The following is a 63,724-nucleotide window of genomic DNA, read 5'->3' on the forward strand; positions in this document are numbered from 1 at the left end:
AAATTTGAGATTCCGTATAACAGACGCGTGAACCGTAACTGATGAGATGATGAGTTGAACAGCTAATCACGGTCACCCAAATAAAATTATTTGAGTTGCATAGTTACACTGGGGGCGGCACGGTGGTGTAGTGGTTAGCGCTGTTGCCTCACAGCAAGAAGGTCCTGGGTTCGAGCCCCGGGGCCAGCGAGGGCCTTTCTGTGTGGAGTTTGCATGTTCTCCCCGTCTCCGCGTGGATTTCCTCCGGGTGCTCCGGTTTCCCCCACAGTCCAAAGACTTGCAGGTTAGGTTGACTGGTGACTCTAAATTGACCGTAGGTGTGAATGGTTGTCTGTGTCTATGTGTCAGCCCTGTGATGACCTGGCGACTTGTCCAGGGTGTACCCCGCCTTTCGCCCGTAGTCAGCTGGGATAGGCTCCAGCTTGCCTGCGACCCTGTAGAAGGATAAAGCGGCTAGAGATAATGAGATGAGAATGAGTTACACTGGTTAAATTTCTGTTGTGAGTTCAAATCCCAGGTCTATAGAGCTGCTGTAAGTCCGTTAAGGAAAAGCCCTCAACCCTCACCTGCTCCACTACATGCTTGGATTAGGTTCTTCCTCACTTTTAAATAATTTTGGATGCAAATGAGATATAAGATTGGACTGAGCATTCATTCACAGTAGGCTTATTTTTGGCTCAGAGCTGCTTTGGACATCTTAAACCCCAGCTTATTTTTAAACCAGTCATTAAAAAAAAAGATTCGGTATGACCTTCTTGGAATATTCTATACTCCTGTTCATCAGTGATCTTTTACTCTCTTTTTTGTAGCTTATGTCTTTCTTTCTATGGATCTAAAGCCTGGCAATTCATCCTAATTTTTGCAGTACTATTTATCAGTCGCAGAATAATACACAGCTTTAAAACCTTATCATGTGTATATATAATAAAGTGCTTCTATAAAATAACCATGATGCCAACTATATAATCCTAAATACTGTACACGCCTTACTTTTGGGATGTTCAGTGTGGGCTGGATAAGAAAATATATGCACAATCATCCTACAGTCTTTCAAGAACAATACAAAGTAACCCATGATTAATAAATCAGTACGGGATGATGATGATGATGATGATGATGATGGGTCAGAGCCTTTGATTTGTTTTAGATACACTCACTGGCCACTTTATTAGGTACATCCATGCACTTGCTGTTTGATGCAGGTCTCTAATCAGCCGATCCCTTGACAGCAGCACAATGCATAAAATCATGCAGATACAAATCAGGAGCCTCAGTTAATGTTCACTTCAAACATCAGAACGGGAAAAACTGTGATCTCAAATAGTGAGACTTTCACTGTGGCATGGGTGTTGGTGCCAGATGGACAGGTTTGAATAGTTCAGAAACTGCTGATCTCCTGGGGTTTTCATACACAACAGTCTCTAGAGTTTACACAGAATGGTGCGAAAAACAAAAAACATTGAGCGAGCGACAGTCCTGTGGGTGGAAACAAACGCCTTGTTGATAAGAGAGGTCAAAGGAAAATGGCCAGATTGGTTCAAGCTGCCAGGAAGGATATAGTAACTCATATAATCACTCTTTACAACCATGGTGAGCGGGAAAGCACCTCAGCATGCAACAGCAGAAGACCACATTGGGTTTCACTCCTGCCAGCCATGAACAGGAATCTTAGAATCAAGAACAAGGTCCTATTAAAGTGGCTGGTGAGTGTATTTACTATAATTGATTCTTCATAATTCTTTTTTTAATCCCCTTACTCACTTAATTACACATATTTGAGCTCACTGATCATTAACTATTTTTATATGATTTTATAGTTTTCTAAAAGTATCTGAAATGGTTTGATGCTCACTGATACTTCATTATCTCATCTCATCTCATTATCTCTAACCGCTTTATCCTGTTCTACAGGGTCGCAGGCAAGCTGGAGTCTATCCCAGCTGACTACGGGCGAAAGGCGGGGTACACCCTGGACAAGTCGCCAGGTCATCACAGGGCTGACACATAGACACAGACAACCATTCACACTCACACCTACGGTCAATTTAGAGTCACCAGTTAACCTAACCTGCATGTCTTTGGACTGTGGGGGAAACCGGAGCACCCGGAGGAAACCCACGTGGACACGGGGAGAACATGCAAACTCCACACAGAAAGGCCCTCGCCGGCCACGGGGCTCGAACCCGGACCTTCTTGCTGTGAGGCGACAGTGCTAACCACTACACCACCGTGCCGCCTACTTCATTATTATTATTATTATTATTAATAAACAAAGTTAAAAGCTTTTGTTTAGTAGTTTTAGTATATTTAGTGAAGCTGAAGACTTGAACATGGACTATTTTTGCCTCGGTACATTAATTTTTGTAGTGTTTTCTGTTATACGTTGCTTATTATGCAGAAACTGCTGTATATGTCAGTAATCAAAGTCCCTCCCGTAGCAGGACCTGATCTTCACAGGCAGTCTCCCGTCCCAGTACTAACCAGGCCCCTTAAGGTGCATTGGGTGGCACTGATCTCCATTTCCATTGCTGGTCCTCTATATACCAGTAATAGGGTTTATATAATTAAGTTGTGTTATTTTTACAGTCGGGTGGCACGGTGGTGTAGTGGTTAGCACTGTTGCCTCACAGCAAGAAGGCCCTGGGTTCGAGCCAATGAGGGCCTTTCTGTGTGGAGTTTGCATGTTCTCGCTGTGTCTGTGTGGGTTTCCTCCGGGTGCTCCGGTTTCCCCCACAGTCCAAAGACATGCAGGTTAGGCTAATTGGTGGCTCCAAATTGACCGTAGGTGTGAATGGTTGTTTGTCTCTATGTGTTAACCCTGCGATAACCTGGTGACTTGTCCAGGATGTACCCCGCCTCTCACCCATAGTCATCTGGGATAGGCTCCAGCTTGCCTGTGACCCTGCACAGGATAAGCAGCTACAGATAATGGATGGATGTCATAAATCAATATCCAGGATATCAACAGAAAATACAGTCATTTGCATTTTTGTATGGAAATTAATCATGAAGCAAGATGTTAGAACTGTGACAGGCCTTCTCCTTCATAGCTAATAAACAAAAGTAAACAAAAATGTCCTGAATTTGACAGCACGGATTAGTTGCAGTGGTTCAGAGTGTTATTAAGTCCTGAACTGACTCCTGATTGAGAGACACTAATAATTTCAGCTCTTGTGTGCATTGCTGGATTAAAGTATGATTGTCCAAGCCCTGTGGGTTGTTATCTACAACACAGAGAAAGTCTAACATCTCTGATGAGCTGGTGTGTTTGACTGAGGACTCTTTTAATTGTCTCCTTAATAGGTCCTTTGTTAGATTTAAAGCACTTTGTACAAGCACAGATGGCTGGTACTTGTTGAAAGCGTAGTCTGCCATACTCAGCTCACACACTTTGCAAGCTAAACATTTATACCTCTTCACAGTGAAGAGCTGCTCTTCAGTGGCTTTCCAGCTCCTGTGGTTGTTTCCTTCGTCTGGGATTTTTTCCTCCGTTCCAGTTGCATATCTGGAAAACTCCTGACTGATGAAGTAATCAAGAAAGAAAGCGAGGGTTGGTGCAGCCAGGCGAAAGTTGAGTCTGAGGAGAATGAGGCACTCGAGATTGCAGAGCTGCTCTCTGGAGAAAGCATCACAGCACAGTGAGAGCAGCTGCTTAATGCGCGGGGAGCAAACTTCAACCTGAGGGTGATAATACAACAACACACACATATCAACACTGCAGGGTTTTACATGATCATGCTTAATGCCACTTTTTACATTTAAAGTCAGTTTTTGTCTGATAGAAGAGAAGTCCTCCTGTGAATTCATTAACCACAAACTGATGACAGTATCAAAATAAAACAAAATAAAGCACTTATTTTGACTATCCATGTGTGCTGTTGTATTTATTTCAAATCAATCCTCTCTGATGTGACATGTGGGAATTGCAATTCATTATATTGTAATAGTTTCTGCTAATGTTATACATTCATCAGCCATAACACATTATGAACACTGACAGGTGAAGTGAATAACATTGATTATCTCATTACAGAAGCACCTGCCAAGGGGTGGGATATATTAGGCAGTAAGGGAGCAGTTAGTTCTTGAAGTTGATGTGTTGGAAGCAGGAAAAATGCGCAAGCGTAAGGATCTGAGTGACTTTGACAAGGGCCAAATTGTGATGGCTAGATGACTGAATCTGAGCATCTCCAAAATGGCACATCTTTTGGGGTGTTCCCGGTATGCAGTGGTTAGTACCTACCAAAAGTGGTCCAAGGAAGGACAACCAGTGAAACGGCAAAAGGGTCATGGATGTCAAAGGCTCATGGATATGCGTGGGGCATGAAGGCTAGCCTATATGGTCCAGTCCCACAGAAGAGTGACTGTAGCACAAACCACTGAAAAAGTTAATGTTGGTTAAAACAGGTGTCAGCATTAACTTTTTCAGCGGTTTGTGCTACAGTAGCTCTTCTGTGAGATTGGACCATATGGGTTAGCCTTCATTCCCCATGCTAATCAATGAGCCTTAGGCAGCAGAGTGGTGCAGCAGAAGCGTGCTGGGTCCATAACCCAGAGGTTGATGGATCAAAATCATTCTTTGCTAAGTGCCTTTTAAAGGGTGGCGTAGTGGTTAGCGCTGTCGCCTTACAGCAAGAAGGTTCTGGATTCAAGCCCAGTAATTGACAGGGGCCTTTCTGGGTGGGGTTTGCATGTTCTTCCCATGTCTGTGTGGGTTTCCTCCAGGTGCTCCTGTTTCCCCCACAGTCCAAAAACATATGGTTAGGTTAACATGGGGTGGCCTTAGGCTGAGGTGCCCTTGAGCAAAGCACCTAACCCCCAACTGCTCCTTGGGTACTGTTAGCATGGCTGCTCACTGCTCTGAGTATATGTGTGTGCTCGTTGCTCGCATGTGTGTGTTCACTGCTTCAGATAGGTTAAATGCAGAGAGGAAGTTCACAAGTGTACATGTGATGAATAAAGTTGTTCTTCTTCTTCTGCTGCCGGTTCATCGGTTGTCCTTCCTTGGACCACTTTTGGTAGGTACTAACTATTGCATACTGGGAACACCCCACAAGATGTGCCATTTTAGAGATGCTCAGACCCAGGCTCTAGTCAAAGTCACTCAGATCCTTATGCTTGCCCATTTTTCCTGTTTCCAACACATCACCTTCGGGAACTGTCTGTTCTCTTGCTGCCTAATATATCCCACCCCTTGACAGGTGCCGTTGTAACGAGATAATCAAAGTAATTCACTTTACCTGTCAGTGTTTTTGATTTTATGGTGGATCAGTGTATGTTTTGCTTCGTTACGTAGTGCTGTTCGCAGTCTGAGTCACACTAATGCACCAGACATTCAGTGTTTCAGCTTTCTGATAGAAGAGAGACAGCACAGCCTAGTGGCAGCTGGCACAAATCTCAGTCTAAGTCCAGGGAGAAGGTTTTTATTTATTTATTTGTTTATTTATTTATTTCTGTTCAAAATGAGAAATGTTTCAGAATCCCTAAGTGACCTAGAAAATAATCAGGCAAATATCTGACGCCTCATTCCATCTGGGTCCTTCAGGGTCCACAGACCTAATAATTATGATGGTGCATGCTGTTATGGGAAAATAATCAGCATCAGGCCTTTATCATCCTGAAGTAGATTATTTTCCGATATTATTTATTTATTAAAGAATTTTAATAAAATTAAGTGGCGCTGACAGTTAAATGTTATAACACTGTATTTTTAATGTACAGCAGTAACCTTTGATTTTGTCATGTTAAAAGAAGCTGTGAGATGTCAATACAGTACACAGGCAACAGATCCAACAACCATCCTTCATTAAACATACATGTTTGGTTGCGATCAGTAAAGACGTCACGCCGAGTAACTGGAAGCAATCTGCTGCCACTGACGTTGTGACCAAAAATCGGTCCATGATGTTGACGGCCAAGCAGCAGGACTCAAACGACAGCTTGAAGTGTTTATAAACGGCTAGGAGCCAGCTCACCAGTTTACAGCGTGCCTCGGCGGTTATCTGGGAAAACATGAGCATTACATTCACCTTGTCTTAATAAAACAATTCAAATGTCTAAGATGATTAAAAAATATTCAATATAGTGTGTCACCTACTGCCATATTTTTGCAGGTGAGGTGACCAGAGAAAGCCCACATAGACACGAGGAAAACCTGCACAGAAACTCCAAACAGACTACTGCATCACCCAGAGTTCAGGGTCAAACCTGTGACCCTGGAGCTGTTAGGTGGTATAGCTACGTGCTGCACCAGCGTGGCATGGCAGCATGCGGTTACAGGAAAATAATCAAAGACAGAGTGGTGTGGCGAGTGAAGCTGTGATTTAATGAAGTAGATTTCACCCCTGATCATTTTCCAGTAACACCCAACAAGTCTTTTATTCCAGTTATGTCGATCCTGAGACACCAGTAATGCTGACCTCTCCTGCTCTTTGGACCTGCCTGATCTGTCCTGATGCCCTACTTCTGGCTGGAGTCTCATCACATCGCTCCTGTGGAGGATGGCCCCATGTGGACAGTCGAAAAAACACTTAGAAGATGGCTCTGGACACTTACAGTTTTGCTATGATGGCTGAGGACTACAATTGCCTTGATAACTTTAGGACTGCAGTTATCATGAAGAATTTTTGCACTCACATCTCCATCAATGAACAATTGAGCAACAAAATAGACTTCATGCTAAAACTAGAATGAATTTCCTGGTTTCACAATTGTACTTTGTGACTATACAGGACACAGTTATATAAGCAAGTTATTTATAATCATGCTATCTGTTATCACCCAGATGAGGACGGGTTCCCTTTTGAGTCTGGTTCCTTTCAAGGTTTCTTCCTCATGTTGTCTGAGGGAGATTTTCCTTACCACCATCGACACAGGCTTGCTCCATCTATCTATCCATCCATCCATCCATCCATCCATTATCTGTAACCGCTTATCCTGTTCCACAGGGTCACAGGCAAGCTGGAGCCTATCCCAGCTGACTATGGGCGAGAGGCGGGGTACACCTTGGACAAGTCACCAGATTATCGCAGGGCTGGCACAGAGACAAACAACCATTCACACTCACATTCACACCTTTAGAGCCTCCAATTAGCCTAACCTGCATGTCTTTGGACTAACCAGAGCACCCGGAGAACATGCAAAGTCCACACAGAAAGGCCCTCGCCGGCCGCTGGGCTCAAACCCAGGACCTTCTTGCTATGAGGCGACAGTGCTAACCACTACACCACCGTGTCGCCCCACAGGCTTGCTCACTAAGGATAAATACATTTCCATCCATCCATTATCTGTAGCCGCTTATCCTGTTCTACAGGGTCGCAGGCAAGCTGGAGCCTATCCCAGCTGACTATGGGCAAGAGGCGGGGTACACCCTGGACAAGTCGCCAGGTCACTGCAGGGCTGACGCATAGACACAGACAACTATTCACACCCACATTCACACCTACGGTCAATTTAGAGCCACCAATTAACCTAACCTGCATGCCTTTGGACTATGGGGGAAACCAAAGCACCTGGAGGAAACCCACGGAGACATGAGGAGAACATGCAAACTCCACACAGAAAAGCCCTCGCCGGCTGCTGGGCTCAAACCCAGGACCTTCTTGCTGTGAGGCAACAGTGCCACCCCACAGGCTTGCTCACTAGGGATAAATAAATTTATTAGGAATAAAATTAGTTCATTCCTAATAAATGTATTTATCCCTAATGAGCAAGCCTGTGGGGTGGCACGGTGGTGTAATGGCTAGCACTGTCGCCTCACAGCAAGAAGGTCCGGGTTCGAGCCCCGTGGCCGGCGAGGGCCTTTCTGCGCGGAGTTTGCATGTTCTCCCCGTGTCCGTGTGGGTTTCCTCCGGGTGCTCCGGTTTCCCCCACAGTCCAAAGACATGCAGGTTAGGTTAACTGGTGACTCTAAATTGACCGTAGGTGTGAATGTGAGTGTGAATGGTTGTCTGTGTCTATGTGTCAGCCCTGTGATGACCTGGCGACTTGTCCAGGGTGTACCCCGCCTTTTGCCCGTAGTCAGCTGGGATAGGCTCCAGCTTGCCTGCGACCCTGTAGGACAGGATAAAGCAGCTAGAGATAATGAGATGAGAATGAATAATGATGCATCATATTTTGTATAGTTTGCATCTGATTAATCTGAGATGCGTGTCTACAGACCAGCTTCGGAAGCTGTATTAGGAAGATTTGGGTTTCATTCATCAACATCATTCATCCAAGCACTCCGGCTATTCCAGGCAATTGAACCAGCAACCTTTTGGTCTCACAGCTGCTTCTCGAACCATTAGGCCACAACATCTCCCATGGACAACAAACTTCTGAATGAAACTGCTTTGAAAAGAAAGCTTGAAATGGTAACCTGTGGCTGGCGAGCCAAACAGTCCAGAGGCAGAAAGTCCTCCTGCTTGTTGGTCTGAATGATGAAGCAGCTCTCATCGTGCTGGCTGTGCAGGTCCTCAGCTGCCAGTCCGTGTCCTGACCATGGAGCTGCGACGTGCTGCTGGGATGGAGAAGGGCTCTGGAGGTCCTCTTCAAAACCAGAATCACTTAAAGTGGACATGTTCATTCTCTTTCCCCTCCTACACTGTCGCAGACTCTGATTTTCCCCTCAAACACAAACCATAACTTTGTTGGACAGCGTGACGTGAGATGTGACATTTTCCCGGGTACCTTAGCGCGCATTGCCTCCTCGCGCCCGCGTTGCCGTGGCAACTCACCTTAGGGAGCGGCGTAGCGTCCCATATGGTCGCTACAGGAGAAGCAGTGCAGTCCCAAACACAGCACATAGTGCACTCTGTACTCTACAACCGCTGTGATTTTACACATAATGTAGTGCGCTTCTATAGGGAACAAGCAGCGAATTGTGACACAACCTAACGACATTGGACTATACAGTGGTGCTTGAAAGTTTGTGAACCCTATATTCTATATTTCTGCATAAATATGACCTAAAACATGATCAGATTTTCACACAAGTCCTAAAAGTAGATAAAGAGAACCCATTTAAACAAATGAGACAAAAATATTATACTTGGTCATTTATTTATTGAGGAAAATGATCCAATAAGTGGCAAAAGTACACTACCGTTCAAAAGTTCGGGGTCACCCAGACAATTTTGTGTTTTCCATGAAAAGTCACACTTTTATTTACCACCATAAGTTGTAAAATGAATAGAAAATATAGTCGAGACATTTTTCTGCCATTTTGAGCATTTAATCGACCCCACAAATGTGATGCTCCAGAAACTCAATCTGCTCAAAGGAAGGTCAGTTTTATAGCTTCTCTAAAGAGCTAAACTGTTTTCAGCTGTGCTAACATGATTGTACAAGGGTTTTCTAATCATCCATTAGCCTTCTGAGGCAATGAGCAAACACATTGTACCATTAGAACACTGGAGTGATAGTTGCTGGAAATGGGCCTCTATACACCTATGGAGATATTGCACCAGACATTTGCAGCTAGAATAGTCATTTACCACATTAGCAATGTATAGAGTGTATTTCTGATTAGTTTAAAGTGATCTTCATTGAAAAGAACAGTGCTTTTCTTTCAAAAATAAGGAAATTTCAAAGTGACCCCAAACTTTTGAACAGTAGTGTATGTGAACCTTTGCTTTCAGTATCTGGTGTGACCTCCTTGTGCAGCAATAACTGCAACTAAATATTTCCAGTAACTGTTGATCAGTCCTGCACACCGGCTTGGAGGAATTTTAGCCCGTTCCTCCGTACAGAACAGCTTCAACTCTGGGATGTTGGTGGGTTTCCTCACATGAACTGCTCACTTCAGGTCCTTCCACAACATTTCGATAGGAATAAGGTCAAGACTTTGACTTGGCCATTCCAAAACATTAACTTTATTCTTCTTTAACCATTCTTTGGTAGAACGACTTGTGTGCTTAGGGTCGTTGTCTTGCTGCATGACCCACCTTCTCTTGAGATTCAGTTCATGGACAGACGTCCTGACATTTTCCTTTAGAATTTGCTGGTATAATTCAGAATTCATTGTTCCATCAACGATGGCAAGCTGTCCTGGCCCAGATGCAGCAAAACAGGCCCAAACCATGATACTACCACCACCATGTTTCGCAGATGGGATAAGGTTCTTATGCTGGAATGCAGTGTTTTCCTTTCTCCAAACATAATGCTTCTCATTTAAACCATAAAGTTATTTTTTGGTCTCATCCGTCCACAAAACATTTTTCCAATAGTCTTCTGACTTGTCCACACTCAAAAAAATGTTCTATTGGATTTAATTAAAAAAGTTATGTCAAGTGGTTCCACAAAACTGTGTTGCATAGCTTCTAAGATACTCATCTCATCTCATTATCTCTAGCCGCTTTATCCTTCTACAGGGTCGCAGGCAAGCTGGAGCCTATCCCAGGTGACTATGGGCGAAAGGCGGGGTACACCCTGGACAAGTCGCCAGGTCATCACAGGGCTGACACATAGACACAGACAACCATTCACACTCACATTCACACCTACGGTCAATTTAGAGTCACCAGTTAACCTAACCTGCATGTCTTTGGACTGTGGGGGAAACCGGAGCACCCGGAGGAAACCCACGCGGACACGGGGAGAACATGCAAACTCCGCACAGAAAGGCCCTCGCCAGCCCCGGGGCTCGAACCCAGGACCTTCTTGCTGTGAGGCGACAGCGCTAACCACTACACCACCGTGCCGCCCCCTTCTAAGATACTGTATTCTTTAATTTGAGCTCAATGAAATGCAGTAAATCATACACAAGTGAGTTGAGTATATTCAAAGTAACTTGGTTAGTTCATCTGTATTAAATACTCTTATGCTGAATCAAATTAACGCTGTTCAATTCAATCAATTAACCTTTCACAGATAAGTAAAACACAGTCAAGCTAATTTACTTTAAAGTAACACAGTTGCGAGGAACCACACTTGACATAACATTGTTATGTAAATTCACACAAAACACAGTATTCTTGTGTAAATCCAAGTAAATAAGCTGTAGAAGGAAACACCATTTCAAAATAAACCTGCATTTATTCAGCCGTGTATATTGATTTCAACAATTTCAGTTAAACTGAATATTTAGTTTCTTTACACACAACAGTTCAGAAATACACAATTTTCAGTTCCATGAACCTACAGTTGACCATCGTAACCGTAAATTATCTGCTAAGGACATATAGGAACTGTCCTAAGGCAAAATGACGGAACATCACTGAGCAGCAAATTTCTCTGAAGGAACTCAAGGAGGTACGGCATCAACAGAAGGACAAACGTTGTTAACGCTGAATGTAATAGGCGTTTTATTTAGAAAGGTTGTATTGATTTAATGACATGTTGTTGAGTTAATATAAAGAAGTCAATCATAATTGAAATAAAGCAACTGACTTAATTACACCTTAAAAAGCGACTTTGTTTGGTTAATCCAACAAAAGAGGATTCTATAACACCAGCAACAGAGTGAGTTCATTTTTTTCAGTCCACGTGATCTTTAGCAAACTGCAGATGAGCAGCAATGTTCTTTTTGGAGAGCAGTGGCTTTCTCCTTGCAACCCTGCCATGCACACCATTGTTGTTCAGTGTTCTCCTGATGGTGGACTCATGAACATTAACATTAGCCAATGTGAGAGAGGCCTTAACTTGCTTAGAAGTTACCCTGGGGTCCTTTGTGACCTCACTGACTATTACACGCCTTGCTCTTGGAGTGATCTTTGTTGGTCGGCCACTCCTGGGGAGGGTAACAATGGTCTTGAATTTCCTCCATTTGTACACAATCTGTCTGACTGTGGATTGGTGGAGTCCGAACTCTTTAGAGATGGTTTTGTAACCTTTTCCAGCCTGATGAGCATCAACAACGCTTTTTCTGAGGTCCTCAGAAATCTCCTTTGTTTGTGCCATGATACACTTACACAAACATGTGTTGTGAAGATCAGACTTTGACAGATCCCTGTTCTTTAAATAAAACAGGGTGCCCACTCACACCTGATTGTCATCCCACTGATTGAAAACACCTGACTCTAATTTCACCTTCAAATTAACTGCTAATCCTAGAGGTTCACATACTTTTGCCACTCACAGATATGTAATATTGGATCATTTTCCTCAATAAATAAATGACCAAGTATAATATTTTTGTCTCATTTGTTTAACTGTGTTCTCTTTATCTACTTTTAGGACTTGTGTGAAAATCTTTTGAGGATTTAGGTCATATTTATGCAGAAATATAGAAAATTCTAATGGGTTCACAATCTTTCAAGCACCACTGTACATTGAAATGCTCATTAATTGGGTAGCCTAGCCTAGTCTAACACACACACACACACACACACACACACACACACACACACACTTCTTTCAGCTCTTTTTTCTATTGTCTGCTTTTAACTTTTACCACTAAGGACAAAGGAACTACTGTATGTTTTTAGCATAATAATTAGTATATCCTGTCAGTATTAATATCTTGGCAGATATCAGTTTACTGTTTTCCCCCTTGTGGTATTTATATCCAGGTTTAATGAGTCAGTTCATTTGATATGTTCATGGCTTCTTGTGTAAGAGTAACACAAACCCTCAATAACTACAGCAATAATTAAAAAAAATGTAAAGTTCAGATTTCTCTCATTTCTTGTTAAGTATTTATGACTCTCATGTAATGACAGAGACTAATTCAGTAAAGTAGTGCTTTTCCACCTTTTTCCTTTACTTCCAACTTCCATCCATTATCTGTAGCCGCTTATCCTGCTCTACAGGATTGCAGGCAAGCTGGAGCCTATCCCAGCTGACTATGGGCGAGAGGCAGCGTACACCCTGGACAAGTCATCAGGTTATCACAGGGCTGACACTGAGACAAACAACTATTCACACTCACGGTCAATTTAGAGCCACCGATTAACCTAACCTGCATGTCTTTGGGGGAAACCGGAGCAAACCCATGCAGACATGGGAAGAACATGCAAACTCCACACAGAAGGGCCTTCACCAGCCGCTGGGCTCGAACCCATGACCTTCTTGCTGTGAGGCGACAGTGCTAACCACTACACCACCATGCCGCTCTTACTTTCACCTTTTTTTTTTTAATAAACAGGAAGCACTTTGTTCATTGTTAGTTCATTAGTACTGACCTTCTCATCAGTCAGCACTGTAGTTGTGTTCAGTACTGTGGATAAAAGAGTAGACCTGAGCGTTGAACTGAAGGATGAGTGTCTCTGTCACTACCTCATGTTTCAACATGTTACAGTAGAACATGTAGGTGTTTCCTTTTCCTCCCAAGAACGCATGTCGAAATCCGCTTTGCTAATTTGCCAATATTAACTGGCTATATTTAACCAAGTTAGCATGTTTTCTTTGCTAATTCCAATAACATACGCTATATGGCCAAATGTTTATGAACACCTCACCATTATATCCATATGTGGTTCATCTCCAAACTAAATTTCCTTTCACTGGAACTAAGAGGCCCAAACCTGTTCCAGCATCGCAATGTCCCTGGACGCAAAGTGAGCTCCAGGAAGACATGGTCTGCCAAAATTGGAGTGGAAGAACTGAAATAGAATAGAATAGAATGCCTATATTTGTCACTATACACATATACAATGAGATTAAAGCATCTCCAATAACAGTGCAAACAGCGTGTAGAGAGAGAGAGAGAGAGAGACGAAGGGGGGAGAAGAAAAAAAGGGGGGTTTAAGGGGGGTAAGGTGCACAGTCTGAGGTGTATGTGTTGTGTTACACATTATGGAGTGAGGTACTGCACATATAAAGTATTGCACAGAGACAGTCACATTATAAATTATTGCACGAGAGAGTCACATTATAAGATAAAATATTACACATTATGAAGTATTGCAAGGTAAGGTAAGGTACACAGACTTGAGGTGTATGTGTTGTGTGTAAGGTGTACAGTCCTGAGGTGTATGTGCTGTGTGTAAGGTGCACAGTCCTGAGGTGAATGTGTTGCGTTTCACATTATGGAGTGTGGTATTGCACATTATAAAAGTATTGCATAGAGAGTCATCTTATAAAGTACTGCACATTATAAATTAGTAAATTAGTAAAATAGTAAAATAAATAGACTATAAAGTCAGAGCATATCCGAGTTCAGGGCGGTTATGGCTTTTGGAAAGAAGCTGTTTTTTAATCGATTTGTCTTTGTCCTGATGCACCTGTAGCGCCTCCCTGAGGGCAACAGGTTGAACAGATCAAAGCCAGGGTGGGAGCTGTCCGTGATAATGTTCTTAGCTCTGCTAAGGCAGTGGGAGGTGTAAATGTCCATCAGGGAGGGGAGAGGGCAGCCAATGATCTTCTGTGCTGCCTTAACTACCCTCTGGAGCCTCTCCCTGTCTACAGCAGTGCAGCTGCCGTACCATACTGTAATACAGTATGTCAGCATGCTCTCGATGGATGAGCAGTAGAAGGTCAGCAGCAGGTTGGAGTTTAGGTTGTACTTCCTGAGGACTCGCAGGAAGTGTAGCCGCTGCTGGGCCTTCTTAATGACTGCTGTAATGTTTGCTGACCAGGAGATGTCAGCGGAGATGAGGACACCGAGAAACCGGAAGGTGTGGACCCTCTCCACATACACGTTGTTGATGTAGAGAGGGCTAGGTTGGTGCTGTGCTTCCTGAAGTCAACAATGAGCTCTTTGGTTTTCTTGGTGTTCAGAGCGAGGTTATTTTCTGAACACCAGGCTGCCAACTTCAGGACCTCCTCTCTGTAGGCTGCCTCGTCTCCCTTTGAGATGAGTCCGACCACTGTGGTGTCGTCAGCAAACTTGACGATAAGGTTGTTGTTGTTGTGGGTCGGACTACAGTCGTGGGTGTAGAGGCAGTACAGGAGGGGGCTCAGCACACAGCCCTGTGGAGAGCCGGTGCTCAACGTGCGGGTGGAGGAGAAGTGGGGGCCAAGTCTCACAGTCTGGGGCCGGTTAGTAAGAAAGTCCTTTAACCAGGCACATGTGAGAGGGGGGAGGCCGAGAGTGTCCAGTTTTCTAAATGGATTGCACCTCAACCCCACTGAACACCTTTAGGATGAACTGGAACTCTGACTGCACCCCAGGTCTCCTCACCTGACTTCTACTGCTCTTGGAGCTGAATGAACACAAATCCACATCGTTTCTCTTTACTTAGTTGAGTTCTTGACATAGAGTGGCTGCTACAATTATTGACAGTCCATAATTATTTACACCTTTTCAGATTTACCAATAAAAAAACAATTTTACAAAGGTGAGTTTCAGTTACAACAGTTAATTAATCAACCGGAAGACCACCCTTTGATCTTGTCATCTGATGACACAGCTCGTTACCGGAGATGGAATTTTTTTTAGCACGATCAGCAATTTGAAGAAAACCCAGATGTTATCGCAGGTAAGCATGGTGGAAAGATTATGGATGTTTTTTTACTCATCAAATTCACCGATATTTCATGATCTCCTTGTCAAAATCTACTTTGTTTCTTACTCTTTCATTTGACAGTGGCCATTTTGTATCTAAACACGCATTCTATGTAAAGCAAATTTTAAATAAAAACTGTTTTGTTAACTTAATACCACAGACCGATTTTTAAAAAATAATCATCTGGATGTCGATAATTGTGGAATGGTGTTGATAACTGTGGACAAAGGTGTCGATAGTTGTGGAATGTTCCCACGTCATCTGATACGCTAAGTTATTGGGAATCGACTCATTTTTTTCCATTGGAAGTTTGAGTAATTATTCATGCACAATTTATGTATTGAAAGTCTTTTCTATTTTTCCAATGATTGTTAAGGTGTCGATAATTGAAGCCACCACTCTAATATGGATTACTACAATTGTTGAATAGGCTATTTACTGTATTATTATTTATTATTTGATCTGAAACACATTAAGAAGGCAAGAAACTAGTCCACTAATTAACTTTGGACGAAGTAACACTGTTAATTGAAAAACCACCTTATGAAGCTGGTTAAGATAATGACAATAGTGTCATCAAGGTGGCTACTCTGAAGAATCTAAAATATGAAATATTTTGTTTTTAATACTTTTTTGTTTACCACACAAGTCCATGTTATTTAATAGTTTTGATGTCTTCAGTATTGTTCTATAATGTAAAAAACAGTCAAAATACAGAAAATCCTATGAGTGAGTAGGTGTGTACAAACTTTTGACTGGTACTGTGTGGGTGTGATGATCAAGTGTCTGCAAACTTTTGGTCATATGGTGTAATTAGGTAGGTCCAGAAAGTCCAGTTGTAGCTAATGGTAAATATTGCAAACAAAGATTGAACGACGTTTTCAGGCAAAACTGCATAGTTCCTTTGAAACAAAACTCATGCTGTAACAGCTTTAGATAAGTAATAAAAGTTATTTTCACACGAAAACATGACATGAACTTAATTTCATCAGTAAAACCATTTACTTTTTACATTTACAAGTAGTGACTTTTTTAAACTTTCACTTGAGTACATATTTTGGCCCCCCCCCCACAGATCAGCCATAACATTATGACCACTGATAGGTGATGTGAATAACATTGATTATCTCATTACAGCGGCACCTGTCAAGGGGTGAGATATATTAGGCAGCAAGAGAACAGTTAGCTCTTGAAGTGTATGTGTTGGAAGCAGGAAAAATGGGCAAGTGTCAGGATTAGTGTGCATCCATTTTTTAATTAAGTATCCCACACATTATTTACATGTATAATTTCTCAGTACTTTGTCCACCATGGCCATTGTGGCAATGGTATGAAAGTATTTGCAGGTTTATGAGCCAGAATGCTCCTTATCTGCCCTGCTTTACCAGACTTCATCTTCCAGTTATTTGACACACATCAAAAAACTGGAAGTATTTCAAATTTTGTCCTTAAAATTTGTGACGAATTTTTAAGTATTTAGATTTTAGCTGCTTCTCTTCCATCACGATCAGTCGCTTTGTAAAATGTACATTTTTAATTGTATTTATGAGCAGTGTTGACCGTGCAGTGGGCAGCACGGCGGTGTAAGTGGTTAACACGGTCGCCTCACAGCAAGAAGGTTCTGAGTTTGAACCCAGCGGCCGGTGAGGGCCTTTCTGTGTGGAGTTTGCATGTTCTCCCCGTGTCTGCGTGGGTTTCCTCCGGGTGCTCTGGTTTCCCCCACAGTCCAAAGACATGCGGTTAGGTTAATATGGGACGGCCTTGGGCTGAGGTGCCCTTGAGCGAGGCACCTAACTCCCTACTGATCCCCAGGCGCTGTTAGCATGGCTGCCCACTGCTCTGGGTATGCGTGTGTTCACTGCTTCAGATGGGTTAAATGCAGAGAGGAAATTTCACAAGTGTGTGATGAATAAAGTTGTGCTTTCTTTTTTTTTTCTTGACAGATCACATAGGCCACAGTAGCTCATACTTCCTTTACAAAATGATAACTATCGTAAATTGGTCACAATTTTAGCACAAGATCATCTAATCTTTCTTACATGCGTCAGGAAAGAACCCAAGCATCTTTGAATTTTGCTATGAGCTTTATTGTGCGTTAAAAGACAGGTTGTTTACTTTTTGTTCCTCTTTCTCTCACTCTCTCACTCACACACACACACACACACACACACACATTATAGAATGATCTGCATCAAGGACACTTTTTTAAAATGCAAAGTCATCACTACTACTCAGCACCTGAGTCTTCCACTGTATAATTAATAAGCCTGTGATTTCTCATACATCTGGTTCTAATAAACGTACACCTTCCTCTCTGGATGCAGGGACGGTTCAGATGCTATGCTGCATCTCTGAGCAGCTTTAAGGAGTACGCAGTCTGATTTGTCAAGTTCTATTTCATAGCATCAACGTTCAGTGAAATGAACTGACTGGATTATAAAATATAAATAAAGGCAAAAAAAAAATATATAGCCTAACTTCAGTGGAAGAGTTCTCCCTCATTCTCAATAACACACACGCCTCCATTTATAATGAGCATATACCGTACGAGCATACTAGCATCACACACCAAGATATATTTCTCGTACTGATTAATGAATATGCAAGAAACATTCCTCATTTTCTGTAAAATAAATACTGACCCATATTTTACATCATTGATCTTTTACATTATATTTAAAATAAAAGAAGACACAAATGGAGTTGAATGCTAGTCACTAAACAGTAGTGGTGACGACAATCATTTTCAGTTGGTTGCAGCACAGGACACGGAGCCCCAGTGCTAATCTCTCATGTCGGAGTCTTTACTTCCACAAGGTGGTTCTTTGACTGAGGAATGGGAGTGTGATGTATACTGTAAAAAGTACACATGACAAAGTTGTTTAAACACTGAAGCTCTCCCCACAACCACATGTACCCTTGATGTTGGGGTTGTTGAACACAAACTCGCTGGACAGTTTTGTCTCAACAAAATCCATCTCTGTACCCAACAATGTCAGCTGAGCCTTCTTCTCAATGAAAATTCTCACACCTGAGAAAAGAGCACAAATACACATTTATGTTTAGAGCATGAACAGATCTTTGCTGCAGGAAACTGATTCATCATGTGCTACAGAGGAAATGCGAGGCACTGTGTTGGCGTCCCAGCATGTCAGGTTCTAACACAGTGCTCAGAATAGCAAAACATTTAGCCTCACACAAAGAATTGGTTTTCCATCGATACAGCCAATGGCTTTCAATACAAAAACAATACTTACTCGAAATAACTACATATAATGGGGGAAAAAAAAAAATACACACAAAAATAAGTTACTGGAAATGTAAAATTCAGTTTATTTTCCAGCTTTTTCTTTTTTATAAAAAATAGGATGCACGTAATTTAAATAAAGGAAATTCACAAATTTCAACAGTTTGATTTAAATTTACTGTTTTCTAAAGAAAAATACAATCAATTCCCCTCAAAGTTGGACACAAAAACGTTAGTTAGTTAGTTAGTTCGTTCAAGACCAATACTGTGTGATCCCAAACTGTTTATCTGCTAATCAAAGTTGGCGCGGGGTAATATTCATCAGCCAGGCTATGTTGCAGCAAGGGATTTAGAACACCCTTTGTATATTGCTTTCTTGTCTGTTTGCGGTCTTCATCAGCAAGAATAAAATGTCCATCTCTCAGTCTTTGCGCCCCTTTCTACAAGTTCAGAAGTGAAATTCTTCTTTCACTGTGCACTTGATGATTGAGCCAGCATGCTCGTCTCACCCACTCGAGTCACATTAGCACAAAGTGTACAGGTCAAATACAGAGATGGCGGCATGGTGGTGTAGTGGTTAGCACTGTTGCCTCACAGCAAGAAGGTTCTGGGTTCGAGCCCAGCGGCTGACTGGGGCCTTTCTGTGCAGAGTTTGCATGTTCTCCCCGTGTCTTGTGTGGGTTTCCTCCGGGTGCTTCAGTTTCTCCCACAGTTCAAAGACAAGCGGTTAGGTTAACACGGGGCGGCCTTGGGTTGAAGTGCCCTTGAGCAAGGCACCTAACCCCCAACTGCTCCCTGGGTGCTGTAGCATAGCTGCCCACTGTTCTGGGTGTGTGCGCGCGCACAGATGGGCTAAGGCAGCTGGGCCATAGAAGGTTCACGCTGCACGCTGCATGCTGCACGCTACACACTACACGCGTGTAAAGAAAAGTGGACAAACGTAGCATGACTTGCTCTGGGCCATAGAACGGCGTTCACGTTGCACGCTGCACACTTCACGCGTGAAGCGTGAAATGAACATGCACACTTTTTTCTAGGCGTGAAGACGGAAATTCCAGTCAATGCATGCGGTCACCGCCGCGCCAGCCAATCAGAACGGGTCTAGGGAGATAACTCTATGCTTTCAGGGGAAAACTTCAGAAAAAATATAATTGAATGGTATAATTGAAAAATAGTTCTTCATCGGGATTGTCAAGCAGATTATAGAATGTTCGGTGAAATTCACCACGGGTTTCTCTCAGAAGGAAGTGTTCTCGGCTCCAAATTCTGTTCCTTTTTCTCTTCCTCTGTCTCAGTAAAAGCAGAATGAGGCAATCATCGTCATCCGAAGAGTCCATATTGTTGGTTACTCGGTCAAAGTAGAACAGACGCAACACGTGAACATCCAAGCATGAAGTTTAATGGCCCAGGGTCCGATTCTTCACGTGAACGTGTAGCGTGCAGCATGCAGCGTGCACCTTCTATGGCCCAGCAGCCTAAATGCAGAGAACGAATTTCACTATGCTTGTGTACATGTGACAAATAAAAGCTTCTTCTTTAACTGCAGCACTGAAAGGACTGAAATGTTATACAAGGTGTCCTGTCAGTCAATGTATACTCACCAGCCACTTTAATAGGACCTTGGCTGCAGGAGTGGAACCCAATGTGGCCTTCTGCTGTTGCATGCCGAGATGCTTTTCTGCTCACCACGGTTGTAAAGAGTGATTATATGAATTACTATATCCTTCCTGGCAGCTCGAACCAATCTGACCGTTTTCCTCTGACCTCCCTGATCATCAAGGCGTTTGTTTCCACCCACAGAACATTCTGTGTAAACTCTAGAGACTGTTGTGCGAAAACCCCAGGAGATCAGCAATTTCTGAAATACTCAAGCCAGTCCATCTGGCACCAACACCCATGCCACAGTGAAAGTCACAGATCACAATTTCTCCCATTCTGATGTTTGAAGTGAACAATAACTGAAGCTCTTGATTTGTATCTGCATGATTTTTCACTGTGCTGCTGTCAAGGGCTCGGCTGATGAGAGACCTACATCAAACTGCAGGTGTACGAGTGTTTCTAATAAAGTGGCTGGTGAGGGTTTGTTTGTTTTTTAAATATCCCCTAATCAAAAAACTCCTGTGCAGGGATTGGACAAGGATGGCTCAAGTGACATCAAAAAAAAAATTTTTTTTTTTAAATGGTGACAGTCAGTCATGGTATATCCTGGTTTTATTCACGGATGTGAGATATTTTCCGTGAAATATCAATAGTAAATTCATAAAGTAAACATACAAACGCAGGTAAGACGTTTTAATGACGGACTTCGGCAGTCCAAACATTTAACTGTTTTAGACTTAATTTGTTTTAAGAAGCTGAAGTCTTTGGTTTAATTCGTTCAACATGTCTTCCATGCCTAAAATTGCAATAAGATCCAGAAAAGTTGCAATGAAATGAACAAATACTTTCTCTTCATATGCAATTGCTTGCAACTTTATTAGGGCATCTTTAGTCTGCCTTTCTTCCGTTTTGTTTTTCTCTTTGACGTAATGGATATGACAGACATTCCGTAGCATGTCCGTAATTTCGTCCTTCGTTTCTGTGGCTATGGACCATTTGTATAATTTATGGGCACTTCGGTCCGTGTTGCTTTTTACCGTCTCCTCCATGTTTTTAATGACAGAGGGCTTTGGTCTTATGGATATTTCTGTTTGTTTCATGCAATTTGTGTGTGGCTTCAGTTTAGAGATAGGTTCATCACCGATGTAATGAAACACTGCACTGTTCTTAAAGTTTGGCGACAACAGGCCATAAAATTCTTTTTGACATCAGTCTTTGGGCAAGATATGTAAACTTCACCCTCTTTTGACATTTCAGAGTTGTGTTCTCTGTATATTATTAGATGTTCCACATCCCTTATTGAAAGGCTCATCTGCCGATTAGTTAGTATTGGCTCGACTTTATCTGGCGCGTCTACCTCCATCGTGTAGCTACCATAGGCAGACAATCTTTGCGACGTCCATGTCGTTGTTCCGTAGACTCATAGCAACGTCCATAAAATTAACCATTAGCAATGATACATGATCTGTATGGAATCCGTAACCAATCCTTAAGATACTGAAATGCCCGTGACCAATCCGTAAATTAGCAGCATCCGTATTAAAAAAAAAAAAAACACCTTCCAATACCTCTATTTAAAGAATCAATCATAATGCTGCTGGTCCCATCACAGAGCTGGTGCTTGTACGTTAATCAGTAGTCACTATACGAGTACGTAATGGCAGTTGAACTAGTGGAAACGTGGGCCGGAATGCTGATTCCTACAACCGGCCATGAATCCAGTACCAACACCCTCAATTCCCCAGCTAAATGTGTGGGCAAGATTGTTTTTGTTTTAAAAAGTCATGTAAGGTAAAAGCATTTGCCGAATGAATAAATGTACATGCGCATCTCCTCATCACTCACCATCCTGGACCACCTCCTCATCTGACTTTTCCTTTTCCTTGGTATAGTCGAGTGTGTAAGTGAGGCCATTGCATCCTCTGGTCCGGACACCAACCTTGAGCCCAATCTAGGCAGGTAAAAATTATTTTAACAAAATTATATATACATATAAAAAAATTAATATTAAACAAGCCAAGCATCCATCAATGACCCGAACAAGCCTACTTACATATTCAGGCTTATCCTTTAACAGCAACCTGACCCTATTCACAGCTGAAGGTGTCTGAAGAGAAATACAGATCAACGTTATTTCATTAACTCCTAAGTCTCTTGAAAATGAGCTGTTTTGAAGGCTCAGAAATCAGAAAGTCGGTGACAATACGGCAGAACAGTACCTAAGAAATGCATCATTACATTGTAGATGTCTAAGAATTAAAGCTGGACGTCATGTTCGTTTCTTACTGATCCCCTCAATAAATACGGGCTCAAATCCTACAGAGACTTGGTACTGATGGAGGTCAACTTAGCACCACTCATTCGAATAAGACACTGAACTACATTTCTATTTAAGCTACAGTTTTTCCAGACTCAAATGAGCATTTCCAGCATGCATCTCATAAACGAGTCCAGATATTTCACAGAACTTGACAGTCAGATTCATTTCCCTGAGCAGCCAGGACAAATCATGATCTCAACCCCATCAGCAGAAGTATCTGATTTCCTATCAACAATTATTTTATAAATTGTTACCATTTTCAACCATTACTGTTAACTCAAGCTAAAAAGTGAGAAATAACATGGACAAAAGTCAATGCCAACTAATGTGTCTGGAAGTTGATTCGCTCAGGTAAAGAAGTGCTTTTCTTTGATGGACTTGCATCCAGGGTGTATTTGCACATCGCGTCGCATCTCTTCATGTCCGGTGTTCCGTGGAGAGGCTCTGGATCCACTGCGACCCTGACCAGGATAAAGCGGTTACTGAATGTGATGTGGTATTTTGCTTCATGTTGACAGGATGTGACCCATGCTATGGACTCATGGTTGAGGACGACTCTGAGTTGTAGGAATGTTTACTTTGGGTTTTCCCAGTCAGCCCAATGCAATTCTGAGTTACAAGCTTTCCTCGTTGACCCAAAAACAGAAGCAGGTTATCTCCAGTTGATACATTTGTACCATAGAGTTTATTCAGACTTTTTTGTGAAATGAATCGTGATGTGTGATATCAGTCAGGACTGATATTAGACGGTTTATTGAAAAAAAATTTTTTTTAAAAAGGCGCAGCACAAATGCGCCTGACAGACAGCTTTATACAGGGATACAAAAACTATGTACATTCAATATTTTCACTTGTATGCAAGGAATAACACTCTAGACCCGAGGTGGGCAAACTACGACCCGCGGGCCACATCCGGCCCGTTGGCATTTTTAATCCGGCCCGCGGAAGACAAATCATATAAACGCGATTGAGCAGATCTATAAACTATAAGCTTCAGTGTTATCACGTAGACAGGTGTTCTAGAGATCCGTCTTTCCAGTCAGTCGTATTCACGCGAGATTACATTTGCAGAGTGGTGCAGCGCGCGCCATGGAAGTCATTCTGGCGCCCGTGCCACTGATGATCTCGAGAACAGGATAAAACTTTACAATGAGTGGTCCTAAAAAAAGAAAAGTGGACAGCGAGTGCAGGGTGTTCAATAAAGAATGGACAACTAAATATTTTTTTGCTGAAGTCCAATCAAAGGCTGTATGCCTTATTTGCAAAGAAACCGTTGCAGTTTTAAAGGAATATAACATCAAACGGCACTTTTCCTCCAAGCATGCTAATTATGCTAACAACTAGTCAGCGCAAGAACGGACGAATACAGCTCAGCGGTTGCTGAGTGAATGTGAGTATTAACACTTTCTCTTTTTAAAACTATGTTGGAGCTGTAATAAGATGGTAGTCACATGTTTACAGACAATAATATAAAAAAAGTATAACTCTTAGTAATTTTGGTTGTTGGTGGCTGCTGTAGTGCTGGTGTTTGTTTTTAAGTACCATGTGCTTTTGGGTGTCTGCTCCGCCCCTCATTTATGTCCCTGTCTGCTATTATAGGTGTATTATGAACAGCTGACCTTGCTTCTGCTTATATCTGTTCCTGGACTTTTGCCTGTGAAGGTTATTCTGATCTATGAGTGGCCTTTTGGAATATGAAAACCTGTTTGGAACCTGTGTGTTGATTTTTTTGAGGACTGGAAATATTTCAGTGAGTGACTTTGAACCTGAAAACCAGTTTGGAGTTTTTTGCTTTCTTGAGCTGTTTTGTTTGATTTTGTGGGCTGGATGGATCCAGTGCCAAACCATTGAACTGCAAACATGTTGGCATGGTGTGGTACCCAAACTGTTGAACTGCAAACATTTTGGAATGGTGTGGTACCTCTCCTACTAATGGTGGTTGGTTGTACTCAAAGGCACAAGCCTCGCCTCGCGCCGACCCCTACCCCCCCCGAAATTTTCTCAACGGATTTACACTTTTCACAAAAATGACATTTTCAGCAGGAAAAACTCGGAATTCTGCAGATCTGCGGAAAATTCTCATCTCTGTATAGAGGAACGTGAGGATTCCAGCAATGAAGAGTTTCATGATCTCAAGAAACAGTTGGAGCACAACATTGCAGTGCTTTTTGTGAAGATGCAAACCATCCTTCATATTCCAGAAAGTTCTGTTCAAGACATCATACAGCAGCTTTTACATTTATGTGTACTCTCCCAGCCACTGTTGCATAATTCAGTCAGGGATATTCTGAAACAACACACAGATGTGGATGATTCAACTGTGAGACAGGTAGTCAGGGCTGCCTCAGAGAGCAATGTCATAAGGTTTTGTGGCAAGGATGGCTCCTTATCAACCACAAAAAGAGCAGCAGCATATGTAAACAAAAGCTTTGCCATGGTTATGTCAGTGGAGTATATTATCGATAGAGAAACAAAATCTAGTGCTGTGCATGTTCCTCTACATGCAATGCTAGAAAATGTTGAACAGGGACGATATTTTAGACAAAGTTCTTCCAGTAAAAAAAAAAAAAGTACCACAAGTACAGTACATACCAAGATGGCTCATAGTATAAGGAAAATTACCTCCTTAAAGGGGAAGAGATCAAAAATCACTACTGGACTTTACATTGATGATTTTGAAGTGACCAATCCATTAGGAACTTCTAAAAAGAAGCACAAAATGTGTGCAGTTTATTGGGTTTTAGCTAATGTGCCATCAAAATATAGGTCCAAACTCCACTCAATTCAGCATGATCTTTTATGTAAAACCTCTGACATGAAAGAATATGGCTATGCTAAAATTCTCCATTCTCTCATCCAAGATCTAGTTTCCTTGGAGCAACATGGTCTGTATATTGAGAAGTTGGGAGAATGTGTTAAAGGCACTGTGCTGTATGCGGCTGCTGATAACTTGGCTGCTCATTCTTTGGCAGGATTCTTTGAGAACTTTGCAGTGGACAGGTTCTGTAGGTTCTGTATGGCGACAAGGAGTGAGATTCAAGACAAGGAGGTATGTTCAGGCACCTCTGAACCTCGAACTAAAGACAAATCAGCCAGCAGGAGCAAGAGGTACAGCAGGATCCCACTTTGGCTAAACAGTATGGTGTTAAAAGCGGATGTGTACTGACTGACAGTCTAGAGCATTTTCATGTTGTTCGTGGTTACCCTCCCGACATCCTGCATGACCTTTTGGAACCGTGCTATCAAGTCTTTTGCATATTCTTTTAATGACAAAACTGACCAGCCTCTGCCTATAGAGATCTTGCAGTCACGAGACCGGAAAGTACACAGCCGCCATCTTGTCGGTAAAAAACACAGCTGAATACTGCTGCACTCGTGTACAGAATGGATCAATTTCAACCGACGGACTACACGCCTCATTTTTCTCATGAACAGATAACTAGATATATGTCTAAAATAAACGATCTACAGATTAGTGACCCTTATGGCTTACCGGACGTAGTTTTCACGACCGTGTCAGTGGATATTGAACTGCCAGCGGAATACCCAGACGTGTATAATTACCTCATCAACTTTCCCTCGCTGTTCAGTGGTGAAGCACTGCGTGCTTATAAATCTCTGGACAGTTATCTTTACAGAAATTCAGGATTTGTCAGCGACTCAGATGTGGCATCTTGTAAACAAGAAAATAATCCTCATTGGACGGGTAAGTCACTTAACTGACCAGCCGATTATAGAATAGAATAAGGTAATTCCAGCTGTAATTCCAAATTGTCCGTCTTGTTTACCATGGATCTGGCGTTGGAGAGGTAGAGGCTTAGCAGTGGAGGCTTGAGTGGCTGTTTTCTGAGCTTAGTCAACAGGCCGGCTCTGCAGCCTCGCTTTTGCTTCCGCTCCCGGCGCCGCCTCCTTCGCTTTGCTTCCGATAACAATCCACGGAGACCCCGCTGGTCTCGCTATCTCGTCCGGAATGTTGTGCATGCGATGGAAATCGCTACAAACAGTCATTTTCTGCTGGAAACCAATGTCCAGTGAGTCCATACGGTTGTAGTGGATATTGAAGTCCGGTACAGATGAACAACACGCAAAAATACACACAAAAAACGTGCACAGGTAGGGAGAGCTTGTAGCCGCAGCCGTTGTAGTAGAATTGTATATAGTAGGGTTTTCCAGAAGAAAAGGTAGAAGTAAAAGCAGAAGTAGAAGGCGGAAATATGGCGTTTGACCGACAAGATGGCGTCTGTCACAATCTGGATCGGCTGTGACGTCACATGCAAGTGCTCCATTGCTTCTCCACCAAAGGGACCATAGGTGGAAATGGCCATGAGAACTGGGCTCTAATCAGACTGCTCCCACTTCTCATTGGCCATAAAATACCTGAAGAGAATGCACGGAACATTTTCATGCTCCTTAAAGAAAGATATTGTTGAGTTGGCTGTCGCAACAAGACCCACTGAAGAGTCAATACACTTCCTTGATTGCAAAGTACAAGAACACAGGGAACTGTTGCAAACTACATTTCCTGATTTTAGAATACGTCCAAAACATCACTTCATTGAGCATTATCCACAGCTGATTAAGGCATTTGGCCCACTTTCAGATGTCTGGACAATGCGTTTTGAGGGCAAACACAAATACTTTAAATGGGTTATTCGGAATGCTCACAGCTTCAAAAACGTAGTTCTTACACTGGCTGTAAAGAATCAGAAAATAATGGCTTACTATTTAGACTCGAGCTCATTTTTCAAGCCCTCAGTTGAAATGGACAAGGTTACTACAGCATCAATCTCATCTTTTCCTGAGAATATCCAACAGGTCCTCTGCCAGAGAGGTCCTCAGGTTGCAGCAGTTCTTGTTGCATCTTCAGTTTGTGTCGATGGAATCAGATATTGTGCTGATGTGTTACTCTCTGTTGGCTCATGCTCTGGCCTCCCTGAGTTTAAGCAGATCAAACACGTTGTGGCAATTAACACAGAGATCCTGTTTATCTGCAACCCGATGACTGCATGGTACTATGAGCATTTAAGATCTTTTGAACTCTGACACAGCACTAACTCGTCTCTCTGTGTGGTGCAACTAAAAGAGCTGAATGAGGTTTTCCTTCTTCTAGCATACAAATTTGGGGAGAATTTAATAGTGACACTGAAGCGTTATATTCTCTGTTAAAAAGCCTAAAGTGTCCTTGCTGGATTCTTAAGGGGTCATCCATAATTTTCATCATTATCATGAGCGTACAAACCGTATGTGGGGGGGAGGGGGTTAATGGCCAGGCGTACACTTTTTAAAAATGAAAAAATGATGATCCGTCAATGTGCGAATCGGCAGCCGCCATGTTAAAAATTTTGCGCCACATCGGTGTTGCCTGCTAGCTCTACACGCTTTCTTTCTTCAATACAACAATGGCTGACCCAGATTTTGACCGCATTTACAAATTTGTGAATAGCAGAAATACCGCTATTCACAAGACTCCTTCAAACGAGTACGAGCAGTTTTTAAACATTTATTGTTTCCTGCATTCATCTGAGAAGCGGCAGGAGGCAGTTAGGGCAGGACAGGCTGCTTGGAAAGAATCAAAAACGAACGTTTCAAAGCCAAAAGGCAACAGCTCCCCTTAAAAAGACAGTTCCTAATTTTCAAAAATCAGACCCTCCAGGATTTCGCGCTGTTGCGATTTGCAACTTCAACGCAAATTCAACCAATCCCCGCAAATTCAGGGCGGTATTGCAATTATATCCAATCACCGCAACTTTCCCGCAAATTTGACCAATCGTTGGCGTCGTCTTGAGGTGACGTCGACAAACTACCTTCCGCCTTACTTCCAGTGTTGCCAGATTGGGCGGTTTCCCGACCACTTGGGGGGTTTCAAGTGCATTTTGGCGGGTTTTGAACATATTCTGGGCTGGAAAACGTCAGCAGTATCTGGCAACACTGCTTACTTCCGTGTATACGTTCAAGAGAAGCAGCATGTGCGAGTCAGTGTTTATATAGGCTTAAATTCTGTTACTGAGAGTGTGTTATGTTTACAGTGAAGGACTGTGTGCACTTTACATTATTTTTTTTTACTTAATACAAGAAATTAATGGATGCCAATATTTTTACCAAAATGGTATTTTATTTTCCATTGTTTAGGCAGCTTCAGCAACATACTGTGAGATTCTGTTCAAATTGTTTTTTTTCCCCCTTCTATGAAGCCTGAGCCATTTATTTTATTAGTTTATAATTATTGTTTAATTTAGTCTTCAGGAGAGACTGCCTGCACACAGTACTAGTATTAATAGGTTTTTTCTTACATGAAAGCTGAGGCATTTATATTATATTTTAAGGTAACTTCATGCTGTGTTGTGAGGTTCTATGCACTTCAACTTTTGAACCAACAGGTGCATTTGGATAAGTAAAGCCTATTTTTCTGCATTTTTGTAGTCCTGGTAATCTTTTATATTGGTAAAGTTGTTTATAGAACCATTTCTCAGTGTCTTTGTTTTTTAATCAATAGTTTTTCAGTAATAACTTAATATTTAACATATCACTCAAGTTTAATCACAAAAAGAGAAAATCGCAACAATTTCTCGCAACTTTCACTTCTTCCCGCAATGTAATTGCAACAAAAACCTAAAAAACACCGCAACTTTCATCGCAATTTTTTGGAAAACCCCCCGCAACATCAGACATTTTAGCCCGAAACAATCACAAAAAAGGCCCGCGAAATCCTGGGGGGACTGAAAAATGAATCGCCTGCTTTCTATGAAAACTTCTGGACCCGTCTTGTGTCTTCTTTTCTTCTCTTGTGAATCTCTGTATTGTCCTGTCATCCGATTTTAATAAAAAGTAATACAAGACATGGTTTTATTTTGAATTCCTATTCCACGTAGATCAGTCATCATTTTTTTGTCCACCAATGTACACTTTTTTTTGGGGGGGGGGGGGGGGTGCCCAAAAGTCTACTCTTTATAGACTCATGATAATGATGAAAATTATGGATGACCCCTAACCAATGTGGCTCAGAAAGGAGTCTTCACCTTTTTTTGTGGATGTACTAAACTACTTCTTGATAATGCACTGCACCTATTACATAAAGATCTATATATCGTAACTTTCCTGTTATATTTGGCAATGGCTCAGCAACCAACTGTTCTTGAGGACATGCATATTTCTAATAAGCCAATTATTGTTTTTGTTCCCAAGATGTTGGCACACCAGAAGATGACCTTGAGAGTCATTCTCAGAGTCAGATATAAGAAAGGTCATCCTGAATACAAGGCCTGCTACAGTGGAGGATTTGATTAATCAGCTTATAGCAACACTGGGATTTAATTACAACTTCTCTCTTCAGTACAAAGACCCAGAATTCAATTATGAACTATGCAATCTGACAGATATTAAAGAGCTTCAAGAAAAGATAACCGTCAAAGTCATCCCTCTACTTGATCTGGTACCTGTCTCGACATCTGATGAAATCCAGAGTGACACACTCAGTTCAGCAGACACAGAAATCCTCTCAACGTCATCCCAGGATCGACAGAAACCGTGGCCAGAATTCTTTGATATTCCAAACTTTTCTGTTGACATAGAGTACAGACTTAGGCAAGCAAATCTGCTGCATCTTTGTAATGGCACGCACCTGAAAGTATCAGAGCAGCTGAAACACGAGGTCCTTGAGAGACTGGCCAAGAACATGTGTAGCTACACAGCATATCCAAATAATGCTCAGTTCGAAAGTGTAGCACGAGCACTGATAACCAAAACACCCCTGTCTCCAGGAATGAGCCTCATCCAATAGCTGTAGTGGTTGGAAAAAAAGCCTGAAATACAAAGTGGCTAATTATAGAACAAAGCGCAGAAGATCAGGATGCCTTGATGTTGCAGTAAATGCAGGAAAACGTGGAGGGCAAGAAGCAGAAGGAGAACCGGCAAACAAGAATATCAAGAAGGCGAAAAAAGGTGAACTGAACTACTTGCCGAACTCTCCAGAGGGATTTGATCTAGCAGCCCTTGAAGATGCCTGCAAAGATTTGGTTGATGAAATGCAGAAAAGAACACCAAATAGGCAGCTTGCGAAACAAAAGATGGACTTGACGTTTGCACTGAAGAAAAGAGGTGGCGGAGTCCGAACCTGCCATAAGCCAGATGGTGGAATGTTGGCCTGCTCTTTTCACCAAAGATCAGGTTTATTCAAGTGTATATTATATATATATATATATATATATATATATATATATATATATATATATATATATATATTATTTCAGTGTTGAGATGCATATGATACAGGTATTCATGCTGGAGCTCCCAGCCATTGTATTCTTTTTCTTAAAATGCAATACTGGAGTATTCTTGATGTCTTTCAGGTGTACATGGAGTTCAATAGAATTGTGGGCAAAGACCTGAAGCAAGAATTCTAGGAGAGCCTCAACAGGCAGTCCTCGTCTTCTCAAGATATTTCGATCAAAGAGAGGGAATGTTGGGCAGCTGTTGTCACAGCTTTCACAACAAACCAAGGTTGGTGTATAGACATTATGCACATCCATTGTTTTTCACAACTTGACATGTCACATAAAGTGCTGTTGTATTAGATGGGATATACAATCAAATTTAAAATTGCTCTGAGCTTTCAGCATTAACTTACCAGTTGTGTAATTTGAGTTATCATCTTAAGGCCAATTTATGCTGACAACCCAGTCCTTGCAGATGGCGTCGCAGATGGCATCTGCAAAGCGCCCCCCCCACCTTCGCAGACGCTCTGCGCGCACCTCCCAAAAATTGTGACCACCGCAGACAGCCTCACAGACAGCGTCGCAGACAAGAGGGCTCTGATTGGTCCACTCTACATCCGCTGTACACACACTTCCGCTTCCCTACTTTCCCGGTTTGGTTTGTTTTCACGACTGCCATTTTTAAAAAACACGAGCGAAGATGGAGCAGCACGAAGAGCGGTTGATCGAGGAAGTGAGGAAGTACGTACATCTATACGACTCCAGTTCTAGTCATTATAAGTAACCGGAGGATAAACACTCCACTAACCACACCCACCAACTACTCCTAGCGATTTCGCGACTTCGCGCCCCCTTGCGTTGTGGCGGTGAATAACATCACGCACGCCCATTACTCCCTGCTCAACGATAAATTACAACTGTCTGCAAAAAGCTATCTGCGAAAGCCTTGTCGCAAGAGCATGCAGAGGCCTTAACTCCCCCAAAGACTTCAGAGCCAACTGATATTCGGACACTGGTGCTGAGAAGGCTTCCTATTATCCTTGGTGACAAGCCAACAGACTTCTACAGATCAGTCTTTGTAAGTTACTCCTTACCTTCTCATATGGTATCTAAAGAGACCATGATGACAATCTTGAATTTTCACCAATATGTTATTGTTACTGTCTGTGATAAACCACGTGAACACAGTATTACTTACACAAAAACAATTAAAAAAAAAAAAAAAAGAGCCTGACCGATTATAATATACATAGCAGCATGTTGCTGTATGATGATTAGCTGTTTCAGCTCACGGCAATAGCATGCTCTGGCCCTAACGATTTTTCTAATTCATTGCATTTCATGTGATGTGTGTAATTAACACCTCACAAATTCATATAGTGATGCCCTTCCCTTTATCAGGTAGCACTATTAGCAACACCTCTTTCCAACTTCTTTGGGCGATCTATTTGTCTAATCCCCTCTCGCAGTGACTCTCCCATGATTAGGCTACATTGCGAAATATTATTGATGGTTATTTAATGAGAAATTAATGATTGTGCTCGTATGTTGATACTGTTTATTAAGGACTCTTTATGAAGATGCCTCGCTTTGCCACATTGACATTGGGATCCTCCTGGTTGAGCCCGAAGGTGCTGCACCCTCATCTTCCCTGCATCTCAGTCCAGCCTCATTGAAGATCATCGTTGAGGGAGAAATTGTGACGGACAACCTTCAAGACCTGCCAAAAGCTATGTGCATTCTGTTTGGATTTTCATATGCACTGCATCTAAACTACCCCAAGTCTATGAAGCTCACGTTCCAGTTCATCCAACAGGTTCTTCTTATGTTGGGTCACAGTGAACTGAAACCAAGGTTACAAACATTGAAAAACCAGCTTGAAATGTAAAGAAATGCTGTGTCAAGTCTACTGTGAACAACTATGACTTAATATTTTTCAATCGCTACCCATGTGGCCAAAGTCACGGTGTGAATGAGTCCTTATATAGTTCACAGGTTTTTCCATACATAGACCATTGTGTGGCGCAGCACCACACAATGGATTCCTATCGCCACACAATCAGACTCACGATTTTGAAAAAAAAAATTATATATATATATATATATATATATATATATATATATATATATATATATATATATATATATATTCCATTGCGTATCGTTCTGTTCATTCATAGTGCTCTTTCTTCTCGTTCACGCATGCGCGCGCGCACACCCACAGACAGAGAGGCGTGTACACAGGCTTGCCGTTGCGCATATACCCGGACTGCAAGTAGGCCTGTTAGGCTAATTAAAAATAACGCAGCCTTCCCGATTCGCCTTCCAACCCCTTATTTTAAAAGGTAGCCTACGTCGTGCTTGTGATGAGCTTTATCATAGCCTTCTTGGCTTACATGAAACGGACATCCCTGAATCAGGCTATAAACCAATTTTGATGCATACAGTAGCAGCTTGACGCGAGGAACCGGCCTTATTGCATTATCCCGTTTATCCCGCTTCAGCATTCATGCAAGTTATTAATAATGGCTTGACATTCACAATAAATAAGGATTTCCCACTAGCCTAAATAAAATGTTATACTCGCGGGGATGCCTAGTTGATGCTATCTGAAGCATAAAATCTGAATATTTTAAGAAACATCTTTATTAGCTTTATTGGCGAAGTAGATAAACCATCACTGCATCACTGATACGCACACACTGGCAGCTGATTCGCCCACTCTTCCTCTCCACGCATACTGCTCGAGGGCTATCAAGAGGAAAACCCAATGCTATGTGATATTTAGCACAGAGAAGACGGTCAACGATATCTGGAGTCTACCAAAGGTTAGTATGATGTACTGTGCTCAAACACACCTGCCCAGTATGTAACTCAGAAAAGGTAGCCTTATGCTAGCTTTATGAACTGCTGGCCTTATAACGTTATCAATATTGAACATCCAGCTGTCAGCCTATAACGTTGGAAACGCAGCAAACAATGTGATAAAGATAAAATGCAGTAGTTGAGATAGGCTACTGTAGGATGCCCATAGGCTAATAATAACTTCGTATTTATTTGACTATTACAGGACTGTGAAATAGAAATGACAAAATCCGAGGAAACAATTTTAGCAGGGGGTCTGGGGGGCACAGGGCCCCAGAAGCTGAACAGATTTTGTGTATATTGATAGATTTGAAGCATCTCCTGAAAGCAAATATTTTCTCAACCATGCCATTTAATTTGAACTGTTATGTTGAAATAATACAATTTGAACTGATTTACCTTTTAACTGATAAGGGTTCACTTGATGAAAATATATCAATAACATACCTCATATTGTAAATTCACTCATATTCTTGCATCAATTCATTGGGTACCATAATGTCTTTTCCAGGGGGGAAATTCTAGACTGACTATTAAATAATAGTCACTGATGTTCTTGTTTTTGAACTGATTCAATACCAAAATGTCTTTCTTGTTCATGTTAGACAGATTCTAGTCAAAAACTATATACAACTATTTACAAGTCAATATTTATATTTATTTCCTTTTCTTTGTTAGCAGTTTCTTCAGCTTAGAAAGCCTACTCTTTTCTTTCTGACTTTCTATATGGCTTTTCCTTGCTCTTTTGGTCTCTCTTTCATTACATATTCATGATAACAATGAACATTATGAACAATAACAAGTTAAAACTACATAAATAATAAATGTGAACAAGATGGTCTACCTGGTAATCTATAGTTCAACAGCTTCAATTTCACCAATTCCGCATGTTTTTTTCCTTTAACATGGTCAACCAAACGTGTTCTTCCACCAGAACCGTACTTCACATCCTGATGGCACAAGATGCAGTAAGCTTTCCCCGGTTCTTTTATCTTCCGTATGTGCTCATGGAGATATTCACTACCGGCTTTAAACTCCAGCCATCGCCAATTCCATGGATTTTTGATGCCGTTTTCCTTATCAATGTTTTTGACATCGTCGGTCTCACCGTCCTCCCTCTGAACGATGTCCCTCCGTGACGCGGATATACCGCGAAATTCTCCTTTTCAAAACCGTTGATATCGAAAGCGTGTTTAAAGAGCACAATGGTAAAACGAAAAGAACACAAGATTCACGCCATGGTTTGTAAGCATGGCACCAATGCCGTAAACTGGTCTGTCATTGTCGCAAAAGAAAAAAAAGCTACCAAAAAAATTACAATGTCGTGACAGAAAGAACAATTTGCGGTAGGCTCTTTCCCAGACTCGCCGGCTCGGTGACACTCGCTGTACGAGACTACTAGCGGTCGGTAGACAACAACCCCTACCCCCCAATTCGTTATTGCAAAATTAGATGATTTACTAAAAATTATATTTTTGGCAGCCAATTTCGCGGAATTCCGCGGATTTTTCACAGCCCTGCTATTATAATTTCATTGACTCTCAATGTTTGCTGCTTTAACCCAGATGAGTATTGAACCTCCAGCTTGTTTTTTGCAATTTATTCCTTGAATGTCAACTAAAGAATGATTGAAAGATTGCCACCAAAAAGTCAAAAAACTAAGGTAAAAACTACAATTTTGGTGAGTAATTTTCATAAATTTAAAAGACAGGTTTTCCACCAACATCAAGCTCAGCAAACTAATGGCCTGCCCTGTAATGTAAAGTTGGGTCGAAGAATGAAACCAGGCAGGGTTCTGGTAAAAATTGTTTTAGCTGTCTTCTCTTAAAGAACTTAGATTAAATTGAATAATCTCAAATGCTTCTTGTAGCTTTAAAATAGTCCCAGCAGGTGACTCTGAAGAAAAATACTGTGTGTTTGAACACCGCCCGCTGTAAACACTTTGCATACACCCCAATGACTGACTCCACCGACCGCCACGGCACCACCGCGCACGATTCCCTCATCGGCACAGCGGAGCACCACAAATTGCTACCTGGTCTGTGGGAAACACTGGTTCAGTGTTCTTAAAGGAGGCTAATGTAAGGTGCTGCAATACAAACAATTTTCGCTGTGCCTCTTGCAACTATTTAGATACCAATATGTTTATTTTCATGAGGACTATTGTAGAGTACAAAAAAAAAAAAAAAGTGTAAGCACAATATGTTCTGTACGTATGTTAGTATTTAATGTTAAGGCCTTAAAGAGAAGTCAGCACATTCAGTAGTGTACATTAAAACACAAATGCACCTGTGACTGCTCTTCAGCTACTACCAGTGACGTTCTCGGTTCTGTAGTTCTGCTTGGTTACATAGGGTTAGATGCAGCAGAGTATGCACAAGACTGCATAATAAATGTTCTTTAAACCCAAATTAACCGTTCATGTGACCTCCATTCAAGTTTGAGAGGCTTGTTTTAATGCCTGTCTGGATGTGTCCAGTTTTCAGGCTATAGCAGATATTTAAATGCAGTGTTCATTTTTCTTCTCCAGTCAAATGGAAACGTGAAACAAATTGTTGCCATGCAATTTTAAGGAATGATTTTAGTTGTCTTTTGATTGGCAGGGTTTTTGCAATACTGCAGAATGTTATCTTGCACTGTTTTGTAAAAAATAAATTTTTTTTTCTGAACATTTAAACATATCTCTAGCCGCTTTATCCTGTTCTACAGGGCCGCAGGCAAGCTGGAGCTTATCCCAGCTGACTACGGGCGAAAGGCGGGGTACACCCTGGACAAGTCGCCAGGTCATCACAGGGCTGACACATAGACACAGACAACCATTCCCAGACACGGGGAGAACATGCAAACTCTGCACAGAAAGGCCCTCGCCGGCCACAGGGCTCAAACCTGGACCTTCTTGCTGTGAGGCAACAGCGCTAACCACTACACCACCATGCCGCCCCCTCAGGTGGTATAGAAAAAGCAAAAATCACCTAAATGAAAATTCGCTAGTGTATTTTTACGATTTTGATTTCTTCATTACTCTTAGCTTAGAGACCTAAAATTTTTAATGTACACGGTCAGTAAACTTCTTAAGCATATTAAACAAGCTCGAGGCCCCAGTGGCTATATTCACTGGACTTATTAACCCCTGAAGTTGGACCCAGAATGAAGTGCCATTTTTGTCATAATTGGATACATACTTTTCTCAAAAGGAACACGTTATAGCAATTTCAGTTTTTTGTGCTTGAAAATACATGCCTTAGTAATATGTGAAAAAAAATGGAAGATGTAATACTCTCCCTTTTGAAGTTACAACAAGACAATTGGACCCGGGGTCTGACATTAACCAACTGCTAGAAACCCTCTGAAAAAGGGAACACTATTGTTTTGTTTAACACAAAAATGTTAGTTAACTAGAAAAGCACTCGGAGAGCGCAGACCTCCGCCAAGAATCCTTTAAAAAAAAATCCAGGATCCAGAAGGTGATCCAGATCACTGCCAAAATTTAATGGATTGTTACTTGTGCCCAGTCACACCTCTGGAAAAAAATTCAGAGCAATCCGTTCATAACTTTTTCCGTAATGTTGCTAACAGACAAACCAACGAACAAACAAACCAACCAACGCTACCGAAAACATAAAACTCCTTGGCGGAGGTAATAAACAGTTTAGCCATACTTCAAGTCAGACATATCTAGCTAGCAAAGATAAATTCAGTACAAGCCAGATCATTGATCAACATGTATTAATTATCACAGCAAAATATGATAATTTCCAAAAAACTCTAGGTAATGTTCAAAACAAGTCACATTATATATTATTAATGCCAATCTATACATTGGTAGTGTTTCTAAGAGTTCATCCATGCACACTTGTGAACAACTTAAAACTGTCTCTGATTTTGTCTATGTCCATCTGTTGGAACTTGTACTGTCTGCCTGTAGTTGTACTGGGAAGTGGCAGCGAGCACAGCGCATGGCCCACAGGAACCCAGCACTCATCCTTCTGCCCGGGCCATTTGTACATGCAAGGATTCTGTGTTTGCCTCATGAAAGTGATGAGTAGATCATCCTTGTCTTCATCTACCTCTAGCACACTTCCTATATACCAGACCTGGTCATAGACGACTGCCACATATGCACCAGGCTTGTATTCTTGGATATCATAATGTGCAGTAGAATATTCTAGAGTTCCACTTGTCATGGAAATATCTGCAGAGATCTTGTACATTCTCAGGTTAGGCCCATCAGGTATGAAGCTGTGATGGCTTCTAATGCCAGGCACCTTCTTTGCATCGTTCTTCTTGGGCCTGTGATGCTTCTGCCACATCTTCCTTAGAGACATACAAGAACTTGATACCTTGGATTTCGCTGACAGCCCATTCATAGAGCGCAATAGGCGACAGAATGTGGTTACTTGTATCTTGGAGGCTTGCCCGAGCAGCAAGCCTTTTTACGGTACCCCCAATGCCATCGCGTGGCGATTTGCCATGACTGCATGCTTTATTTCAACCTAGAAGCCACTATAAAGACTTTTGTTTGAAGATTTAAAACCCTCCTGTGACCTTGAAAATAAGGTCAAGTAGGTCATATGGGTCGAAAGGTCTTGTCAAAGTCTATTAAATCATACCACAAAGTAAATGCAACTTGAAAAGGCCACTGAAATACAGGCCCAAATCCTCCCCATTGGGAATACATGCAAATTGCCCCAAAAACAACAAACTTTGGCCTATAAAGTCAGTAAGATAAGTCACAGTGACCTAGTTTTTGATGAACTAGGCTACCGGTAGGTTGTGGTCACCCAATGTATATTCAGGCCATAAATGAGCCTCCTAGCTCTTACGGTGTCAAAACGTGCCCTGCTAACGGACAGACAGACGCCAGACTAAGCTATTTGAATAGCTTTGCTGCTGAAGTCAGCAAAGCTAAAAATAAGTTACCACAAATTTAGATCCCAGATCATCATAATTTATGCAAGGTCAAAGTTGGCTCAGAAGAGAAAATTAGCATTTTTTGTGCATAAATGATGCAAATATTTTTCTAAGAAGGAAAGATATTACATACCTAATTATTATATATTATTTGATATTATTAAACTACTTTAAATATATAAAATACCAGCTACGTACTGTCAGTGTTGCCAGATTGGGCGGTTTCCTGCCCAAGTTGGGTGGTTTCAAGTGCATTTTGGCGGGTTTTGAACATATTTTGGGCTGGAAAACGTCAGCAGCATCTGGCAACACTGCGTAATGTGTGTCCCTCCCTGGATTTTGACTCCCTACAATAAGGGATAATTTAGCATTTTCATTCTGGGTCAAGTTTGCATGTTCCTTCCTTTAAGATATATAACATCTGGGCAATTCCATGTAAATGTCAACCTCACCATGCAAAAATAAAGCAACATGTAATACATCAAAACCACTCCCAGAGATATCACCTAGGCCTGTATTTTACAGATGTGAATAAGTTGAACCAATTTGTAACCAACCTAATATGTCACTGTCAGTCTTTCTTTCTTATAATGTAAACCCCAAGCTAAAATCAACTTTGATCATGTACAATTCTATATTATTGCCACAAGCCACAGAAATGTATGCTAAAATCCACAAAACAGCAAAACAATATCCATCCTAAATATTATTTAAGAACTTTGATAGTTTTAGCTGATATTTAGAGAGTTTTTCAAAGGGTTATGGTGGTTAAATTGCTGATTTTCTAAACATATGCCATGTCTATTTCAGATGCGTCACATCCATAACGGAATTATGTCACATCCATAACGCTGATTTTTTCTTCCTAGATTCTGCTTGAAATAGAAAATATTTTAAACAAAGGCTTTTTTTATTTTCAGCTAAGACTCCTTTATTAAATGCATGCCTGCATTTGGATATTATGTTTGCAATTTCACAGAGTTTGGTGAATATGTGTAGTCACCCTGGAAATGGGGTATTTTTTCCGTCACATCCATAACGCATGTCTTTTTTGGCATTTTCTAGAGTTCTAAATGTACTATGGGAATTCTTTTTTTCCCATGACTTCTCCAATATGAGAGGTCTTAAAAATATACAACAAATTTTAAAATACTGGAAAGGAATAAAAATTAACTAGGTCAGTTGTTGCCATTTTGAGTCCAAATGTCACATCCATAACGCTGGAATTGCTCATCTACAGCCATGCAAATACATGAAGGGCATAAGAAGTTGGTCCACAATAGTACGGTGTTAAAAGATATGGACAGCCGTGGTGTAGTTTTTTTTCATAATAAGCACTCTAACTTACTAGAAAATGCAATCATGACTGGGTAAATTGTTATTTTTTCTATTTTTAACATGCTGCCCTTCATACACATGTTCAAAGCTGATGATGCCCAAATCCTAAAATATACACCTCCCAAACTTACAGTACAAGCAAAATAATGAAGATATGGCCATCATCAAGGTCTTTTTATAGCCCTAATTTATAGGTGAAAATTGTAATTTTGACCCCCCCCTTATGCAAACTGGGCTGAAATGGGCTCATAGATCATCACAGAGACCTAATATTTGGGCTAGGGCTTTGACTTCGAACTTCGATATTCGAATACAATTCGAATGTTGTGAAAAAAAAGAGATGTTCGAACGAATATTAGGCAGCTCTAAATCAGGGGTGTCCAAACTGATCCATAAAGGGCCGTGTGGCTGCAGGTTTTCATTCCAGCCATGCAGCAGCACACCTGACTTGGCTCATTCAATCAACTGAACTGTCTTCACACAGTCACATACTTGCAGCCACACCCACCCTTGATTAAAGGGTGGGTGTGTCAGTTGATTGAATAAGCCAAATTAGGTGTGCTGCTGCATGGCTGGAATGAAAACCTGCAGCCACACGGCCCTTTATGGATCAGTTTGGTCACCCCTGCTCTAAATATTCGAACCTGTATATGGTATCATTAGGCATAATTCTTTTATTTTTGTGAATGTGGTTGTAAACGTTTTCAGTTCAGGTCGCAGGGTTTTTTTTTTTAACGTCTGTGGAATTTATGTGAATCGCGAAGGTCACTGTCTTTTGTCTTATCTGGGCACCTGTAGACGTTAGCGTCAAGCTGGCACGCATTGAACAATGGAGTCAGATGCTAGCACGTTGGAGATTTGCACTCCGGAGAATTTAAAAAGTGATGTGTGGCGCTATTTTGGATTCGAAAAAAAAAGATGGAGAATGCGATAAAAAAAAGGTTACCTGTAAAATATGTGGAAACAAATTAGCCTATCAATCAACAACTTCAAACTTGAGGGCCCACTTGAAGACATTGCACGCGGGAGCGCTAGAAGGTGAGAGGGGGCTGCTAACGTAGCCCCTTTTTATTACTAAATTACTAACGTAGACTATGCGACACTGCGCAGTAATGCTTTCATGCGCTGTTATTTTTGTCAACTTGGGATAGTTGCTAAAAAAAAAAAAACTATTAGCTTACTTGCGCAAGTAGCCTATAGGCCTAAATTAATTTAGCCTACACATGGTGGAATTTACATATCATGAAGTTCATAAGTTAACGAAGTGAGCACATAAAACTAATCTGTGATCTTATAACATATCGTGTCCGTGTTTGTTTGAATTGTGAATCAGAGACGCGAGCAGGAAGCAGTGACATGACAGCTGACACCGGTCTCATTCAAAACAAACATTCTCAAAAGCCAACACGAATGGGCTCGGAACGGCAGTGTTATAAACTCACAGATTAGGTGTAGGCCTAGCAGTACCTGCTCATTTTGTAAACGTTCCCCTTTGATTGTCAGTGAGGCTACAGTTTAGAGGCTTTCATCAGTACAAGCAACCAGGAAACCGAAGGAACAGCGTTTCACACAAAAAAGGCAACGGACAAACGATGAAGTTTGTGAATTATGTAACGTTAAAAGCGTCAGCCGGTATAATGCCAATTACTACGACACTGCATGTTTCATTAGTAGTGGTTGTAAAAACACGCCTGAATATTTCATATTTCCTGCACGTAATCTTATTGACATTGACTGAACACTGCCCCCTGGTGGACTGAATATCATATTTAATTTTGATGCCGAGGTGTTAGTGAGGCATTTAAGAATAATATAATTAATAAAAGTTCGAATACTATTCGAATGTCTAGATTAATTTCCAAACGAACTTCAAATATGATTTTTGGGCCAAGGTCAAAGCCCTAATTTGGGCTTTGGTCATCATATACAGTGGGGAAAATAAGTATTTGATACACTGACAATTTTGCAAGTTTTCCCACTTACAAAGAATGGAGAGGTCTGTAATTTTTAATCGTAGGCACACTTCAACTGTGAGAGACAGAATCTAAAAGAAAATCCAGAAAATCACATTGTATGATTTTTAAATAATTAATTTGCATTTTATTGCATGAAATAAGTATTTGATCACCTACCAACCAGCAAGAATTCTGGCTCTCACAGACCTGTTAGTTTTTCTTTAAGAAGCCCTCCTATTCTCCACTCATTACCTGTATTAATTGCACCTGTTTGAACCCGTTACCTGTATAAAAGACACCTGTCCACACAATCAATCAGACTCCAACATCTCCAAAATGGGCAAGACCAAAGAGCTGTCTAAGGACACCAGGGACAAAATTGTAGACCTGCACAAGGCTGGGATGGGCTACAGGACAATAGGCAAGCAGCTTGGTGAGAAGGCAACAACTGTTGGCCCAATTATTAGAAAATGGAAGAAACTCAAGATGACTGTCAGTCTCCCTTGGTCTGGGGCTCCATGCAAGATCTCACCTCGTGGGGTTATCAATGATCATGAGAAAGGTGAAGGATCAGCCCAGAACTACACGGGAGGACCTGGTCAATGACCTGTAGAGAGATGGGACCGCAGTCTCAAAGATTACCATTAGTAACACACTACGCCGTCACGGATTAAAATCCTGCAGCGCGTGTAAGGTCCCCCTGCTCAAGCCAGCACATGTCCAGGCCTGTCTGAAGTTTGCCAATGACCATCTGGATGATCCAGAGGAGGCATGGGAGAAGGTCATGTGTTCAGATGAGACCAAAATTGAGCTTTTTGGTATAAACTCCACTCGCCATATTTGGAGGAAGAAGGAGGAGTACAACCCCAAGAACACCATCCCAACTGTGAAGCATGGGGGTGGAAACAACATACTTTGGGGGTGCTTTTCTGCAAAGGGGACAGGACAACTGCACCGTATTGAGGGGAGGCTGGATGGGGCCATGTATCGCGAGATTCTGGGCAACAACCTCCTTCCCTCAGTAAGAGCATTGAAGATGGGTCGTGGCTGGATCTTCCAGCATGACAATGACCTGAAACACACAGCCAGGGCAACTAAGGAGTGGCTCCGTAAGAAGCATTTCAAGGTCCTGGAGTGGCATAGCCAGTCTCCAGACCTGAACCCAATAGAAAATCTTTGGAGGGAGCTGAAACTCCAGTGTTGCCCAGAGACAGCCCTGAAACCTGAAAGATCTGGAGAAGATCTGTATGGAGGAGTGGGCCAAAATCCCTGCTGCAGTGTGCACAAACCTGGTCAAGAACTACAGGAAACGTCTGACCTCTGTAATTGTAAACAAAGGTTTCTGTACCAAATATTAAGTTCTGTTTGTCTATTGTATCAAATACTTATTTCATGCAATAAAATGCAAATTAATTTAAAAATATCATACAATGTGATTTTCTGGATTTTTTTTTTAAAGATTCTCTCACATTTGAAGTGTACCTACGATAAAAATTAGGCGACTCATTTTAGATTTTTCGGATCACGGATCCGCCGACGGCAGTTAAATACTACCGCTAGAAAAAGTCTGTACATATTTTTACCGCTGAAACGTACAAAAAGAAATGTAAAAAAAAAAAAAGTCACATATTTTTCTTGTAACAGCACTGTATCCCTGGTACTAGGTCATATTTCTTTAAGTAAAAAGTATTAGAATCGCAAATACAAACGACAATGTGTGTTGTAGATATCCACTTCAGCCGAGTCCGAAAACGAAACCATTTACGACATTGAGTATTCACTTGAATGTTTTTATGGTATTTACGACTGCTTTACGACAGGGTCAACCTCGTGCTGACCATGGCTGATGCTGACAGCATGGATTCCGAGCTATTGCCTTAACTGTACGTAAGCATAAAGTGTGGTAAAGAAAAGTCTTTTCACTGTCTCACTAACCAAAACATGGGTGATTTCATCTCTCAAGCGTTGAAAGTAAACAATGAAAAGATCAAAACGATCTTTGGTTCTCAGAAAGAAGGTGGTGATGTAACGAGCGCAATGACGAATATGCCTGCCATAACATTAGTTCGCGATTTTGGCTGCAAGTATCTGACTGTGGAATTAGAAGAGGATGGTGCCGCAGAGAGTCCTATCGAATCAAGTAGCACGAACATATCAGCATTCGATGTGCTCATGAGAGCTCAACGGTCATATGACCACATACCTTCAGAGAAGTACTGGAATGCTAGTCCGTGTTATAAACTTATACACAAGAACACGCACACACACAATATATATATATTTTGTGTGTGTGTATGTAAAGTGTGTCTTTTGAATTTAAATTATTTTATCATCTTAATCCGACATTAAAATTTTGCCATGCAAAAAAAAAAATATTTGCAAAATCAGCAGTGTATCAAATACTTATTTTCCCCACTGTATGTGTATCTATGACTGGAAGAAAAATTATCAAAATAAAAAATTTGAGGTGGGAAAACCTTTGAATTTTAGTTGATTTGATGTGGAATGATCCAAGAAGAAGGACGCATGAGGATAAGAGTATGGAAAACATACTGGGGCTGTATAAAACCCTATTGCGACCCCACTTAGGCCGAATCCCATTTCACCCCTTGGACCAACCCCTTGGCCCTTCCCCTCCATTTTGCGCGTTCACGTGAAGGGGTAGGGGTATCCCAATCCCAGTTAACGCGGAGGGGTAGGGGAAGGGGGAGGGCTTCTGTACCCCTCCAAACGGAGATTTTCCTGGAGCTGACTCCGAACGAAGGGGTTTGAGTGATTTCCCACAATGCCATGCGGATTTCAGCGAGATTTCATGCGGATTTCAGAAAGATGGCGGTTCCCGCGGCAAAAGATTGTCATAAATGTATTTTCTCCATTATTTACGTGTTTTAAGTTGTTATCCAGAGGAAACACGCCGCTTGATTCGCTTTCGAGCTGAGAATGAGCAGCGATTTCTGAAATCCAAGCTGCTGCTAAAAAGCTTTGGGAGTGAGTATTGTTTTCGGTTGCTTTACTGCGTACGTTTTGTTCTGTTATTCTCGCTTTTATTGTTTACATGAGTGTTCTGACACCTCATTCTGTCGGATGTGGTGCACGAAGCGCCAAAGATATCCCATTCAGTGGTATTAGTTAACAAATCACACCCTGCCAGCAGAGATTTCTGCCTCTGACTGTAGCGGCTGGTCGCAGCCAATGACGCATTTGGTCACGTTTTGCTAACGTAAACGCTGACGGAGGTACGCGATGACGTATGCGATCGTTGAAGGGCTATCCCAATACGTAAGGGTTGAATTTCAAGCCCTATCCCTTGTAGCTCAGTTTCAAGGGGAAGGGCCAAGGGGAAGGCGGAGGGGAAGGCGGAGGGGTAGGGGTAGAAATTAGAATTGGGATTGGGCCTTAGACTACTGCGTTCAAGCATGGAGACCCTTTCTACAGCAGAATGTAGATAATATAGAGAACATCCAAAGGAGAGTTACGAGGATGACAGAAGGATTGAATAATATGGATTCTCAAGATAGACTAAAAGCTACAGATCCTGTGTCGCTCGAAGTTAGGAGGTCCAGGGCTGACTTACTAGAGGTTTACAGGATTATGCACGGCACTGATAAGTTGGACCTGGAGTACTTCTTCGAACTCAAGCAAGGGGACAGATTGAGAACAAGAGGCCATAGCAAGAGCATAATTTGATGCTTAGGAGATATTGTTTCTCCCAACGAGTTATCACCAACTAGTGAATGCCAATACATTAAATGAATTTAAAAGCCACATTGACCCAATTCTGGGCTGGGGGTGTAACCATAAGTCAGATAAGGATATGGAAATCTTTTGGTGGAGTGGGTGGAGACCTCGACTGGCTATCGTAGCCTGCAGGAAATCAGCCGTCAGACATTCTGTCCCATGTCCCAGACCCGGTGAAATGTAACTGAATTGTCTTGGCCAGCCCTAAGGGTCCCATCTGCATCCCATCATTGCTGAGGAGTGTGCTCCCATCACCCAATCAAGCATCCAGCCAGAGCAGGTCATGATATTTTTTAACCATAATAACATGCCATTGTTGTGTGTTATGCCTGATGTCAAGACTCTCGTCTCTGTGAGCCTACCACACAGACTTAATACTTGTGTCATTTTTAGGGCATACCTAACAACCTGTGTTTCCCCCCCCCCAGTCTGTCCCTCTGAGTTACATGTTGGTCCTGGGATTGAGATGCTGGCCTCTTCTGGCCCTCGGACCTGCTTGATCCATCCTGGTGCCCTGTGTCTGGTCGGAGTTTTATCGCATCGCTCCTGTGGAGGACGGCCCCATGAGGACAGTTGAGGGTTACACCTGGAGGACGCTCTGGACTCTTACAGTAATGCTTTTATGGCTGAGGACTACAGTTGACTTGCTAACTTTAGGACTGCAGTTGTCATGAACAGTTTTGCACTCAAGTTTCCATCAATGAAGAGTTTAACATCAATGAAACTGACTTCATGTTAAAACTGTTAATGTTATAGTCATGCTGTCTGTTGTTGCCCAAATGAGGATGGGTTCCTCTCGAGGTTTCTTCCTCATGTCGTCTGAGGGAGTTTTTCCTTGCCACCGTCGCCACAGGCTTGCTCATTGGGGATAGATTAGGGATAAAATTAGCTCATGTTTTAAGTCGTTCAAATTCTCTAAAGCTGCTTTGCGACAATGTTTATTGTTAAAAGCGCTATACAAATAAACTTGACTTGACTTGAGATAAGACTTCCTGGCCCCGTGACGGTCCATCGACGACTACGTGTACTTTTACGTGATCATCGGTGGATTCAAGGTAAAAATTCAACGTAAAATTCTCCTCTGCCTGGATGAAGGTTGGATCTCAGGAGGCGCCTCTTGAATTTCTTTTGAAAACCCATCTTGACCTCAGGAAGCTAAGGTCACAGCTAAATAAAATAAACTCCCTAACCAGCCAGCGAGACAGAGTAATTCCTCCGCAAAATAAAAAGTGATATTTCTATTGCATTAGTATAACAGAGAAAACAGGTCGCCAACACTGACCCGATGTTAATTAATACACCCAAGAAACTGCTGGAACGTTAGCGGTTAGCACTAACCAGCTAACCTTGCTAATGCTAAAGCTAGCGATAATGTGTTTATCCTCACGTAGGCTTATTCACCGTCTCGTCCGTGGATTTCTGCTATCATAATATCTCAGATATAATAAAGGACCACTTACGAGCATCAAAGCAGCTCTTGTCGATAAAATCTTTCGCCTGCTAACCGCCTTTACAGTAGTCCTTACTATGGAGGCTGACATGTTGGTTATGATAAAGTTCTCCGTTGCTGTTAATACCAGCGGACAATGAACCGCCCGCTGAAAGCAACGTCGTCAGTGATTGGCTGTTGATTTGACAAGCAACCTATTTGTCCAATCAGCAACCATGTTGCCCTACAGTAGCGTGACTCTTACGCAATATTTTGTTGTGCAAGGAAGTAGAATGTGAATATGAATCAGAATCGGACTACGTTATTGTCCGTTACACTTACATAAAATGGAAGATTATCTTTGGCACTGGCATGGAAGACATCATACAAAACAACAGACGTTAAGAACAATACATGACAATAAAATAAGCAAATGGCATAGTCAGTTCCAGTTTAGTCTAAAAAAGGAATGAAAAATAAATAAAATAGGAATAAAAGAGATGAAGTTAAAGATGAGTGTGCAAATCCTTACTGAGAATGGCCACAGCTGTTGGGATTAAATACTTTTTTGTCGCCATTCTTATTGGCTATTTATTTTTTATTTAAGATTAGACAATACAACAACAAAACAGTAAGAACAAGTGAAAGACAAAGTGACAGACATTCCAAGACATGACAAAGACATAAATAAAAAAAATAAGTAATATAGGAAAAAATATAGGGGTGATGAGATAAATAAGTGAATCAAATAACATAAAATAATAAATAGAAATAAATTTAAAGAAAGAAAAGGAGATATAAAACAGGGCAAACTGAAATGACAGACAATTTCACTTAATGTAATTTGAATAAAATTGAATAGCTGATAAGCACTTTTTGTTGGGTTCGATATGTGACAGAGACTCAAAATACATTTTTAATTCAATTAAACATAATGGGAATGAGGGGGATGCCTTGGACATTTTGACTTTATGTATATGGAATTTACCTAGTAATATAAAGCGATTAATTATGTTAAATTTATTATTGTACGAGAAAGTGCCAAAAATAATTATTTTCTCATCAAAGTGATACTTGACTGTAGTTTTAGTGAAAAGAAAATTTCCCAAATCTTTCCAAAAGGTGATACAAAATGGGCATTTATAAAATAAATGGATGAAACTTTATCTTTTTTACAAAAGGTACAGCTGTCATCGATATCGGAAAATCTGGAGATGTATGCATTAGCAGGATAGATGTTATGTAATATTTTAAAATGTAAAACCCCGATTCCAAAAAAGTTGTGACAAAGTACAAATTGTAAATAAAAACAGAATGCAATAATTTACAAATCTCAAAAACTGATATTGTATTCACAATAGAACATAGACAACATATCAAATGTCGAAAGTGAGACATTTTGAAATTTCATGCCAAATATTGGCTCATTTGAAATTTCATGACAGCAACACATCTCAAAAAAGTTGGGACAGGGGCAATAAGAGGCTGGAAAAGTTAAAGGTACAAAAAAGGAACAGCTGGAGGACCAAATTGCAACTCATTAGGTCAATTGGCAATAGGTCATTAACATGACTGGGTATAAAAAGAACATCTTGGAGTGGCAGCGGCTCTCAGAAGTAAAGATGGGAAGAGGATCACCAATCCCCCTAATTCTGCACCAACAAATAGTGGAGCAATATCAGAAAGGAGTTCGACAGTGTAAAATTGCAAAGAGTTTGAACATATCATCATCTACAGTGCATATCATCATCAAAAGATTCAGAGAATCTGGAAGAATCTCTGTGCATAAGGGTCAAGGCTGGAAAACCATACTGGGTGCCCGTGATCTTCGGGCCCTTAGACGGCACTGCATCACATACAGGCATGCTTCTGTATTGGAAATCACAAAATGGGTTCAGGAATATTTCCAGAGAACATTATCTGTGAACACAATTCACCGTGCCATCCGCTGTTGCCAGCTAAAACTCTATAGTTCAAAGAAGAAGCCGTATCTAAACATGATCCAGAAGCGCAGACGTCTTCTCTGGGCCAAGGCTCATTTAAAATGGACTGTGGCAAAGTGGAAAACTGTTCTGTGGTCAGACGAATCAAAATTTGAAGTTCTTTATGGAAATCAGGGATGCCGTGTCATTCGGACTAAAGAGAAGAAGGACGACCCAAGTTGTTATCAGCGCTCAGTTCAGAAGCCTGCATCTCTGATGGTATGGGGTTGCATTAGTGCGTGTGGCATGGGCAGCTTACACATCTGGAAAGACACCATCAATGCTGAAAGGTATATCCAGGTTCTAGAGCAACATATGCTCCCATCCAGACGACGTCTCTTTCAGGGAAGACCTTGCATTTTCCAACGTGACAATGCCAAACCACATACTGCATCAATTACAGCATCATGGCTGCATAGAAGAAGGGTCCAGGTACTGAACTGGCCAGCCTGCAGTCCAGCTCTTTCACCCATAGAAAACATTTGGCGCATCATAAAACGGAAGATACGACAAAAAAGACCTAAGACAGTTGAGCAACTAGAATCCTACATTAGACAAGAATGGGTTAACATTCCTATCCCTAAACCTGAGCAACTTGTCTCCTCAGTCCCCAGACGTTTACAGACTGTTGTAAAGAGAAAAGGGGATGTCTCACAGTGGTAAACATGGCCTTGTCCCAACTTTTTTGAGATGTGTTGTTGTAATGAAATTTAAAATCACCTAATTTTTCTCTTTAAATGATACATTTTCTCAGTTTAAACATTTGATATGTCATCTATGTTCTATTCTGAATAAAATATGGAATTTTGAAACTTCCACATCATTGCATTCCGTTGAATAAAAATAAAAGTATCAGCTACCTCAGGGTGGCACGGTGGTGTAGTGGTTAGCGCTGTCGCCTCACAGCAAGAAGGTCCGGGTTCGAGCCCCGTGGCCGACGAGGGCCTTTCTGTGCGGAGTTTGCATGTTCAAGTTTCAAATCAAATCAAGTTTATTTGTACAGCGCTTTTAACAATAAACATTGTCGCAAAGCAGCTTTACAGAATTTGAATGACTTAAAACATGAGCTAATTTTATCCCTAATCTATCCCCAATGAGCAAGCCTGTGGCGACGGTGGCAAGGAAAAACTCCCTCAGACGACATGAGGAAGAAACCTCGAGAGGAACCAGACTCAAAAGGGAACCCATCCTCATTTGGGCAACAACAGACAGCCTGACTATAATATTAACAGTTTTAACAGGTATAACCCTCAACTGTCCCCATGGGGCCGTCCTTCACAGGAGCGGGGCGATAAAACTCCGACCAGACACATGTTCTCCCCGTGTCCGCGTGGGTTTCCTCCGGGTGCTCCGGTTTCCCCCACAGTCCAAAGACATGCAAGTTAGGTTAACTGGTGACTCTAAATTGACCGTAGGTGTGAATGTGAGTGTGAATGGTTGTCTGTGTCTCTGTGTCAGCCCTGTGATGACCTGGCGACTTGTCCAGAGTGTGCCCCGCCTTTCACCTGTAGTCAGCTGGGATAGGCTCCAGCTTGCCTGCAACCCTGTAGAACAGGATAAAGTGGCTAGAGATAATGAGATGAGATGAGACATTGCTCTTTTTCTTCCTATATCTTTGCTTACATGTGAAGTCTTCAATAGTACTCTGTAATGTTTTTGAAAACTGTTTAGTCTTCTTCCAAAGTTTCCCCCATGTCAGCATATCTTCCCAGTTAATGCACTGAACAGCACTTTTAAAACTATCATATTTATTTTTAGCAGTACTGAATAACACCTGTCCTTGAACCAAAGGAGTAAATGGCTTTTTAATTAATTTCCTGGCTATGAGAGTCAAATTGTGATCTGATAATCCAGTTAACATGTTAAATGTTTTCATGATTCTCTCTGGTCTGTTACTGAATATGAAGTCAGTTTGAATTCAGGCTGAATTCATTGTTCTCGTGGAACCATTTATTGTCTGAGTGAAATAAAAAACATTGGTGATCATCCATCCATTATCTGTAACCTCTTATCCTGTGTATGTTTGCAGGCAGGCTGGAGCCTATCCCAGCTGACTATGGGCAAGGTATACCCTGGACAAGTCACCAGGTCATTGCAGGGCTGACACATAGAGACAAACAACCATTCACACTTAGAAAACCCATGCAGACACAGGGAGAACATGCAGACTACACAGAAAGGCCACTGGGCTTGAACCCAAAACCTTTTTGCTGTGAGGTAACAGTGCTAACCACTACACCACTGTGCCATCCTTCATTGATGATCAGTTTTAGAGTTTTCCTTAATGATTGCTCCTCCCAGTTTATATTAAAATCCCCCATAATACTAATAAGGGGGGGAATATAGTTCGTCCTTCGTGTTTGAAGATGACCATGATGATCCTTTCATCCAGTGCAGTGTGTGTGAAGGTGGCTGACGAGGCCTATCCTTGCACGAAATGAACGATGACAGTGAGTGCAGATAAATGGTGTGTTCGGTGAACAAGGTGATGATAAAGAGGTGGGGCTAAGCTTGTCAAATTTGTCTTCGTTAGTATAGTGGCCAGTATCTCTGCCTGTCACGCAGAAGACCAGAGTTCGATTCCCTGACAGGGAGGCTGTTTGAGCATTAATCGTGAGTGGAAGAAGGCAAATGGGGGGGGGAATGTAGTACAATAAGAGAAAATAACATTTGTAGAGAGAACATAATGTTAAGTCTAGTGCATTCCAATACATGACCATTCAATTTCATGACATTGAATACTATCTTTCACAAAAATTAGAACTCCTCCATTCTCTCTTTCTTGTAAACATTGTAAGCTGGAACATCTAATATAGATGAAGGTGAATTTTTATTCAGCCAGGTCTCTGAAAAACACAGAAAATCTAAACTGGAGTCTAATAGAAGATGATAAATTTGATCTGTTTTTGATTTAAAACTTATGTTCAGATTCCCTCCCAAAATACCCTTGGGTTTTGACTTGGGGTCCCAGATAATTCTAGAGTGATTGACTGTCTGATATATGTTTCATTTCTGGTTTTGGAAAATCACAAGATTTTGAACCTTCCTGCATGTGGGTCCCTTTAACGTGAATGAATTATTTGTGATGTATTTTGGTTGTATGACACAGTTGTGAAGCAGAAATTTGACCACTGTTTGAGTGAATCAATGAACAGTTCGCAGTTGATACCCCAGTGATGTCATTGCTGGACTGCATACTGGCCTGCCAACTTGCCTTTGCTGCTGGAGACTCCTCCTGCTCTGAGATACATCGCTGGCTGGCCTAGGCATAGAGGAAGTCAGGTTCACTTGGGCAAAGCCACGGTGACTCGGCTGAAAAATCCACCAGACAGGTCCCAGGAACCCGGATAGGCAATCTACATCCAGCAGCACCCAAAGGACAGAGGTGCTGTAGTGTTGTGTTTGGAGTTTGCAGTATTAGTTTTCTCTTTAGTATAAGTGGACCAGGATAAGGTCCAGAAAGTAGCAAACAAATTGTGATGATCAGCACATCACTTTGTTGCAGATCGGCATTATCAATATAATATGGCAGAACACACCAATATAGTGGTGGTTTTTTTTTTTTACCTACCTCATTGTTTTGTGTAAGTGTGTGTTTTGTGATTTACGTGAATTTGCTGCTGAAACACTGCAATTTCCTTTTGGGGATGAAGTAATCAATTAATCTATCTTTCTTCTGTGAAATTTGTACTTTGACGAGACAATGTGTGCCAAGTCTGTCAACTTTCAGTTTTCCCTCTGAACATATTTTTGTGAAAAAATAATAAGAGTAAATAATCCACTTCCTCCACGTTCATTACACCTGCAACTGAGTCTGTAACATGCCAAAATGGGATAAAATACTGTATATCAGCCCATTTGAGCTAAAAACTAAGCGGGCATGTCATGCTGTGTAATCACGTGACATGACTATTGCTGATTGGCTGCATGAACCTACAGCCCTGGTCTCATTACAGTTAGCCCACAGCCTTTCTTCATATCACTCCATGTTTCCCCACCACACCACACACACACACACAACCGCTAGTGGTGCTGTTACACTGAGGTTTGTTTGTTTTTTTAATCACAAATCTCATCTCATCTCATTACTTCTAGCCGCTTTATCCTGTTCTACAGGGTTGCAGGCAAGCTGGAGCCTATCCCAGCTGACTACGGGCGAAAGGCGGGGTACACCCTGGACAAGTCGCTAGGTCATCACAGAGCTGACACATAGACACAGACAACCATTCACACTCACATTCACACCTACGGTCAATTTAGAGTCACCAGTTAACCTAACCTGCATGTCTTTGGACTATGGGGGAAACCGGAGCACCCGGAGGAAACCCATGCGGACACGGGGAGAACATGCAAACTCCGCACAGAAAGGCCCTCGTCGGCCACGGGGCTCGAACCCGGACCTTCTTGCTGTGAGGCGACAGCGCTAACCACTACACCACTGTGCCGCCCCTAGGTCCCTCCTCATCCTGTCGAAACAGCCCTATTTAACGCGGCTGAGTTGAATGCATGTTCCTTTAAAAGATAACAAGCCACTGTTCACCCCACCCCCCTCTTCCACCAGCCAATTAGGTAACATTTTTCTCTTGAATATTCATTCATAAAGGTAGTTCTCAAGCCATGAGTGGAGATACTCAGATGAGGGAGCAGGTTAATGTTAATGAGCTCCACTTGTGACATAGAAAGAGGAGACAAATCTGAACAGCTTGTTGAAGCACATGTTTTCTGAAATAGGCAGAACAAAAGAAACTGACTGGGTTGTTTTATTACAGAGTTTGTGTATTAGTGGGCAATCCAGATACCAAAATGTATGTGCACAAGCACTGAAAATGTGAGTTTTTCATAATATTTTCCTTTTAAAGTCTGAGGTTAAGCTGTTCATTTCAGGTTTCAGTCTTCAAAAGCCTTCAGCACAGAGGATGTTGTTTTGTGGTTTTTCAGATATCACATTGCAATTCAACTGCAAATTTGTATTGATGAATAATCATTAAAAAAAACCCTAATTTTACATACTGTATTTTGGTGCATAAAAATCTAGTTTGCCAAAGTAGGAGTGGAAGAACTCAAGTGCACAGAGTCCTCAACTCAACCCAACATATGGGTATGATGGTTAAGTGTCCGGGTAGCATGGTGGTGTAGTGGTTAGCACTGTCGCCTCACAGCAAGAAGGTTCTGAGTTCGAGCCCAGTGGCTGACGGGGGCCTTTCTGTGTGGAGTTTGCATGTTCTCCCTGTGTCTGCGTGGGTTTCCTCCGGGTGCTCCGGTTTCCTCCCGCAGTCCAAAGACATGCGGGTGAGGTTAATTGGTGGCTCTAAATTGACCGTAGGTGTGAGTGTGAATGGTTGTCTCTGTGTGTCAGCCTTGCAGTGATCAGGTGACTTGTCCAGGGTGTACCCCGCCTCTCGCCCATAGTCAGCTGGGATAGGCTCCAGCTTGCCTGCGACCCTGCACAGGATAAGCAGTTACAGATAATGGATGGTCAGGTGTCCACATACTTTTGGCCATATATTGTATTAAACAATAGATTAATAATATAGTCAATTAAATAGTGTAATAATGATGCTGTCACATTGCAATTAAAAAAATGTTCATGTTACTGCCCCAATGTGTTCGCTAACAAGAATTTCAAAATTTTATTACTTTAAATCTGCAAATCTATTTATTAAATTTTATTACCGTATTTTAAATCTGCAAAGAGATGAATGCAGTCAACTTCTGCCACCTTCCAGACTTCAGTAAGGTCATGGCTAATAGCAGCATGGATAGAAGAGACAGAGTTCAACCCCCTGAAGAATATAAAGCACGTTGCTTTACTAGATTTTATGCTAAAATGCTATCACACAGCACTGGGCCTAGAGTCCAGTTTCAACCCCCATTTGCTCCCTGAGACAGGCCCTAAGAATGACCTAGAAGACCAGAGGCTGGTGGTGGGGCAGTTTATAAACACAAATATTATTCATTATGCAGCAACTACATAAGATCTACAGTTACAGGGTTAAAAGCTCCAGTTTTGTTGTCATTCTAGTCATCACAACCTAATAAGATTGCCACTAATGACCCATGCTATTTGTTTCCTCTTAAACAGGGCGTAAGCAAAAAACGTAGATGCTACAGCAAAGGATTTTATTTCATGTACTTTATTGTTCAGAAGGAGGATGCACTCTCACTAGGGCACAAGCCATTGGGGATACCTTCACGCTCCTCCCTCACATTACAACACCTGGTCTCTTGATCTCAGAGCTCCCAAACACCAAAAATACAGTACACAGAGCAGCATTTTCCAACATGAGTTACACATGATGTTAGCACAGGTTACCTTTCCAGATGTGTTTAATTAATCCCTGATAAATCTGCTGTAAGCCAGCAATGCTCTTTGGACCTAATGTCGAAAAGCCCAGGACTGGGTTGCTGTGACCTACAGGCACCACGTAGCTGGTTTCATGATAAGTGGGGATATATGCATAACTTTTTTTTTTTTAAATCATAAAACCAACATTGCCATATAGCTACAAATCACAGCAGCCCAGTCCTAGAGCCCACAAAGTCAGTCAATCTCAAGGTAGACCTAGACCAGGAGAGTCATGTCCTCAGATTCCTAGCATGCACCTGAACACCTCACATTTATCTCATGAAATGGGCCCTAAGCAATACCAGGTCATACAGTATATACACAATTCCTAGCCAAAAGGAGAAAAAAAAAAGTCACTGTTTGGATTTAAATAAGCAAATACTTAAGAGCATTTGACTAGATAATTACTACAGTGATTATGTTTTATCTGGTAACTATTCTTTTAACCCTAACTGACGCATTGAGTAGCTTCTCATTTCTTTAATAACTATGTCAGATGATGTATCCAGGGGTCATAGAAAATATGTTACTCTGTTACAGAATGGTCAAATTATTGGCCTGCATCAAGCAAAGGAAACAACTAAAGAGATTGCTGAAATGACTGGAATTGGGTTAAGAACTGTCCAACACATTACTAAAACCTGGAAGGATAGTGGTGAACCAATCAACTTTGCATAAGAAACGTGGTCTAAAATTTTTTTTGCTGACGTCGAATCATACAACAAATCAACAGCTGAACTCACGGTTATGTTTAATAGTGAAAGTAAGAGCATTTACACACACACACACACACACACACACACACAATGTGATAAGAACTCACAGGATTGGGACTAAACAGCTGTGTGGCCATAAAAAACAAACAAACAGAAAAAAAAACACTTGTTAAAGAGACTAGAAAAGGCTTCAGTTTGCTAGGGAGCATAAAGATTGGACTCTGGAGCAATGGAAAAGGTCATGTGGTCGGATAAGTCCAGATTTACCCAATTCCTGAGTGATGGGTGTGTCAGGGTAAGGAGGGAAGCACATGAAGCGATGTGCCCATCATGCATAGTGGCCACTGTACAAGCCTCTGGAGGCAGTGTTATAATCCATGGTTGCTTCAGTTGCTCAGGTTGAGGCTCAGCAATCTCATCTCATTATCTCTAGCCGCTTTATCCTGTTCTACAGGGTCGCAGGCAAGCTGGAGCCTATCCCAGCTGACTACGGGCGAAAGGCAGGGTACACCCTGGACAAGTCGCCAGGTCATCACAGGGCTGACACATAGACCCAGACAACCATTCACACTCACATTCACACTTACGGTCAATTTAGAGTCACCAGTTAACCTAACCTGCATGTCTTTGGACTGTGAGGGAAACCGGAGCACCCGGAGGAAACCCATGTGGACACAGGGAGAACATGCAAACTCCACACAGAAAGGCCCTTGCCGGCCATGGGGCTCGAACCTGGACCTTCTTGCTGTGAGGCGACAGCGCTAACCACTACACCACTGTGCCGCCCCAGGCTCAGCAATGTTATGGGGTAATAAAATCAAGTCCGCTCACTACCTGAATGTACTGAATGATCACATCAATGGATTTTTTTCCCCTGATGGCACAGGTATACAATTAGAACTGAAATTGTGACAGAGTGGTTCAGGAAGTATGAGGAATCATTTCCATGTATGAACTGGCCGCCACAGTCCTGACCTAAACCCCATTAAAAGTCTTTGGGATGTGCATGAGAATATTTTATAGTGATTCGACTCTCCCGTCATCAATACAAGATCTCAGAATAAAATTACTGCAACTCTGGTTGGAAATAGGGCGGCATGGTGGTGTAGTGGTTAGCACTGTCGCCTCACAGCGAGAAGGATCTGGGTTCAAGCCCAGTGGCCGATAGTGGCCTTTCTGTGTGGAGTTTGCATGCTCTTCTTGTGTCTGCTTGGGTTTCCTCCAGGTGCCCTAGTTTCCCCTACTGTCCAAAGACATGCAGGTTAGGTTAATCGGTGGCTCTAAAGTGAGCATGAACTGTTGTTTGTCTATGTGTTAGCCCTGTGATAATTTGGTGACTTGTCCAGGGTGTACCCTGCCTCTTGCCCATAGTCAGCTGGGACAGTCAAGTTTGTTTGTATAGCACTTTTAACAATAGACATTGTCCCAAAGCAGCTTTACAGAATCTGAATGACCCAAGACATGAGCCAATTTGATCCCTAATCTATCCCCAATGAGCAAGCCTGTGGCGACGGTGGCAAGGAAAAACTCCCCCAGACAACACGAGGAAGAAACTTCGAGAGGAACCAGACCCAAAAGGGAACCCATCTTCACCTGGACAACACCACACAACATGACTATGACATTAACAGTTTTAACATGAAGTCAGTTTTGTTGATGTTAAACTCTTCATTAATGGAAACTTGTGTGCAAAACTGTTCATGACAACTGCAGTCCTAAAGTTAGCAAGTCAGCTGTAGTCCTCAGCCACAAAAGCATTACTTTAAGTATCCAGAGCGTCGTGTGACTTTCAACTGTCCATATGGGGCCATCCTCCACAGGAGCGATGTGATGAGACTCCAACCAGACATAGGACATCAGGATGGATCAGGCAGGTCCGACAGCAGAAGAGGTCAGCACCTCGATCCCAGGATTGACATGTAACTCAGAGGGACAGATTTTTTTTGGGGGGGGGAGGGGAACACAGGTTATTGGGTATGCCCAATGTCACCTAAATAAATAGGTACAGTATACATTTTGCACTGAGCACAAGCAGGGACTCTGGCAAAACTAACTATGACAGCATAATATAAAGGGGAGAGCCAGAAGGTAACACAGGCATGAGGGAACCCCGGGACAGAAAGCAGCCAGCCACTACACCGTCAACAAACTGGAGTGAGCAAGCGAGTGGGGGACTGACAGCATCCATACATCCCAGTTTACCAGAACACTATGCCTGAGGACCCTCCAGATCTACACCTTTACCTCATAAACACCATTAACAAAAGGCTTGACTAAACAGACATGTTTTCAGCCTAGACTTAAATGCTGAGACTATGTCTGATTCCTGAACACTACTTGGAAGGCTGTTCCATAACTGTGGGGCTTTGTAAGAAAAGGCTCTGCCCCCGATGTAGCCTTCACTATACGAGGTACCAGTAGATAGCCTGCACCTTTTGATCTAAGTAGACGTGGCGGGTCATAAAGGACCAGAAGTTCACTCAGGTACTGTGGTGCAAGACCATTCAGTGCTTTAAAGGTCAACAGCAGTATTTTATAATCAATATGTAATTTGATTGGGAGCCAATGCAGTGTGGATAAGACAGGGGTGATGTGGTCATATTTTCTAGTTCTAGTAAGGACTCTTGCTGCTGCATTTTGAACTAACTGGAGCTTGTTTATGCACTTATTGGAATATCCAGACAGTAAGGCATTACAATAATCCAACCTGGAGGTAATGAAAGCATGAACTAGTTTTTCCGCGTCGTGTAGTGACATTAAATTTCTTATTTTAGCAATATTTCTGAGATGAAAGAAAGCTATCCGGGTAATGTTATCAATGTGAGTTTTGAATGAAAGACTGGAGTCAATAATCACTCTGAGGTCTTTTACTGCTGCACATGAAGAAACAGAAAGGCCATCCAGAGTTACTGTTTAATCAGAAAACTTACTTCTAGCTGCATGTGGTCCTAGTACAAGTACTTCAGTCTTGTCAGAGTTAAGCAGAAGGAAGTTAATAAGCATCCGGTGTCTTATTTCCTTTACACATTCCTCAATTCTATTAAGCTAGTGTCTCTCATCTGGTTTTGCAGAAACATACAACTGTGTGTCATCAGCATAACAGTGGAAACTAATACAATGTTTCCGAATATCGCCCAGAGGTATCATATATAAAGAAAAAAGCAGTGGACCCAAGACAGAACCTTGTGGAACACCAAACTTTACCTCAGTATGTCTACAGTAGAAAAATCACCATTTACATCAACATACTGACAGTGATCAGTTAAATAAGACCTGAGCCAGGAGAGGGCCGTTCCCTTAACTCCCACAACATTTTCTAGTCTATCCAGAAGAATGGAATGATCAATGGTATCAAATGCTGCACTAAGGTCAAGCAACACAAGCAGCGAGACACAGCCCTGATCAGTCGCCAACAGTAGATCGTTTACTACTTTAACCAGAGCTGTCTCTGTGCTATGATGTCTAAATCCTGACTGATACATTTCATGGATGTTATTCCTATGTAAATATGAGCATAACTGCAGTGCCACAGCTTTTTCAAGGATCTTGGAGATAAAGGGGAGGTTTGATATTGGCCGATAATTGGACAGGTGACAGGGATCAAGGTCAGGTTTTTTAATCATGGGTTTGATAATTGCTAGTTTAAAGAATTTGGGTACATAGCCGATCCTAAGAGAAGAATTTATTATTTTTCGAAGCGGTTCAAAAAAATCTGTTTGAATAGACGTGTAGGTAAGGGATCTAGTACACAAGTAGAGGCTTTTGATGCGGAGATTAATGAAAGGAATTCAATTTCTCTAAGGGGAGAAAAACATAATTGCTTATCTGATAGTTATATTGTTAACTACAGGGTCACTTAAATTGTCTGACCTTAAATTAGTAATTTGAATTTTTTTTGTAGGATATTTTCAATTTTGTCACTAAAAAAATTCATGAAGTTGTTGTTACTACATCCTGCAGGTGTGCATGTGTCTATAGTGGACTTATTCCTGGTTAATTTTGCTACAGTATTAAATAGGAACCTAGGATTATTTTTGTCATCTTCTATTAGGGAGGAGAGATATGTTGATTTTGCAGCACTAAGAACTTTTCTATACTTCAGGAAGCTCTCCTGTCGGCACGGTGGTGTAGTGGTTAGTGCTGTCGCCTCACAGCAAGAAGGTCCGGGTTCGAACCGTATGGCTGGTGAGGGCCTTTCTGTACGGAGTTTGCATGTTCTCCCCGTGTCCGCGTGGGTTTCCTCCGGGTGCTTCGGTTTCCCCCACAGTCCAAAGACATGCAGGTTAGGTTAACTGGTGACTCTAAATTGACCGTAGGTGTGGAGTGTGAATGGTTGTCTGTGTTTGTGTCAGCCCTGTGATGACTTGGCGACTTGTCCAGGGTGTATCCCGCCTTTCGCCCGTAGTCAGCTGGGCGAAAGGCGGGGTAGTCAAGCTCCAGCTTGCCTGCGACCCTGTAGAACAGGATATAGTGGCTAGAGATAATGATGAGGAAACTCTCCTACCACGCTAATTTGAATGCTACCAATTTTGTTTGACGCCATTTACATTCCAATTTTTGAGTGGTCTGTTTTAAAGTGCGAGTGTCATCATTATACCAGGGTGCTAATTTTTTCTCTCTGACCATTTTCCTTTTAAGAGGAGCTACATTATCTAAAGTATAGCGGAACGTTGACTCTAAGCATTCAGTTGCCTGATCAAGTTCTGCAGGGGCTGATAGTGACCCAATCAAAGGTGATAACTCTGGGAGATCATTTATAAAGCTCTGTGCAGTAGTTGACGTGAATGTACGTTTAATACAGTAGCATGGTGAGGTGTATATACAACCCCGATTCCAAAAATGTTGGGACAAAGTACAAATTGTAAATAAAAATGGAATGCAATGATGTGGAAGTTTCAAAATTCCATATTTTATTCAGAATAGAACATAGATGACATATCAAATGTTTAAACTGAGAAAATGTATCATTCACAGAGAAAAATTAGGTGATTTTTAAATTTCATGACAACACATCTCAAAAAAGTTGGGACAAGGCCATGTTTACCACTGTGAGACATCCCCTTTTCTCTTTACAACAGTCTGTAAACGTCTGGGGACTGAGGAGACAAGTTGCTCAAGTTTAGGGATAGGAATGTTCACCCATTCTTGTCTAATGTAGGATTCTAGTTGCTCAACTGTCTTAGGTCTTTTTTGTCGTATCTTCCGTTTTATGATGCGCCAAATGTTTTCTATGGGTGAAAGATCTGGACTGCAGGCTGGCCAGTTCAGTACCCGGACCCTTCTTCTACGCAGCCATGATGCTGTAATTGATGCAGTATGTGGTTTGGCATTGTCATGTTGGAAAATGCAAGGTCTTCCCTGAAAGAGATGTCGTCTGCATGGGAGCATATGTTGCTCTAGAATCTGGATATACCTTTCAGCATTGATGGTCTTTCCAGATGTGTAAGCTGCCCATGCCACACGCACTAATGCAACCCCATACCATCAGAGATGCAGGCTTCTGAACTGAGCGCTGACAACAACTTGGGTCATCCTTCTTCTCTTTAGTCTGAATGACACGGCGTCCCTGATTTCCATAAAGAACTTCAAATTTTGATTCGTCTGACCACAGAACAGTTTTCCACTTTGCCACAGTCCATTTTAAATGAGCCTTGGCCCAGAGAAGACGTCTGTGCTTCTGGATCATGTTTAGATACGGCTTCTTCTTTGAACCATAGAGTTTTAGCTGGCAACGGCGGATGGCACGGTGAATTGTGTTCACAGATAATGTTGTCTGGAAATATTCCTGAGCCCATTTTGTGATTTCCAATACAGAAGCATGCCTGTATGTGATGCAGTGCCGTCTAAGGGCCCAAAGATCACGGGCACCCAGTATGGTTTTCCGGCCTTGACCCTTACGCACAGAGATTCTTCCAGATTCTCTGAATCTTTTGATGATATTATGCACTGTAGATGATATGTTCAAACTCTTTGCAATTTTACACTGTCGAACAGTGTATTCTGATATTGCGCCACTATTTGTTGGTGCAGAATTAGGGGGATTGGTGATCCTCTTCCCATTTTTACTTCTGAGAGCCGCTGCCACTCCAAGATGCTCTTTTTATACCCAGTCATGTTAATGACCTATTGCCAATTGACCTAATGAGTTGCAATTTGGTCCTCCAGCTTTTCCTTTTTTGTACCTTTAACTTTTCCAGCCTCTTATTGCCCCCGTCCCAACTTTTTTGAGATGTGTTGCTGTCATGAAATTTCAAATAAGCCAATATTTGGCATGAAATTTCAAAATGTCTCACTTTCGACACTTGATATGTTGTCTATGTTCTATTGTGAATACAATATCAGTTTTTGAGATTTGTAAATTATTGCATTCCATTTTTATTTACAATTTGTACTTTGTCCCAACTTTTTTGGAATCAGGGTTGTATTATTACTCAGACATAGTTTGAATGAGATAAGATAATGATCTGAGATAACTTCAGACTGTGGAAGTAGGACTATATTTTCTACGTTTAATCTGAATGTTAGTATTAGATTGAGGGTGTGACCACCATTATGGGTCGGTCCTATGACATTCTGATTAATCCCTACTGAATCTGAAATGGATACAAACGCTGTTTTCAAAGGGTCTTCTGGGTTATCGAAGTGAATATGAAAATCTCCACCAACTTAAGCTTTGTCTAAGGAAATAACCAGGTCTGAGATAAAATCTGCAAATTCAGAAAGAAACTCAGAACATGGCCCCGGGGGCCTGTAAGTCATGGAATTAACTGGGTAGACTTGTTCTTTGAGGCTACATACATTAAGTTCTTCATACTCCTATAATGTATTAAATTCATAACCAGGTTTGTGTGTTACACCTAGATAATTATAAATAACTGCGACGCCTCTTCTGCCAGTTAGACGAGGCTAGTGTATATAACTGTATCCATGAGGACTAGCTTAATTTAATACTATATATTCATTTGGCTTAATCCATGTTTCTGTTAAACACAGTACATTAAACTCCTGATCAGTAATAAGCTCATTAACTATTAGTGCTTTAGATGTAAGAGATCCAATATTTAATAGCCCCACCTTTAGATCAAAAGGTGCTGGCAGCAGCTGTACAGTTAGTATGACCTAATTTTATACTGATTAGGTTACTGGAGTAAACTCTGAGTATTTCTACTTTTTTGTTGAGCTCGGGGAACAGGCACAGTCTCGATGTAGTGGACCCTGAATGACAGCTCTGTACAGCTAGCAGACAGTCGGTTTAGCCTGTTTGTCTGCTCCCTGACCTTGGATCATCAGAAATCCAGAAGGATTTCTCCAGAGATAGGCTCCAGCTTGCCTGTGACCCTCCCCAGGATAAGCAGTTGTGAATAATGGATGGATGGTTGGAAGGAAATAAACATTGTGACGTTACATAAGGTTGTTGAAACAATGCCATGGGAAATAGGGTTCAACCAAACTTTAGTGCGCATTCCTTTTTTTTTTTAGCCAGGCAGTGTAGTCTGGAGTCTAAGTTCAGGTAATGGAACACTGAAAAGCAGCGTGACTGGTGGACTGCTTATGTAACCTGTACTCATCAATTCTGCTCCACAACTCTGTACACAAAAAGGTGTTTACGTAATAACGCTGTTCACATTAGGCAGTAATTGGTTGTGCATAGTTGCTCACTGTATCTACACTTGTCTGCCCTTTTGCCTGTATATTCTGCA

General features: G+C 41.7%; 2 protein-coding genes across 2 annotated transcripts; both read right to left on the reverse strand.

Annotated features, from left to right (window-relative positions):
* Nucleotides 1-3,111: 3,111 nt before the first annotated feature.
* Nucleotides 3,112-8,560, reverse strand: LOC132872840 (cyclin-O protein B). Its single transcript, XM_060907935.1, has 3 exons — nt 8,360-8,560; nt 5,817-6,002; nt 3,112-3,678 (listed from the first exon to the last, which is right to left on the reverse strand). Exons 1-3 carry the CDS (start codon nt 8,558-8,560, stop codon nt 3,112-3,114), a joined length of 954 nt encoding a protein of 317 aa, XP_060763918.1.
* An 8,873-nt stretch (nt 8,561-17,433) lies between these two features.
* isca1 (iron-sulfur cluster assembly 1) lies at nt 17,434-47,122 on the reverse strand. The gene is made up of 4 exons (XM_060906792.1): nt 47,012-47,122; nt 22,268-22,321; nt 22,060-22,165; nt 17,434-18,399 (listed from the first exon to the last, which is right to left on the reverse strand). Exons 1-4 carry the CDS (start codon nt 47,090-47,092, stop codon nt 18,251-18,253), a joined length of 390 nt encoding a protein of 129 aa, XP_060762775.1. The 5' UTR covers nt 47,093-47,122; the 3' UTR covers nt 17,434-18,250.
* Nucleotides 47,123-63,724: the final 16,602 nt, after the last annotated feature.

Source organism: Neoarius graeffei, chromosome 24, assembly GCF_027579695.1.
Source record: "Neoarius graeffei isolate fNeoGra1 chromosome 24, fNeoGra1.pri, whole genome shotgun sequence".
NCBI classification, from domain to species: Eukaryota; Metazoa; Chordata; class Actinopteri; order Siluriformes; family Ariidae; genus Neoarius; species Neoarius graeffei.

What these genes read in the sequence shown, in the direction of transcription:
- LOC132872840 (XM_060907935.1), bottom strand. Translation starts at nt 8,560, where the DNA reads ATGTCCACTTTAAGTGATTCTGGTTTTGAAGAGGACCTCCAGAGCCCT. An exon ending in GTTTGGCTCGCCAGCCACAG is followed by an intron (nt 6,003 to 8,359) that starts GTTACCATTTCA and finishes ATGTTTTCCCAG; the next exon opens with ATAACCGCCGAGGCACGCTG. An exon ending in TACTGATCGCAACCAAACAT is followed by an intron (nt 3,679 to 5,816) that starts GTATGTTTAATG and finishes TATCACCCTCAG; the next exon opens with GTTGAAGTTTGCTCCCCGCG.
- isca1 (XM_060906792.1), bottom strand. Translation starts at nt 47,092, where the DNA reads ATGTCAGCCTCCATAGTAAGGACTACTGTAAAGGCGGTTAGCAGGCGA. An exon ending in CAAGAGCTGCTTTGATGCTC is followed by an intron (nt 22,322 to 47,011) that starts GTAAGTGGTCCT and finishes ATTTCTCTTCAG; the next exon opens with ACACCTTCAGCTGTGAATAG. An exon ending in TGAGGAGGTGGTCCAGGATG is followed by an intron (nt 18,400 to 22,059) that starts GTGAGTGATGAG and finishes CTCTTTTCTCAG; the next exon opens with GTGTGAGAATTTTCATTGAG.